The sequence below is a fragment of the Marmota marmota genome, unplaced genomic scaffold, assembly GCF_001458135.2.
Source record: "Marmota marmota marmota unplaced genomic scaffold, marMar, whole genome shotgun sequence".
In the NCBI taxonomy this organism is placed as follows: domain Eukaryota; kingdom Metazoa; phylum Chordata; class Mammalia; order Rodentia; family Sciuridae; genus Marmota; species Marmota marmota.
Window position 1 is genome coordinate 65,774,990 of NW_026000174.1, and position 69,496 is coordinate 65,844,485.

Genomic DNA, 69,496 nt, shown 5'->3' on the forward strand with positions numbered 1-69,496 from the left:
AATATGGAAACAAGTATAAGGGACAGGGAGGAAGGAAACAGTACTTTTATGCCATAGTTTATTTTGTCAGATTTATTAATTTATTCAAATAGCATTTTTGGCCTTTTATATCAGTATATTTATGTGCTTAATTACAAATTTGGAACCAGTATATGAGTTTGCTGTTAGAAGGTCTTATGTTCCAGTTAGTGAGAGATAGATACATAAACAATTTCACCAAAAATGTTTAATGATTCCTTGGTAGAATGGGACAGGAGAGTCATCCCTCTAGAAGTAAAACTTTGAACTTGTGAAGGAGAATTCCTGAGACAATGAATGATTAAAAGGACAGTTTCTGAACAAGAAAGTACATAATTATAAGTACCTAATTATTCTAAAAAGGTTTGACATAACTGTACCTGCAGGATATTCCAAAGGTGAAGAACATGCAGGGTAATAATAGGAGGAGTTGGACTGGTTGAACAAAACCAAAACAAGCAACCAAAGAGAATATCTGGAATTAATTATGCAAACTAGAGGTTTTTATTCTTTAACTTTAAATCCATCACCTGTGCAACATCTTAAAATGCAGATTTCTGTCCAGAATGCACAAATTCTTTCAGGAAATTACTTTTTGAGAATTTAAATGAAATGTTTTAAGTCATATATAAAAGCATTAATAATGTACATATTTTGTGTACCCTTTTGTGTTTTGACACATGTATACATTGCATGGTATTTAAATCAGGCCAAACATCTGTTTCCTTAAACATTTACCATTTCTTTTATTAAAAATATTTTTAGTTGTGATGGACACAATACTTTTTGTTTATGTAGGTTTTTTTAATGTGGTGCTGGGGATCAGCCCCAGTGCCTCACACATGCCAGGCATGTGCTCTACCACTAAGCCAGAGCTCCAGCCCTTATCATTTCTTTCATGGTGAAAACTATTAAAATTATTATTATTATAACTTTTAAAATGTACAGCACATTATTGTGTGCTATAGTCTTCCCACTGTACAATAGCACACCAAAATTTTATACTCCCATCAAACTGTCATTTTGTACACATTGATCAAACTTTTGCCATCTCTCCACTACATTCTCCCTACCTTTTGGAAACATCATTGTACTCTCAATTTTTAAGATTCTCTATATGTATGATATGCAATACTTGTCTTTCTGGGCCTGTTTTATTTAACTTGACATATAGACCTCCAGATCCATCCATGTTTTTGCAAATGTCAGGATTTCATTTCTGTTTTTTCATTCCACTAATTTCTAGGCTCTTGCATTTAAAAAAATTCAAATATTTTTTATCAGTGCCTTATACATTGTAGTGGAGTTTATTGTGACATATTCATACATGCATGAAATGTAATTTGCTCCATTTCAATCCCCATTACTCCACATTCCATTGCCTCCCCTTCCCCCACCTTGCAACCCTCCTCCTTCACATTTTCTTAATGAATACATATGTATATATATGAATATATATTATATTTATACATTCATTCATCTATGAAGACCTAGCTTGTTTCCACTTCTTAGCTATTATGAATATGGCTGCAATGAACATGAGCACGCAGGTATCTTTTTCCACACTGATTTCATGCGCTTTGGGTATATTCTCAGTAGTAGAATTGCTGGATCATATGGTTTCTCTTTTCAATTTTTTAAAAATGTTTTTATTAGTGCATTATACTTACATATAATAGTGGAATTCATTTTCACACAACCATAGATGCATAGAAAATAATTTGCTCCTCTTCAGTCCCTACTACCTCCTCTTTGCTTTCTTTCCACTGTCCCATATTCCCCTTCCTTTGTTCTCCTGGTCTTTCTTTGATTAATTTATTGTTTTTAATGGATGTTTTATAGATATACATAAAGGAAAACTCTACTGTGTTGTATTTAAAATTTTTTTTTGGTTTACTGAGGATTGAACCCAGAAGTGTTTAAACACTGAGCCACATTTCCAGCCCTTTTTAAAATATTTTATTAAGAGACAGAGTCTCACTGAGTTGGCTTTGGACCCTCAATCCTCTTTCTTCAGCTTCCCGAGTTTCTGGGATTACAGGGGAGTGCCACCATGCTCAGCCACTGTGTTGTATTCAAATACATACATAGAATAATGTCGTCCATTTTATTCCACATTCTCTTACTTTTTCTCTCTTTTCCTTCCCCTTCTATTCTTTTATACTACTCCACTCTCTTGCCTTTTATTTTCAAGTAACTGCCCTCCACCTATTTTTTTCTCTTATTTTGCTCTAGCTTCTGTATGTGAAGGAAAATATTCAATCTTTGACTTTATGAGTCTAACTTATTTTACTTAGTGTTATGTTCTCCAGTTCAATTCATTTCCTAGCAAATGCCATAATCTCATTCTTCTTCATGGTTGAGTAAAACCCATTGTGTATGTATGCCATATCCTATTTATTTATTTATTAATGTTTATCTGTTCTGGGCCCATAACTTGTTATTATTCATGAGTGGCACTGCTATAAATATTGATGTTCTTGTATACAATGGCCTAATTTTATTTATTTATTTATTTGTTTATTTATTCATTTATTTATTTTTCATGTCTGACAAGGAACAGGATAGCTGGGTCATAGGGTTGATCCATTCCTGGACTTTAGAGAAATCTATAAACTACAGTCCAAAGTGGTTGTACTAGTCTTCGGTATCACCAAAAATGTTTGAGTGTACCATTCTTGCCAGCATTTATTATTCTTTGCATTCTCAATGATTTACATTCTAAATTGAGTGAGATAAAATCTCAGTATTGCTTTGAGGTCCATTTCCGTGATTTCTGGAAATATTGAGTGTTTTTTCATTTATTTGTTGGCTTTTTATATTTCTTCTTTTGAGAAATATCTATTTAGTACTTCTTCCCACTTGTTGACTGGGGTTTTTCCTTTTTGTTAAGTATTTTGAGTTCTTTACATATTCTGGGCATTAATCCCTCTATGAGGAGTAGCTGGCAAAGATTTCTCTCCCATTCTGTAGGCTTTCTTTTCATACACTTAATTATTCCCTTTATTGTGCATAAGATTTCTAATTTGATGCCATCCCATTTATTGATCTTGGATTTGTTTTTTGAGCTTTAGGGGTTTTGCTAAGGAAGTTGCTGCCTGCTCCAATATATTGGAGTGGTGACTTTATGTTTTCCTCCAACAGTTGAAGTTCCTGGTCTAATTCCTAGGCATCAGATCCACTTTGAGTTGACTTTTGTCAGTGTGAAAAGTAAGCATCTACTTTCATTCTTGTACATATGAATATCCAGTTTTCATAAGCACCATTTGTTAAAAAGATCATCATTTCTCCAACCTATGTTTTTAGCACCTTTTTGAGTATCAAATGACTATACATCTCCGGTTTTGTATTTATATCTTCTATTCTGTTCTATTCATGTTTTAGTTAGTTTTTTTGCTGCTGTGACTAAAAGACCTGAAAAGAACAATTGTAGAAGAGAGAAAGTTTGTTTAGGGCTCATAGTTTCAGAGGTCTCAATCCCTAGACAGCAAAGTCCAGTCGTCAGGGCTCCATGTGAGGCAGAATATCATGGTGGAAGAGTATGATGGAGGAAAGCATATCACATGATAATCAGTAAGCAGAGAAAGACTCCACTTGCCAGGCAAAATATATACCCCAAAGGCATACCCCCAATGACTCACCTCCTCAAGCCACATTCTACCGGTTTCAGTTTTCATTCATTTAGTCCCATCAGGGGATTTATCCACTAATTGAGATAGGGCTCTCATAACTTAATCATTTCTCCTCTAAACATGCTTACATTGTCTTACACATGAGCTTTTGGATGACAACTAATATTTAAACCATAACATTCCACACCTGACCCCCAAAAGCTCATATTCATCTCATTATGGAAAATACATTTAGTCCATTTCCAAGAGTTCCCATAGGCTGAACAGTTCAAGCTGCCCAAAAGTTTATATATTAAAAAAATCTCCTCTGAGACTCAGGGTTAAGCTCATATCATGAGCTCCTGTAAAAAAATCAAAAGCAATGTACATGCATCCAAAATATAAATGTACAGGGAGTTCAGCAAGTCTGAAATCCAGCTGGGCAAACAAGTCATGTAGTTCCACATCTGGCATCTGGGGCACATAGCATGATGTTCTGTCCAAAGGGCTTGTTTAACTCCAATCTGTGGCCTTGTTGATTGTAGCCCATGTGGCCTATCTGTTGGTTTGACTCACCTCGGTTGCTGCAGCCTTTCTCAATGGATATTCCATGGTACTGGAATTTCTTATTCTTGATGGTCTCCACTGCAGCTTTTGCTTCTTCCTCACATTCTGTATGCATTGCCCTCCTTGCTTGCAGGAACTATGATGCTGGTGCACTTTTTCTGGACTCCCACACCTTCATTTGAAATCTCGATGAAGCCCTCCCTGACCTCCAGACTCCACCATGTAACATTCCTGCAGAACTAAGTGGTTGACAGCAAGGTCTGCCACCATGTTGAACATTAGCCAAGCCTCCAGGGACCCTGGTTGCGGCAGCCTCTGAGTGCCTGGGTATATTACTCTGTTAAAAAAAACTCCTAGGTCCCCTTCTGCAAGAAGGGGTCCCCACTGGTCTCTTCTCAAGAGAAGTTTTACTTTGACTTTCTTGAGTCTGAGATGGATATGATCTTGCCATTTTCTGTGATGCTCTGTAGCCATCTTTCTTATTGTCTCTAGGAAAACGTTTTAGCATTTTAGTTAGGTAATGTTTTTCACAACAGCAACTTCCATAGACCCAGTTTTACTTCCACCTTCCAAGTCAAAATTTTTCAAATATTTCTGCTCTGCTTTCTTCTCTTGATTATCACAATAAATGTGGTTAAAAGCCACCAGCAACATGTATACCACCATCCAAATTCTATGCTGCCTAGATACTTCTTTCACCATATTAGAGAGTACAATCCTTTTAAATCAGCCTCATAGATATGGGCAAAATGCAGACAACTTCTCAGACAGAACATAACACAAATGGCCTCTACTGCAAATTCCAATACAGCTCTCTTTCTCTGAACCCTCTTGAGCCCTGTCTTTACAATCCATGGTCATATTGGCATTCTGGTGTTCTGAAATCCCATCAGAATTAGCCATTAAGCTTTGCTTACAACAATCTAAAACATTTCCAGCTTGCACTGTTAAACATCTCAAATTCCTACTCAATAATTTTCTGAAATTTCATAATTTTCAGAAAGTCCCAAAAACTTCCAAATCACATGGTCACAGAAACCGCCCCCCTTCTCAGTACCAATTTTTGTTTTAGCCAACTTTTTTTCTACTGTGACTGAAAGACCTGACAAGAACAAATTTAGAAGAGAAAAAGATTTTCTGGGTCTCACAGTTTCAGAGGTCTCTATCCAAAGATAGCAAGCTCCATTCATCAGGGCTCAAGGTGAGCACAATATCATGGCAGAAGAATATTGTGGAAATAATCAGCACACATGATAATCAAGAAGCAGAGACAGACTCCACTTGCCATATACAAAATATATACCCCAAAGGCAGGACCCCAATGTTCCACCTCCTCCAGCCACAAAATACTCACCTTCAGTTTACATTTAGTTAATCCCATCAGGGGATTAATTCACCTATTGGGTTAAGACTCTCATAAATCTTAACTCTATCATTTCTCCTCTAAACGTTCTTACAGTGGGTCACACATGTGCTCTGGGGGGACACATAATATCTAGACCATAATAATTGGTCATCATGTCTGTTTTTTGATGGCAATATTCCTTCATGATAAAAACTCAGAGCAAAGTAGGTATAGATTGAACTTACCCCAATACCATAAGGTCCAGGTGTACAAGCCAACTACTCAGATAAGACTGAATCAGGAAATGTTGAAATCTTTTCCTGTAAGACCTGAAGTAAAAAAAATGTTCAATGTCCAATCCCCATACTTTTATTTAACTAGTGTTCAAATTCAGAGTCATAGAAATTATGAGGATATAAGTTGGGAAGTAATACTCAAAATGTGCCTATGTCCTCATAAACAAATATACAGCAAAACCAAGAGTCTACACCAAAAAAAAGGTCTTAGAACTGATAAACCAATGCTGTGTATTATGTTTTTTTGTTTGTTTGTTTGGTTGGTTATCTTCTGGTACTGAGGATGGAACCCAGGTGCACTTAACCACTAAGTCACATACCCAGCCTGGGTTTTTTTAAAGCTTTTTATTTTGAGACAGGACTTCACTAAGCTGATTAGGGCTTTGCTAAGTTGCTGAGGCTGGCTTTGAACTTGTGACCCTCCTGACTCAGCCTCTCAAGTTGCTGGTAATAAACCAGTTTTGTGAATGACAGGAGACACATCACACACACACACACACACACACACACACACACACACATATAATGATCGAGATTGGGGGTCTTTGATGACCTCATGGCTGTGACATGCCTGGTACCTGAAAATGTTTCTGTGCATTCTGTGCAAGGGCACAGGGCACAGTTGCTATGGTAACACCCTGCCTAATGAGGCTCTGTGCAAGAGTCTTATCAGCTTTGACCTTGATTTCAGGCACATAGCTCCCTAGGAATAGAGGAATTCCCATGCTAGACAATCACAATGTTTCACCAACTTTGCTACTCCTGAGCTTGCCTGTTTAACAGTAAATTTGAAAAATGGATTTCTTGAGCACTACACAAAGCTTTTAACATTATGCATTGTGGAAAAACTGTATAGGTGTTTCTATTTCTGTAACTTTCCTGAATACAAAGAATAATGCTTGCATAATCTTTAACCTGATAATGAGTTACACATGAATAAAGATTGCTGGTATAACTCTTGAGATCTGCTTCTCCATCAGAGAGCAGCACTCCACCTGACCCCAGCTTTATTTTCAAAATTTTCATGTGTTAGTCTTCATTTTACTAATCCCCCTTTGACCTTCACTAGAACTGCAAGTTTATTGTTGCCTATATTCTTGATGATTGCCATTCTGACAGGAGTGAGATAATATCTTAGAGTAGTATTGGTTTGCATTTCTCTAATTGCTAGAGATGTTGAACATCCTTTCATATATTTGTTGACAAATTGTATTTTTCCTTCTGTGAAGTGTCTGTTCAGTTCCTTAGCCCATTTATTGATTGGGTTATTTGTTTTTGTTTTTGGTTGTTTTTGGTTTGTTGTTGTTGTTTGTTTGTTTTGTTTTTTGGTGTTAAGTTTTTTGAGTTCTTTATATATCATAGAGATTAATGCTTTATTGGAGGTGCGTGTGGTAAAGATTTTCTCCCAATCTGTAGGCGCTCTCACTATTGATTGTTTCCTTTTTAGAGAAGAAGCTTTTTAATTTTAATTCATCCCACTTATTGATTCTTCATTTTACTTCTTGTGCTTTAGGAGTCTTGTTAAGGAAGTCAGATTGTAGGCCTACATGGTGAAGGTTTGGGCCTATTTTTCCTTCTATTAGGTGCAGGGACTCTGTTCTAGTGCTTAAGTCTTTGATCCACTTTGAGTTCACTTCTGTGCAGGATTAGGGTTAGAGGTTTAATTTCATTTTGCTAAGTATGGATTTCCAGTTTTCCCAGCACCATTTGTTGAATAGGCTCTCTTTTCTCCAGTAAATGGTTTTGTCACCTTTGTCTAGTATGACATAACCATATTTATGTGGGTTTGTCTCTGTGTTCTCTATTCTGTACCATTGACCTACAACTCTATTTTGGTGCCAATACCATGCCATTTTTGTTACTGTAACTCTGTAGTATAGTTTAAGTTCTGGTATTGTGATGTCTCCTGCCTCACTTTTCTTGCTCAGGATTGCTTTACTCTTCTGGGTCTCTTATTTTTCTAAATGAATTTCATGATTGATTTTTCTATTTCTACGAGGAATGACACTAGGATTTTAATAGGAATTGCATTGAGTCTGTTTAACACTTCTGGTAGTATGGCCATTTTGGCAATATTAATTTTTTCTATCCAGGAGTATGGGAGATCTTTCCATCTCCTGAAGTTTTCTTCAATTTTTTTCTTTAATGTTCTGTAGTTTTCATTGGAGAGGTCTTTCACCTCTTTTGTTAGATTGATTCCCAGGTTTTGTTTGTTTGTTTTAGGCTATTGTGAATGGAGCAGTTTTCCTAATTTTTTTTCCAGTGGATTCATTGTCCTCCTATTCTCTATCACTGCTCCACACCACACACACACACACACACACACACAATACATATATATGTATGTATTCTGTGTGTGTCTCCTGTCATTTACAAAACTGGTTTATTACCAGCAACTTGAGAGGCTGAGTCAGGAGGGTCACAAGTTCAAAGCCAGCCTCAGCAAATTAGCAAAGCCTTAATCAGCTGTTGTATATAAATGTGTTTGATTTATGGGTATTGATTTTATATACTGCTACTTTGTTGAATTTATGTATTAGTTTTAGAAGTTTTCTGGTAGAAATTTTTAGATTTTCTATATATAGAATCATGTCATCAGCAAATAGTGATTGTTTGGGTTCTTCTTTATCTATTTGTATTCCTTTAATTTCTTTCTTCTGTCTAATTGATCTGGCTAGATTTTCAAGGATGATATTGAAGAGAAGTGGTGAAAGAGGACATCCTGTTACAGTTTGAGACTACACTTTTGAACAAGAAATAGAAATTAGAAAAAATGAGAGGAAATATTAAAAACTCCTAGAACCAAACAAGAATAATGATACAACATATCAACTATCTGGGACAATTAGAATGCAGTTCTACAAATATATATGTATGTATGTATTAAGTGCCTACATTTAAAATACAGAAATATCCCAATAAGAAAAATCTAATGTTATATCTGAAGGCCATAGACAATGAGGATTAAACCAATTCTATATCCACTAGATGATAGGAAATAATTAAAATATAAATCAATGAAGTAGAAAAATGGGGGAAAAAAGTAATTCAATGGATCAATGTAACATAGAGTTGGTTCTTTGAAAAAAATAAACAAGACTGATAAAATCTTAGCCAATTTAAGTATAAGAAAAAGAGAAAAGAGCCATATCAACAAAACTAGAGCAGAATGCAGAGATGTAAATACAGACATTTCTGAAATACAGAGGACTATTAGGGACTATTTTGAAAACATATTTTTCTATTCAGAAATCTAAAAGGTTTTGACCAATTTCTAGAAATATGTGACTTACCCAAATCAAGCCAAGACTGCATAGAAAAGCTAATAAAAAAAAAAACAAGGAGATTGAAGCAACATGAAAAACCTTTGTGACAAAATTTTTAGACCAGTTGGACTTGGGGCTGAAATCTATGAGATCTTTAAAGAAGAAATATTCTCAATTCTCTCCAAATTGTTTCATGAAGTCGAAAAGTGGGTAACATTTACAAATTTATTCCATGAAGCCAGTATCACCCTAATACCAAAATCAGATAAGAATAAATCAAAGAACAAAAACTGTAGACCTACATCCTTGATGTATCTCATAGCAGATAAGATGAACTTCAAGCCAAAATTAATCAGAAGAGACAGAATTTTATTTCATACTCCTTAAGAGATGTACAGATTCAATGCAATCTCAATCAAAACGCCAATGACATTCTTCACAGAACTAGAGAAAACAGTCCTAAAATTCATATGGAAATAAAAGACCAAGAATGGCCAAAGCAATTTTGAACAATCAGAGCAATGCTGGAAGCATCACAATGCCCTTCAAATTATATTACAGAGGTATAGTAACAATACCAGCATGGAACTGGCAAAGAAATAGACATGAAAACAAATTAGACAAAATAGAAGACACAGTGACAAATCCACATATAGTCATGATCCTTGTTCAAAAGTGCTGAACACATACAGTGGAGAAAAGATAGCCTTTTGAATAAGTGGTGCTGGGAAACGTGGATGTTCATATGTAGAAGAATGAAATTAGATTGCTACTTCTCATTCATAATAGTCAACTCAAAGTGACTCAAGGATACCGAAATTAGACCAGAAACTCAGTAACTGCTTGAAGAAAACATGAGGTCAACATGCCAATATATTGACTCCTACAGCATAAGAGGAAAAAAAGAATCAATAAAAGGGTTGGTATGAAATTTAAAAAGTTTTGCAGAGCCACATGAAACAATAATATGAATAGAGAGATTTTAAAATGGGAGAAAGTATTTGCCAGATACTCTTGTGACAGGGAATTAATATTCATAATACATAAAGTTTCAAGGATGATATTGAAGAAAAGTGGTGAAAAAGAACAAAAAAACTTAACATCAGAAAAATGTATAATCAATAAATGAGCAAAAAACCTCAACAGACATTTCTCAAAAGAAGAAATACAAATACATAAAAAAAATCAATATCCTTAGCAATTATGGCAATGCAAATCAATACTACACTGGGATTTCATCTCATTCCACTTAGAATGGAAATCATCAGTATACAAATAATAATGAATGTTGATGATGATATGGGGGAAATGTACACTTATACAATGTAGGTATAACTGCAAATTCATATAATCACTATGGACAGCAGTGTGGAAATTCCTCAAAAGACTTGAAATGGAATCACCAGGTGACTCAGATATTCCACTCTTTGGTATGTATCCACAAGAACTAAAGTCAGCATACTATAGTAATACATGCATACCCATATTTATGGCAACACAATTCATAAAATTCATAATATCCAGGTTATGGAACCATCCTAGATGTCATCAACAGATAAATAGATAAAGAAAATATGGTATGTATGTGTGTGTGTGTATATATATATATATATATATATATATATATATATATATATAGAGAGAGAGAGAGAGAGAGAGAGAGAGAGAGAGAGAGCGCAATCACTATGCCATATATTTGTATGTATAGATTCTCAAAGAAATGCCCAAAAGAAAAGATTTGGGTGATTTTCAACTTTGGAGATGATATTGGATGAGACAAAAGAAATTTCCATCCACAGCTATTTAGTGAAGGAGGAGTACTAATTATCATGTTGAAATGACTCTCAGGCTGAAATGTAGGCAACCTGGACACCTTACAGCATTTGTTACATGGCTCTTCTCCCGTTCTTCTCTTTAGAAAACCTTAAAACACACACACACACACACACACACACACACTATATATATATATATATTTTTTGTTGTTGTTGTTGTTGTTGTTGTTTGTTTGTTTGTTTTTACTTAGACAAAATAAGTGAATTATGTTCTTTGCTGATAAATGAATGGAACTGAAGAGCATCAAGCTAGTGAAATAAACCAGACTTGGATGACCAGGGGTCAAATGTTTTCTCTCAAATACAGAAATGGGAGAGGAAAAAAAAGGAATAGAAAGGGGATCTCACATAAACAATCCCAATAGAGCAGTGGAAGGAAATCTAAAAGTAAAGCAAGGGGAGGTGGGTACTAGGAAATGAAATCAACCAAATTATGGTATTGCCATGATAAAGGCACCACAATTAATCCATTTTATATATATAATTATAATCATTGATTAAAATACAATTAAAGAAAGCTGGGGCTGTAGCTTAGGGGCAGAATGCTTGAATGGCATGTGTGGGGCACTGGGTTCGACCCTGAGCACTGCATAAGAAATAAATAAAGGCATGTTGTCCATCTACAACTATAAAATAATTTTTTTAAAAAAATACAATTGAAGAGAGATCAGTAGAGAAGAGAAAGGGGAACAGGGTGATGGAATAGGGAATGGAGAGGAGGAGAAACTGGGAAAAAATACTGATCAAATTATGCTCTGTGCATGTATGTGTATGTCACAATGAATCCCAGTATTGTATATAATTATAATTAATTTTAAAAAAATTAAAATTGTACATTTTAGTTTGACCCTGCCAGTTTCTTTTAGGGACCTGAGAAATTAATATTATTTTTAGTACAATTTATGGTAACCACCCACTGTTATCTCTATGCCTGTACTTTTTTGAAGATTGAAATTACATAGTGACTATGAAGTTGCTTAGTGAAAATTGAAAGTATTGAATAAATATAAAACAATGAAACAATAAAAACACTTTCCATCACACGGGAAAGAATTTGAAGATTAGATAGCAATAACTATGCCATGTACTTGTGTGTATAACTTTGCAAAGAAATGCTCAAAGATAATATTTGGGTGATTTTCAAATTTGGAGGTGATATTCGATGGGACAAAGAAAAATTTCCATCCATAGCTATTTAATGAAGGAGCAGCACTGTTCATCATGTTGAAAATGAAGGCAGCCTGAACACCTTACACCATTTGTTCCATGAATCTTCTTCCTTTCCTCTCTTTAGAAAGCCTTAAAACAGGCTTTGCTATTCCTCCTCCCAAAAGGCTGGCTCAGTGAAGGAGACCTATTTGGTGAGGAATGTCTCTCAGAGAGATGATTACAGAGAGTGAGATGAGTTCAGGCCGACAAGAGGGTGTACCCTGTGGTGCACTCATACATAATGTCATTCATCCTCATAACAAATTTGCAAACTGGTGATGTTACTGTACCCATTACATAGATGAGAGTGTCCAGGCAGACTGAGCTGCTTGTGTATCCAGATTCCAGCACAATGACAGGAGCAGGAGTGCTTCCAGTCTGCATGGATCCTTCAGTAAGCAAAACTATTTTGGGGGTGCTTAAGTTAGGAAAATAACACTTTATGAACAAGCATTTCTTATGCCTCACAAGGAACTTGGAAAGTTTTGAAAAGCCAAGTTTTCCTCCTGCTCCAGTGCTGAGTGTCATAGTCAATGTGTATCCAACCAAGAGGGAAGTTAATAGGACTCCATGTCTGTCATCCCAGCTGTACAGTGGTACTGCATGAAAGTATCATTTCCCATTTGCCCAGGTATCATACTAGGCAACGTGACAGTAGGTTTCTTGCCTTAATTGAGCAAGTGGTAGGTATCAGATTGAAGGACAATGAAGGTGATGTGGAAAATACCATGTGAGAATTGACTACATTTCCATCATCTTTGATCAGGTGGGTGTCAGAGTCAGCTCAGTGGCTCATTACCAACTACAAAGCTGAGGAGGGCTTACAGGAATTTTAAAAGGTTGCACAGAAATGGAATGAAGACTTCTGCAGATGCCCTAACCATGGAGGTGAGCAGGATGGAAGGTGCTTATGAGACAGGGAAGACATAGCTGGACATACTATGAATTTGTATCTAAAGAAGCAATGTGCTGTTGCTGAAAAGACTGGACATGATTTTATTCAGAGGCAAAGGGCCCCAATTTTTTATTCCTTGCTCCTCAAATCTGTATTTGAAAGTGTTCCAGGTGATTTTGAAGATTGTCTTCCCATTTTAAAATCAAATTGATTTTATTATTTTTTGTTGTTGTTGTTTTTCCATTCATTGTTGGTTATTGAATCATTTGAGTGATCATACATGTTGGAGAATTGCTGCCACGGACCAGCATGGGCAGCTGAACTTAAGGTCACTCATGTGAATTTCCAGGGACACCAAATAAAACATAGACACATACTTTACCTTTAAACAAGCTTCAGGACAACTTCTTCACTCTCAGCCTCAGGCCCCCCAAATGGGAGAGCAAGAGAAAGTCATGAGAGGCTGGCAAGGGAGAGCGAGCACGTTCATCAGTGGGCTTTTATTGGGAGGACCCTTGTTCTTAGAAAGTTCCACCCAAAAAAAGGCCAGAAGGGGCAAGGTTACAAGGGACAGGTGAGTGTAATTCAACCCAAGGGGCATCACCTACATCTGAAGACACACCCTCAACTTCCTGAACCAGAACAATGCCCAGATCTCTACAAAAGGTAGTGATAGTCAAAGCCTCTCCCTTCAGGATGGAAGGCACATGTCATTTAGAGTGGCTCCCCACATTCCCCTTTTCTTTGAAAAAGCAGGAGATGGGTCACTCAAGTCCCCAAATCCTTGTTTTGAAGGCTTTTGATTACAACATAAGAGAGAATTAGTAGCAAAAAGGACAATACAAGGATCTAACATGCAGAATGCTTAAGCATGTTTCCAGGATTAAAGCTATTCAATTCTTTAAGTATTTGATCAGCTAAAGAAGTAGGATCTGAAAAATCAATCTTACTTTTTTGTATATCTTGAATATGATGATGGAGCTCCAAAAGATCCAAGCTGTTATTATTATTTTGCCAAATGCCCAACAAATGGTTTTTAACCTTCTACCAATTCCATTGGGAAGCATGGTATTTGGCAGCAGTAACACACACATACTTATAGCTAGCGTGACATTTAAGCCTCTCCTTGAACTTCAAACCTGAAAGTTCATTACCAATATTTATGACAGTTGCCTCTAAGGCATTTAGCTTAGTCTCAATCCTTTCAATATTTATTTGATTATGAAGAGCCTTGGAAGTATTCTGAGCCAAATTATTAAGAAAATTTGCATGCTGAATATTTTGAGATATGGCCACTGATGCTGTGACCATTGAAGCAATAAAGGAAACTGAGGCAACAACTCCCACTATTACAAGTCCAAGAGCACACTTAAGTCTCACTAGCTGGGCATGTATTTGCTGTAAGACTTGAAAACTGGCATCAGCATACCATGGCTCTGAAATATTAGCTGGCAATAAGGCAAAAGAGTGCTGATGAAGTATCAGCATTCCTTTCCCTCTATTATATCTGGTGATACAGTAAGTTAATTTACATTTATTACACGTTACAAGATACCTATCATCTTTCCTTTTAACTTTTACATTTCCAGTAATTAAAACATAAGGAGATTGAACACAGGCCTGTAAGCCATAACAAGAATATTTCTTACAGTTTTTGCCTACAAAGTCTGGTAAAGGTTTGTCAGTAAAATGTAGAATTCTAAGGCAGCAATTAAGCACCAGACATGTTTCTGAATGCCACGTTTGCTGAAGGTCAACATGTTACTAACAAATCCTCCAGGGGTCATGGCAACACCTTTGCATAATTGCTTTTTGTCAATTCTAGGAGACCAGTCCAAAAAGTACCCACCATTTCTAGACACCTTATGCTGTACTGGGAAAGTATTTATACAATACATCCACTTAGGAAAGGTGCCAATTTCTATTGCAGAATGATTAGGACAATAAGGTATTAGTGGACATTCTGCTGAAAGGACTGGCTTGTTATGATACAGTCCCATTTTAATAACTGATCTGATGTAAGGCTTTGAGTTTCCAGCAACAGTAAAATTTGCTGATCTAGGTCCCCCAATTGCTGTCTTTTCCTTAAAGGACACTTTTAGACAGCCAGAGTGTTTATCTTTAGACCAACAGAAAGGTGATTGAATAAATATAGCCAGAATAATTAAATCCAATCACATGGATGGGAGTAATATGGGTGTGTGTAAATCTTTCCACATATATAAGTCATTAATAAATACTGAAATGAATTCTCTAGTCCACACTGCTGAGTGTACTAAAGGTGTATCTGGAAAATATGTCCAATAAGTCTCTCCCTGATTCCATTTACCTGACAGATCAACAGAGCTAATATTGCAGCAAGTATCATTGTTGGAGTAACAACATTTGTGCAGCCTGCAGCATCAATCTCCTCAGGTCCTTCCATGTTGGTTGCTTCCTCATTTGGCCTCTCTGGGCCATCTTTCTTCTTCTCTTCCTTCAAGACTATCTCTGGGTCAATCTTCAGTCGTTTGAATCTTGGTTCTATTTCCTCCATGCCTGATGAAGCATTCAGGTACCCAAATGGGATGAAAAGCACCTTCTGGCAAAATACAAGCATGACCTCTACCCCACATAATCACTGGATCTGGTCTTTTCCATTGACCAGATCTGCACAGTCATACAAAGACATTTGTTGACAAACAGCAACCAATTTATCAATCTTATCATTGCCTGATGTTAGAGGCCCTGGAAGATTAGTGTGGACCCATATGTGGCCTATAAAACATTGGTGCTTTCACATTTGCACCATGCTTTGTAGGGTATGAAACAAATTGAATAACTCTTGTGGTGCTGTATACCCAATAATTGAAGTTTCAATATATTTTGTAATTCCAACTTCATATAAGCTGTCAGAATAAATATTGATGGGTTGATTTGTAAAATGACTTAAAGCATAAATTAGAGCTTGTAGTTCTGCTCACTGGGTAGAAGCATATGAGGTTTATATTACCTCTGTATGAGCATGACTATAAAACATGTTTTACCTGAGCTTGAGATCAGTGAATTCTGTTAGTGCACTATCTATTGATTGTGCATGTACAATCCTTGGAAATATAAATGAGTTACCAATGCAAATTGAATAATTTCATCATGAGGATAATGATTCTCTGACTAGGAAAATTAGCAAATTTGCCAAAAATTAGAAGTTTGAAAAATCCAATCATTCTGTTGAACAGAAAATTGAATGATTATAATATTAGGTTCTGCTCCAACTAGCTGTAAAACTCTTGTTCTGCCCTTTATCACTAATTGAGAAACAAAATCATAAAAATGAGTTGATGACTTTTGAGGAGAGTGGGCTAAATGAATCCACTCAATAACTCCCAATGTTTGCCATATCTCCCCTGTAGGAGCATAAACAGTTGGAAATATTAATAAATATATCAGCTCTTGTGAATTAATTCTAGTAATTTGAGCATTCTTATTGCAATTTTAACTTTCCTCAAAGCCATTCTCACTTCTTCTGTGAGCTAACAAGAAGTTGGAAAAGGATCTCCCTGTAATGTCTGGAATAAAGGACTTAAATCTGAAGAAGTTAGCTAAAGATGGCCTCAGCCAATCAATATCTCCTAATAATTTTTTTAAATCCTTAAAGGTATGTAGCTCCTTGACTCTCATTTGTAAGTTTTGAGGACAGATGGTATGTCCTTCAATCACATGACCTAGATATTGAAAAGGAAATGTCTTTTGCAACTTCTGATATGCAATGCACAAACCCATTGCTGTGAATGAAGTCTCTAATTGGGCAGAAATTTTTAAGAGTACATTTGAATTAGCATCAGCTAAAAGTATGTCATCCATAAAATGAATAATATATGCATCAGGGAATTTTTTTATCATAGGCATAATACCCTGTGCCACAAAATTTTGACATAGGGCAGTACTATTATACATTCCCTGAGGCAACACTTTCCAGCAATGTCTTTTAACTGGTTCTTTAAAATTAATTGCTGGGACACTAAACGCAAACTCTTTACACCCATCTGGGTGCAAATGAAAAAACAATCTTGTAAATCTACTACTGTCAAATAATAATCTAAAGGAATAGCTGCAGGAGAAGGCAGCCCAGATTTAAGGCTCCCATGGGCTTTATAACAAGATTAATAGCTCTAAGGTCTTATAATAATCTCCAATTACCAGATTGTTTTCTTAATTACAAAGATGGAAGTGTTTCAAGGGCTGAGTGTAGGCTCTAAATGACCAGCCTGAAGTTGTTCCTCAACTAACATGTGAGCTATTTAAGTTTTTACTCTGTTAGGGGACACTGACTAATACAGATTGGCTCTTCTGTGAGCCAGTTAATTTTTTCTGTTGTTGTTTAGGACAGGGAAAAGATCAGGGGCCCTACCAAAAATTTTGGCTGGGTGCATTAATTAATCTCTGTTGGGGAGATTTATTTATAGGTAGGTACACTATCTGTTAATTTCCTCACTTCCCTAGGAATAAAACTTTGATTAAGACCCTCAAATGACATGATAGAATTTGGAGTTACTGATAATAATATAACCCCCCTCTTTGTCATTAAATGAGAGTGGGTGTCGACTCATTCTGGCTGCTCCCTGCTGAGATGGGGCAGTATGGGAGAAAGAGAGGAGGGAAATAAAGAGCCCCCACAGGAGGGCAGAGAAGACCAATATCAATGAAGGTTCCTAGCCACCACAGATCCATGATATTGTCAGTCCATTTGGCATAGGTCTCAACTGGAGGTATCATCAGTAGCCAGGAGTTGGTAATTTCTGAGAAGAAGCTGGTTAAAAGCTTGATTTGAAATTTTACCCACCTGAATCTGAATGAACTTTATGATAGGGGGAAGGAACAGGCACAGGGAGTTTTTGTTCTTATAGCCCAAATCCAATGGGGTCTCTGGGTCTGCAAGCTGCCTTGTTGGCCCAAGGGGGGTTAAGTGTTCAACCCTGAGCGGGGTGTACAGTGTTCAGCCTTGAGCAGGGGCTTGGGCATTTGGGCTTGAAGCAAACAGGTGATATAGAACCAGACAGAGGGTTTGAGAAGCCAGGTCATTCTGCAGCTTTGTTTGGCATGACCTGCAGACCAGCCTGTCCTGCACCTAACACCCTCAATTCCACTCTTCATTACTAGTCCAATCTAGCTCCCTCCCCTCTCTATTAAGGCTGCTCTTCAAACTTTTTCCTAACTGAGTGTACCAACTTGCTTCTCTCTTTGCTTTTCTGGAAGGCAGCCAAGGGAGGACAGTGGTCCATTGTTACCATATTTCCTTTTTAGAGCAGTCAGATCTCTCCAGGTTTTATGTGAAACACCTCAACTTTAAATACTGATACTTGAAATTCTTACAAAACTGGGAGGGTAAACAAAACACCCATGTTCCTCCTTAGGCCCAAAAGGCAACTGGTAAAGTGCTCTCTTATGATCACACTTATTCAGGGGTCACAATGCTCTGGACACCTAAGTGGTTTGTCAGAAGGACAACACACAATGGTCCCACTACCGGCCAGACAAGGAAGTAGGGGGTCTGTAAGGAGGAGAAGGGGGTCTGGCTGGAGGGGGCCCTTAGGGTCACTTGCCTTGAATCTTCAGACACAGGGCAAAGAGAGGACCCAAGAGGGGCCAGAAATTAGGGGGAGCATTGACAAGAGTACTTGATGACAGGTGATGATCGTTGGCTCTTCTGATGAAGGTGTAGGAGTGCCAGGCTTAAGCCTGGAAATGTGAATCCATGGGGTAAGTTGGTTATTAGATAGCTTGAGTTTGGCTGCCAAGGGAGTGCACATCACCTGAGCAGGACACTCACATTTTGGTTTTAGAGGGGGGCTTTTCCCCCAGTGGGCAATAGTAAACAAGTTGACCAGGTGTTAAGGAGGTAGGATTTTGAAAGAGACTGGGATCAGGAAGGAACCAGTCTTGATAGTGCCAGAGTTCAGTGCGAAGATGGAAGAGGAGGGGCAGGGCATAGGCTTTGGAGATGGGTAGGGGTTCTGTAGACAGTTCGGGAGGAACGAGGGGATGGCCATACATGACTTCATAAGATGAGAGATTAGAAGGCTTCTTTGGCAAGGATCTAATGCTCAATAAAGCAAGGGGACAGCAAGGGGAGCATCTTTACCCAGTGAACTTGGTGAGCTTGGTGAGGGTCTCTTTAAGGGACTGATTGGTCCTTTCAACTTTTCCAGAGGCCTGGGGGTGGTAAGGGCAATGGAAATGCCAAGGGAGTGATAGCGTCTGAGCCAGTCCCTGAGTTACCTGCGAGGTGAATTCTGGGCCATTGTCTGATTGGATAGAAGTGGGCATCCCTAAACGGGGGATTATGTGAGTTAACTGCCGTGGAGGCCTGCTTGTTAGAAGTGGGAAAGGCTTGTTTTTTACTCAGGGAATGTTGGTGAAATCAATCTGCCAGTCTGCAGCTGGGGTATGACCGCGGCCTGATGAGAAGGGAAAGGTTTAGGTTTTAATGGAGTATTGGTATTGGTTCTCTGGCAGTCTGACAAGCGGAAGTGATCTGCTGTAGGAGGGTCTTATCGCATGGGGAAAGGGTGAAAAAGGAGGCAAGGAAAGTTAGTGAGACTCTGTGGACTAGAATGGAATAGAGAGTGAAGAAACTGGAAGAGTTGTTGGGGATCTTTGGGCCAATCCCCAGTGGTAATGAAGAGTAGCGGAGAGGAGGTAAAGCTCTGTAGGGCGGCTGATTGAGCCGCTTGATTTGCCTTGGAATTCCCCATAGTAGTAAGGGAGGAGTCAGTTTGATGGGCCTTGCAATGGATTATTCCCAGTTGAGAAGGCAGCCTGGAGACTCGTAGTAGGCCAGAAATAAGTGTGGAATTAATGACTGCCATCCCTCTGGTGGTCAATAGCCCTCTTTCTTCCAAATGGCTGCATGGGAGATCTGTATATAGGGAGAGGGTTTTTCCCTCTGCTAGCTCGCATGCTCTTGTGGCAGCTATGAGTTCAGCTTGTTGGTTGGTGGTATTGGGTGGGAGAGGTTTTGCCTCTATGATGGATGAGAGGAAAACGACAGCATACCCCGCCACTTTAACCCCTTCGTGTATAATGGAGCTACCATCTGAGAACCAGACGATGCCCAAAGAGGGTAAGGGTCCCGCAGAAATGGTGGTAGGGCAGGGTAAAATTGTGTCTGATACCTCCAGGCATTTGTGGATGGGATCTTGTGAGGGAGAAGATGGGAGGAGGGATGCAGGGTTTAATGGAGAGCAGGGCTGAAAAGATATGGAGGGATTTTCAAGGAGAGAAAAGGAGGGATAGAACCCTGGAAGGGGGAAGTGACTGTAGCCCCTTGTAAATTAGAAAATCCTTTAGATGGTGAGGAGATTAGATGGTTATCAGGGAGCCAAAGGTAAGCTTGTGAGCTTCTTTCTGGAGGTCATGGGCCGCTGCTAGGGCTCTGAGGCATGGGGGTCGAACTGTTTGGATAGGTAGGCCACTAGTGCAAATGTGGGGCCATATTCCTGACCCAGAATGCCCAGACTTTGTCCCTGTTTTTACATAGAGGTGAAGGGTTGGGAGAGGTCGGAGAGATGCAGGGTGGGTGCCCAGAGGAGAGCCTTTTTAAAGGGCTTCCCTACTGCTGAGAGTAGGGGTTCATCTTGGGGGCCCTTGGCCAGATTATATAGAAATCCAGGCCCTGAAGTACCCAGCCAAACCCAAGAAGGAGAGTCATCTTTAGTCTTTGGTGTAGGTATAGACACAATAAGCTGTTTTCTGCCTACTGTAATGGCCTTTTTCCCTTGAGAGATAGAGAACCCTAGATACATGCTATTTGGGCCTTTTGTGGAGAGGCCCGATATCCCTTTAAGGCCAAGAAATTAAGTAGGAGAACTGTGTCATCTGTTGAGCGCCCTTTGTCGGGCTAGAAGAATTTGTAGAGGTTTGCAAGAAGTGCAGAGAGCAGGATTGGATTGGAGCAAGAAGAAAGCCTAGAAGAGATCCCTTAGAATGGAGGGATCCAGGGACCCAAAAAAGGGCCATCTGCTTTGGTTGTCTAAGGTATAAGTGGGCCAGGCCGGGGTGCTATATTTGATCCAAGAGGCATTGTAGGGGAGAGTCAACCAGCAGAAAGGACACATTACTGGTAAGGAGGAGGGAAGAGGACACAGAGAAGAAGGAAACTGATTTATTGGCAAAGAGGTGTCCCCACTAGAGCCAAAAAATCAGGAGTGCCTAAGTGGCAGGTTCGCGCTACAGAGATTGGTCGTCACCGAATCCTGACAGTCGAAGCTCTCATCCTGGACAGAGCCAGAGCTGTGGGAGACCTTAGCCAAGGCTTTTCGGGACCCCTCCTGGAGAGGCAGGATACTCCCAGGGCTGGAAAGAGGGGAGAGGAAGGGATGGGTAAGTGTCTCTCTAGCTGCCGAGTTTTAAAGGTGAGAGGACTAGGACTTTCAATCTGCCCAAGGAAGGAGTCCCTGAGGACCACCATAGCCTTAAAGGCTGTGGTGGGGTGCTTTCCTCCCTGCAGGTGGGCAAAGAGATTTGCTGGATGATAAAGGCTGTGGTGGGGTGCTTTTCTCTCTGCAGGTGGGCAAAGATATTTGCTGCATGATAATCAACATATTGCAAGAGGGTGGATTCAGAGCACTGGGGGTGAAAAGATTGGAAGTCGGAGGCCAAGGTTTGTCCAAAGAGGTGTGGACTATCTCAAAATCCCTGAGAAAGGACAGTCCAGGTTAAAGGCAAAAAGATATCCTTTAAATCTATGACCGAGAAGTGGGTGGCAGTGTGGGGGATCTGAGCAGCAGGGGTATGGGTTGGGAACCAAAGGATGTATGGGCCTAACGGAGGTGTTGATGAGTAGTAGATAGGATCCATTGGGCTTTTCTACTGCTAGTATGGGAGTAAGGGGAATGAGCAGGATGGAGGTACCCCTTGCTAAGAAGGTCCTGAATAATAGGTTGTAGGCTCAGAAGAGCTTTTGTGGACAGGGTGTATTGAGCCTGATTGGGAAATGTGTTAGGATCTTTGAGATGAATGTTAACTGGTGGGCAGGAAATGGTGGAGGGGGTGTGGGTATCCCATACAATCTGGTCAACCAGGTTAGTATGGTATTTCATGTCAGCCTCACAAGTGGAGCAGAATGGCCAGTCTTCTGCCAAAAGGGCCAGAAAAGATAAACAGGCCGATTCTGGGGCCTGAATGATGCCAGGAGCCTGGATGTTGATAGTTGTATTGAATTTAGAGAGAATATCTAGGCCGAGCAAAGGAACTGGACATTGGGGCATAACTAGGAACGTCTGACAGAATGGGAAGTTGTCTATGGAACAGAGTAATAGGGGAGTCTTTCTTGGATATATGGTCTTTCCTCCTACCCCGACAATAGGAGTGGTGGACGGCACTGTTTGCTCCCAGAATTCTGTCAGGACTGAGAAGGTAGCCCGGGTGTCAAGGAGAAAGTCAACCTTGCGTCCATCCACCTGAATTCACACCCTGGGTTTCTGTCTATTGATCATTTATGGCTGGCGACAAGGACCCAAGGCTCCATCAATTGATTGCCATGCCCAGAAGGTCGGAGGGTTCCCTGGCCATAGGCCTCCTACGGGATCTAGGACAGTCAGAGCCCCAATGACTTGTTGTTGACATTTAGGGCATGGAGTACGTGGAGTGCATGGTGCAGGGCATGCCCTGGCCCAATATCCCTCCTTGCCACACTTGAAGCAGGCACCCAGGGGAGTTTTCAGTGATGGGCGGTGACCCAAGGAAGCACCCTGCAGGACCTGGGCGAGCATAAAAACCTTAAAGGCTACCGCCGAGATCTCAGTCTGGGGGGCAGGGGGGTGGCAGGGCCTTGTTTGAGCTTTTTTAGTTTGGCCCAGATGTCAGGGTGGCTCTGCGAGAGGAAATATGTCATAAGGACATGACGGCCATCTGGGGCTTTGGGAGTTTGATCTGGGGCAGCAAGTGGCCCCAGAGGGTGATTGAGATTAACTTGGTGAGTTTCATCCGCATGGGCTCTGGCAAGTTCCCAGACTCTGGTATGTTCCTCAAGAAGGAGAGTATTAGCCAATAACATATAAGTGAGGCTATAAGCCTGGAGGACCCACTGAAACTCTCTTATGTAAGTGGTGGGATTTGTGGTGAATGAGCCCAACATTCGCTTGAGTTGCATGGGGTCATTCATAGAGAATGGGACATGTACCAGGATAATGCCCTCAGGTCCAGCAACCTCTCTTAAAGGGGCCATGGTTTGTGGGACTAGGGGCGGGACCTAGTTTGGGGGGAGCTAAAGGTGTTGGCCGAGTCAGGGGGGGCACCTGAGGGGCTGGATGGAGCTGACAAGGGAGGTCTGAAGGGAGGGGGTTCATCTGCCGAATAGGTAGGGGTGAGAATGAAGAAGAGAAAAAGCCTCAACATCTCCTTCCACTTTTTTGAGCACTCACAGAAGGTAAACAGATCTCTGAGAATTGTTGGATCTAGGGATCCTCCTGGGGGCCATTGACTTTGATTGTCTAATTGATAGTAAGGCCAATCTTGTGTGCAGAATTTAATAAGGGGGAGTCTCCAGGGAGGGAAGAAGAGGCCCCCATAGGTCAGGAGAGGGACAAGCGTGGTTGAGAGAGAGAGAGAGAGAGGAAAGTGCTTGTTCTTCCACCCCTCAGGACCCCTCGCTCATGAACCGGGTTCCAGAGAGTCCACCGTGACCATGAAGGTCATGGTGAGGTGCATTCTCTCCTCCAGATTGGGCGTCAGAAGTTTGCCAGACAATCACAGTCAAAGCCCCTGCCTAGCCCACCTGAAGTTGGATACACCCAGTTAGGAGAAAGTTTGAAGAGCAGCCTTAATAGAGAGGGGAGGGAGCTAGATTGGACTAGTAATGAAGAGTGGAATTGAGGGTGTTAGGTGCAGGACAGGCTGGTCTGCAGGTCATGCCAAACAAAGTTAGCTGCAGAATGACCTGGCTTCTCAAACCCTCTGTCTGGTTCTATATCACCTGTTTGCTTCAAGCCCAAATGCCCAAGCCCCTGCTCAAGGCTGAACACTGTACACCCCGCTCAGGGTTGAACACTTAACCCCCCTTGGGCCAACAAGGCAGCTTGCAGACCCAGAGACCCCATTGGATTTGGGCTATAAGAACAAAAACTCCCTGTGCCTGTTCCTTCCCCCTATCATAAAGTTCATTCAGATTCAGGTGAGTAAAATTTCAAATCAAGCTTTTAACCAGCTTCTCCTCAGAAATTACCAACTCCTGGCTACTGATGATACCTCCAGTTGAGACCTATGCCAAATGGACTGACAATATCATGGATCTGTGGTGGCTAGGAACCTTCATTGATATTGGTCTTCTCTGCCCTCCTGTGGGGGCTCCTTACTTCCCTCCTCTCTTTCTCCCATACTGCCCCATCTCAGCAGGAAGCAGCCAGAATGAGTCGACACCCACTCTCATTTAATAACAAAGAGGGGGGAATGTTGGGAGTCACCCCTGCTCCAAAGACTATCTTTCCCATCCCCCAAGAAGAGCCATCCAATGGTGAGCCCTGCTGGCTCACATGATCCTGCTGTCCAATGGTGAGCCCTGCTGGCTCACATGATCCTGCTGTCCAATGGTGAGCCCTGCTGGGTCACATGATCCTGCCATCCAATGGTGAGCCCTGCTGGCTCAACATGATCCTTACCCACCAATCAGACTAGCCCTGCTGGCTCACCTGATCCTTACCCACCAATCAAAAAGCACCCCATGCCAACTGTCAAACCACCCCTGGCTCTATAAATATGCAGAGCTGTTCCTCAATAAATGGGCATTTTCTCCAACAATGAGCCTTGTTCGTTCTTTCAGCAGGTGCAATATATAAAGGCCAGCTTTGGGGCCAAAATCTACAAGAAAAAACAGATTTATCTGCCCCAGTATCTACAATACCTCAAATTTTTTTATAATTGATTTTAAGTTCTAGTAAGGGGTGCTCCTGCTGGATTAACTGAGTCTAGTACACTTGGTCTGGGGACTGGGAAGTTAAGGTCTAAGCAGGCTGTCTGCAGAATGGCAAGGCAAATGTACTAACTGTGCCAGTACGTCTTTTGCAGAGAGCCAAATGGCATTTTCTGATTGCACAGTGATTTTTAATCTCATCTCTAAAATCTGAATCAATAGCCCCTGGCATTACCTGGATTCCATCTTTTAAATTATTCTTGTCCCAAAATTACCTGGGGGTAATGGTCCATGGACTCAAGTAGGAACTCCCTGTGGTCCCATTTCAGGTGTTAAATTTACCACCATGGCTGGTCATAAAAGTACCATCTGGAGGAAGCTGGTTGGTAATAGTGAATATCTGCCATGACCCCTCTTCCTGTGCATACTCCAGAGCCCCCATTGTTTGTTGGGCCAGGGGTAGCCCCTGCCCCACCCCATTTTTTGGCCCTGAAGGACTCAGGCTGCTGCCATATCTGTTCCCATCCCCCCTCACCATGCAGCTTTCTGTCTGGGAGCACCACCAGCGCAAACTGGGAGAGGTCTTTGCCCTACTGTGCCAAATGCCCAGTCCTGCCACAATTGAAACACTGCCCTCAAGAACAGGGTCTCTGGGATTGGGGCTGGAGTAACTGTTTTAAAGCCGCAGCGAGCATAAAACCTTGTAATTGTGTGGGACCAACATCTGCACAAAGGCGAATGAACTCAAAAACTGTCCCTTTCTTCTGATGGGGTTGGAGGATGTCCTGACAAACTTTATTGACATCTTCAAATGCTAGCTATTTGACTGTGAACTCAGAGGTGTCTGAGTCTCCAATGGATTTGTTTGCTGCCCAGTACAGGCGTGCTATGAAATCAGAGAATTGTTGTTCTGATCCCTGTTTAATCTGACTAAAATCCAATTTAGACTGATCCCAGGAAGATATTTGGTGCCACGCCCTTTTGGCACATGCAGTGATCTGATCAGAAATGGCTAGATCATAATTCAATCATATTTTTAGGTCTGTAAATTGCCCAGTTACCATTAACATCTCCAAAGGGGCATCAAAAGCCTTGCCTCCTATTCCTCTCAGCCTGTTTGGTGCAATCATCAGTTCAGTGAGATCACCAAAGGAGATAATCACTCCCGGAAAGGCAAGCTTTTGCCATACAAAACCAGTCATTTTGGGGTAAAGGCTCGTGGCATAATGAATCAAGCAGACTTGCTCCTGCCATAGGTGTTGAACAAGCATGATTACAGAAGAAGAATCCAGCAGGTTGCAGCTATTAACAGAGATAAAAAGAAACATCTTAGGAAGGAGTTGCTGCTCCACAGCCACTGTGGAAATCACCATGGAAATTACTCAAAAGACTAGTGATGGAACCATCACCACAGATTCAGCTACCACTCCTCGGTATTTATCCTGAAGAATTAAAGTCATCATGCTACAGTGAGACTTGCATACCTATGTTTATAGCAGCACAATTCACAATAACCAAACAACGGGACCAGCCTAGGTGTCCATCAAGAGATGAATGAATAATGAAAATATGGTAGGGAGAGAGAGAAAGAGAGAGGGAGGGAGGGAGGAGTAAAGAAGAGTAGAGGTTTATTCAGCCATAAAGAAAAATGAAATTATGTTATTTTCAGGAAAATGAATGGAACTTAAAGACCATTGTGTCAGAAGGTCAAGGGTCCTAAGTTTTCTGTCATATAAGGAAGATAGAGAGGAAAAAGGAAAAGAAAGTTGTAAGGGAAGGGTGGGGGTACCATGAAAACTGAACAGAGATCAGTAGAATAGAGGAAAGGGGCCAGGGGAGTGAGGAAAAGAGAGAAAGGGGAAACACTGGGAAATTATATTGGCCAAATTATATTGTTATATCGTGTGCATGTATGAATATGCAAAAAAAACCATCGTCATGTGCAACTATAATTCACCAATAAAAATATGGAAAAAATAAATTAAAAAAATAAAGTGTCATGTCAATGGTATAGTTTAGTAGCTATCTAAACGTAACTTTTGTTGATGTTTCTTTTTCTTTAATTTACTCACTAAACAATTAGTCACATAAAATATTATGTTAGGCTGTAACCAAAGGATCAAAGTTCAAACTGTAAAGTAGAATAAAAACTGTTGATTAAATAGCTGCACTTTGTAAAATATTTGTTTTATTTTTTATTGGCAATATGTCTACAAAATTAATTTAAAAGACTTTTCTTCACTGTCTACTGATTTTATTATTATTATTTATTTCACCTCATGATGAGTACTGGAAATAATTTTGTCACATAGAGGATTAAAATATGAAGTACTTCAGGAGGCAGATGCACTAGCTGCCCCTGTAAAATTGATTAATTAATAACAGAAGGGACCTGAGCATGATTCCCGGCAGCACTCTGGCTTAAACATTTCCCTGCACAAAGTTTAGGGAGCAGCAGAGTACAGCCAGCCAGCCCTGTACTGGAGAGAGCGTGACAACAAACCCAAACCACCAAGGCATCCAGTAAGTCAAGAGAACTTTTGAAGAAGTGAGGACTGGGAGTTTCTGAATCTTGAGGCCCCCCTAGTGGAACACTGTAGGAACTACACCCTTGGCAGTTCAGCCAGATGACGGGTGGACCAACGGAGACCAGACAGAGTGAGTTATACTGAGGCAGGGGGCTAGTGAGGACAGACTCTGCCTTCTTCCTGTGTCCATTAGATACCACCCTCAGGGAAAATAAAGAGAAGCAAATATTCTGGAACGCCTAAATTTAAACTTGAAATAGCTGAGGGTACCAAAACTTGTGTGACGCAGGACTGGGGCTCTAATGAAGGTGAAGCTATATTTTTTCTAAGTTACATGTTTTGTACAGTCTAGTTACTCGTCTTTAAAGAAAATTCCTTCTGCTACTCATAGGCTGTTGAGTAAAATCCAAACACCTCCCAAAATGGAAACTGTCTTCATATGTGCTTCCAGAATCTCATAATAATGTAAATAATGTAGTACTGTCAGTGAAGGACAGGCAACATCATGGTTTTCCCTCATGTGGAAAAGGAGTCTTTTTCATCAGTGAATCCCCAGAAGCTAACAAAGTGCCCAGGGAGTAGTAGGTGTGGACACTGTGGTGTGCTGTGCACATTTGTGGTGAGCTGCCTGCTCCCGACTGCCTTCAGGACTGAAGGAGACTAAGAGGATTAGTAGCTCAGTCCTCTCTGAGAGGGCTGCCCCCCCATTCTTTCACTTCCTGCATCAATAGAATAATAAATGGAGGGCTGTCGAGATCTGGGCCTCCTGTCTCCATTCAGGCAACACCACGGAGCCTTCACGATGCTGAGCTCCCGTAGGTTGGCTTAGGCCTTTCTCTGTGCCTGCCTCACAGTTCAGCTTCTCCCTCTACCCAGTCCTGCCATTTTCTCCAGTAAACTTCCTGCTCACAAAACTTAGGATCCAAGTCTGCTTCCCAGGGAGCCTGATCTGAAATAACAAGTTATCTATAATGCTGAATTGAACTGAAATGGCAAAAAAAAATGAACCTCAAAAAGTGTATTTCCTATAAAATAACCTAAGTGGGAAAAATCTGTTAATAAGTGATACCTACTTGTCTCATTACTATGAAGCTTCTCTAAGGAATCCCAGCCATGAGTCTGAACAGAACGAGAAGGACTAGTTTTCATGAGTCACAGCATATGGCAGGTCCTGCTGGAAGCCAAAGTGAGAGGCCCAAAATCATGAGGTATACTGTGGTCTTGTGCTGGCTCCATCCGCCACCTCCACCAGCTTCTCCTCAACCATCACATGGTTCCAGAGGCCTGACCCACCATGTGATTTTAAAGCCAGTACCATGAAGCCCTAAATCCAATTGCACTGTCTTCTACTCCAGGATTTGACAGTCACTTAAACCAGTAAATTCCTCACTTTGCTTAAGCTATTTTGTTGAGTTTTCTGTCCTTTGCAACCAAGACAATCTTAACTCAGTTCTACTTGAGCTTCAGGAATGCCCAGAGAGACAAGACCAGCTGAAGGCTTTTTTCCCATATTTAGGGATTGGCAGATCAATGCTGCCATATGCTCCTTTTCTTTCCGCCACTTTTCTTTAATATCATGTCTGCCAGGATCCTCATGTGTGAAGTATGGGTTCTTGATAGACAAGATGAACCTCCCCAGCCATCCCACCCTTCCTGAGCCCATCCTTGCAGTGGAATAGCCTTGAATGTGTGTCCCCAGAAGGCTACTTCATCAATGACTTATAAACAGCTACTACAGTACTATTTTTCCATTGCCCTGTGACATTCCAGGGCTCTGGGGGAGGTGCCTTCCTGCTTCCTTGGACATTCACCAATGGGGTATAGAGGTATGGGAGCACAGAGCCCTTGGCATCTGCTTTTGAATGAGTCCCAAAGAAACGTCTTACTATAACCCCTTGAGCTGAGGGGTGGTGGAGACTGATCCTACTATAGTTGGTCCAGAGTGGGTTCCATCAGGCTCCAAAGCTGCCCTCCTGATAGGTGTCACTGTCCTGGTGAGCTCTGCCATAGTCACAAGGTTGGTGGTCTCTGTGTGGCATCAAGCTACTAAAGAGGTTTAGATGTTCCGTGGCCCCCTGGTTACTCCAGACTAAAATGTCTTGTTATTTCCGCTCTCATGAGCAGACACTGAATGTGGATAATCCTAACTCAGCATCTGTGTGAGTTTTCTGGCACCATGACACAACACTTGAGGTAATTAACTTATAAGGAGGAAAGGTTTATTTTGGCTCATAATTTCAGAGGTTTAAAGTCCATGGTCAGTTGGCTCCCCTGCTTTTTGGTCTGTGGCAAGGCAAAAGAGCATCATGGTGGGAGCACTGCTTACTTTATGGCAGCCAAGAGGCAAAGAAAGAGACAGAAAGGGGCCAGGATCCCATTAGCACTTTAAGACCATGCCCCCCCCATGACCTAACATCCTTCCGTGAGGTCCCACCATATAAAGATGACACCACCTCCCAGTAGCACCAGAAACTTGGCAACCAAGCCTTTTAAGACATTTATCCAAAACAGAGCAGTATCTGCACCCTGCAGAGACCCCCCCCCCATCCCAAAGGTGCCATAAATCAGTTTTCAAAATGTATCCTACTCACTAATATCCACTACTACTCACCAAATAGCCAAGACCTGATTTAGGATTATCTGAACTTGACTCTGTCCTGCTACTGAGATGCATGGATGGCACAGCCCTTTCCCCCGGCCAAATTGTCCCTATCTGGCCCCTACCTACCTTCTTCTCTGCGTTTGTTATAAATAGGCTCTTTGTTTCAATTTCTTTATTTCACCAAGGGGACATGACCACTCTAAATGTTTACCTGGGTAAGTCACAGATCAAGTTGGTTCAGTGGGGTAGCATGTTTGGGGGAGGGGGGGCACCAAGTCTACAAGGAAATAATGAAAAAAGTCCACAGAGCCATGGAGTGAGTGAAGGGACTCGTAGGGATGTTTCTAAAACATGTAAGACAGCACCTGGAACAGCATGAACACTCAGATGCCATTGTTAGTCATCATCTGACAGCAGAAACTGTCAATAAGAGCCTCCAGTGTAGCCCAGCGCAGTGGTGAACACCTGTAATCCCAGCAGCTCCAGAAGCTGAGGCAGGAGGATTGCGGGTCCAAAACCAGCCTCAGCAACAGCGAGGCACTAAGCAACTCAGTGAGACCCTGTCTCTAAATAAAATACAAAATAGGGCTGGGGATGTGGCTCAGTGGTCGAGTGCCCCTGAGTTCAATACCCAGTGCCAAAAAAAAAAAAAAATCTTCCAGTCTAGCAGAGGCCCCTCTAGCTGCCTACTCAAAGTGACAGGCCCTGTTTTAATCCCTCCTTTACACTGGGCAGAAATGTTATGCCTGAAGAGAAGATCCTGCTGCTAAAGAAAAGTGTGAATTACTGCTCTGGGAAAAACAGTCAAGGCCACATTGTTCTTCTCTTTCTGACTCAGGATCCACCTGACCACCGCTCATGGGTTCAGCAAAAGACAGGGAATACACTGTTCATCAAGACCAAAAGACTAGAAACCTGTGGTCTCCAGGATTTTTTTTCCAAAAGCTCTTCTTAGAACTAGAAATGCTGGAAACTAATCATTTACAAAGCACTCCCCACACTGCTATATAAACTCAGCAATGCTTTGGCTTTAAACTTTAAGCCATCTTTTTAAAAACAAACATAAAAACTTTTTTTATATCTCTCCTGGCAAACAGAATAATCTGAGTCAGCAAAAATATTTTTTATAAAATGCACACATAAAAGACCATCAGACTCAAGCAAAGAAAAAAAAATCAGTTGGTTTCCATTAAAGGTGCTGCCAGGTGAAAGTTGGTTTCAAAGGCACTGGAAATAGAAACTTTGAGAACAGAATTTCAATTGGCTCAAACAGCCTTCTTAGAATTTGTGCAGTCATTAGTTACTCTGCTGAAGTAAAAGAGGTTTCTATAAGAACAACATGAGGGTGGAAATGGGCTGTGGTCACAAGAATGCTGAGGGTTCAGAGACTCAGGCAAAGGCGTGGATACCCAGGGCTTGCTACTTGGCATAAGCTCAAAAATGTTCTTTTAATGAATGAATAAACCTAGCTCCTAATACTCCAGAGTTTTCTGCTCCACAGGGCTCAAACCATACAGAACCCAGAGATGTATTTCTGCTCCAGACATAAGAAAAAGATGGATGAGTTCATTATTTAGAAGTCACTGAATACTTTTTGGTGGGGAGATGTTGTTAATCAAACAACATCCAGTTTATCTGATTAGAGATTAAGATGGTCCATAAATTAAAAACCTTCTTGAGATTAAAGGGTTCGCTAAAACATGACAGAGCTAGTTTAAGGAATAGACTTCATTAAATATTATAAATTCCTGGTACTTGGGTTCCATAACATCTCTAGTAATTAGAGAAATGCAAATCAAAACTAAGATTTCATCTCATGCCATCAGAAGGCAGTTATCAAGAATACAAACAATAAGTACTGGTGAGGATGTGGGGGAAAGGTATACTTATACATTGCTGGTGGAACTGCAAATTGGTGCAACCACTTTGTAAAGCAGTACGGAGATTCCTTAGAAAACCTGGAGTAAAACCACCATTTGACCCAGCTATCCCATTCCTTGGTCTATATCCAAAGGACTTAAAAACAGGATGTTATAGTAATGCAGCCACATCAACGTCTACAGCTGCTCAATTCACAATAGCTAAACTGTGGAACCAACATAGATGCCCTTCAACAGATGAATGGATAAAGACACTGTGATATATATACACAATGGAATATTACTCAGCAACAAAAGAGAACAAAATTATGGCATTTGCAGGTAAATGGATGGAGTTGAAGAATATCATGCTAAGCAAATTAAGCCAATCCCAAAAAACCAAAGGCCAAATGTTCTCTCTGATAAGTGGATGCTGATCCATAAGGGGGTGGGGGGGACATGGGAAAAATGGAGGCAAAGGGGAGGGGGGTGGGGCAGGAAGGATGGTGGAATGAAATGGACATCATTATCTCTAGGTACATGTATGACTGCGCATATGATACGACACTACATCCTGTACAACCAGAGAAATGAAAAGTTGTGCTGCAATTGGGTACAATGAATCAATGCATTCTGCTGTCATATATACCTAATTAAAATAAATAAATAATGTTTTTTAAAATGCTAGTCTCAATATAGATCAGATAGTGAGTAAAGAAATGGAAGGAAGGGGTGATTGGGAGTTCACTGCTTTCCCCGGGGGTGGAGAAGATGGGGACAGGAACTAGTCATTAAACATCATCCTAGTTGTAGTTTGCAGAAATGAGGGCTTGCTCTGTCTACAAGCACCCAGGACTACCCTGCAGGCAAAGAGACAGGCTGCTTGGGAAGGGAAGAGGGAAGACCAACAAAGACACATGCCCAGAGTCCAGCATTCAGGATGGCTAAGAAAAGAGACAAAAAAAACCTCGAGGGTCTCCCTGAGAAAGGCCACCAGGCAATCCTAACAGAGCTTACCTGAACTCTTTCTGGGTTCCACCTTACTGCTCTCTCTTCCACATGCCATTCCAAGCCACAGGGGAACCCATCTCTAGTTTTCTTGGGTGATCAGCCTAAGAAACAAGCACGGCTTCTTTCTCCCCAGAGGGTCAGATTAAATGGTATGTGAAATGCCTCACACAGTGCCTGGCGCATAACAGACACGCAGTAGATATGGGTTCTCCCCATTTTGAGAGTCCGTGGTCACATATATTGGATGTATTTCTGGAGGGGGAATTAGATACATTGTAGATTCTTCCAGAAGCTCACAATTTTCTTATCAGGGCCATTGAGGGAGGGAGGCAAGGGAAGGGAAAGAAGCATACTCTCTTTACTGGTGTCGGTAGTTCTTCCTCCACTGGAGTATCCAGCACCTTCAGGCAGTTAAAGGTTTGGGCCTGATGCTATCAACAACCGCTGAGATGACGGCGCCCACAGCCTTTGCTCCATTCATCAGGGCATGCTCCACCTGCAAAGCACACCAGGCCACAGGGCAGTCAGCACCCATCTAGCCTGGCACCCTCTGCTGCCTCTGCCCCACCATTCCCCTTCAGGAACCAGCCTGCCTGGAGTCTTTTCCCAGAGAAAGAACTAGCCCGTGCTATCATATATTTCCAAAAATTCTAGAGCTGCGAGAGACCAAGAGAGGCCAGGACTGCTGGAGACGAGCACCCAAGGCAGACAGGCTTTCTTTCCCTTGGGAAGCATCCAGGGGTCTTGGTCCTCATCTTCCTGCAGCACAGGGGCTGGCTCCAGGTGGGGCTTAGAGGCCACTGAGCCCTCAAATGGGGAACCTGAGAGCCAAGGAGGGGAATTCACTTGGACAGAATTGCAAAGTAAATGAATATCCAAGGTTAGCCCTTGGCTGGGACCCCCTGACTCCCGGGCCCAGAATTCCTCAGAGGGTTTCAATCATGCCCTGCACCCTCGGGGGCTTTTCTTCACATACAAACGTTCATGGGATGGGAGATCCCTCGTATCAGAGCCCACCAAGACCCTGGGCACTGGTGCACACAGAGTGAAGCACAGGCAAGCAGAGGAGGCAGAGTCCAGAAGAAGGCAACCAGAAAGCACAAAGAGGAGCTGGAGCAGGTTGGAGGCCTGGCAGTGCTCACTGAGGGGCATGAGACAGCAGAGAGACCAACCATAGGATTTGAGCCCAGTCAGTTCAGAGAACAGAAGAAACAGAAGAAGAAAAAATGGAAAAATTATGATCCACCTTTAACCCTTGATTTTTGGCATCCAGTTAAAAGGAAACAATACACGTTCGTCAGTTCATCTCATGAGGTTTTTGTCAAGGGTCAGCTACTAACAAGAACCATCCAGATTCTTACAGATACTTGGGCTTTCAAGTCTCTCGAACGTGTACTCTATGTACCACAAGACTGATTAATTCATCAATGCCCTGTACGGCAGGGGGTGGGAGCGTCACACAGCCAAATGCAACAAGAGGCAGGCAGGTAGGTAATGGAGAGGAGCAGGGAACACCAACTCCCACACACCGCTCAGAGACACAACCAGGTCCTGCTCACTATGCAAGAACACTGGCCCAGTGGCCTGATCAATTGGTTGTTCAAGAAAAGCTGGAATCCAGACCTCTTTATGTAAAACGTCTAGATTTTTAAATGTTGGCAAGTAACTTAAAAAACATGTGATAACAACAGATCCAAGATGAGACCAGCAGTCTGCAACTTTAACATTAAGCATCCGCCTCAAGTCTCAGAAACCGAGCAACTAGACAAGAGACCACCACCCTGGCTAAGGGCCGAGCTGGGACTCCACTCAGGTGGTGTTCCCATCAACACCAATGCTTTTTCTCCACCTCCATGGGGGAGCAGAGGTGCACATACTTCCTGAACCACAAGGTCCTGTAAAAACAGAAAGCCCAGCTCACACAAATAGCATGAGGAAGCCAGTGATGGGCCACACTGATCCCTGATGAGTTGACAGAGCCCAAGATAGCTCCATGGGAAGCCACCGTCAGACTAAGTGGGACCACACCTGCTGGCTCCTGTGCACGCCGTATCTGAGGTCGTTGACGAAGTGCTCACAGTTCCCTTCGATCAGGCTGTACTGCACGATCTTGTTGATCATGTTCTTCGTGCGCTGGATGATCTTGTCCACCGGCAGGGGCAGGTAGGTCCCGTCCAGCTTGTTGTTGATCTTCCAGGAACACCCGTGCAGCACATCCTGCAGGCGGCTATACTTTACGACTGCACGGTTGATGAAGACAGAAGTTATGCTACCAACCTCAAATTCCTCACCTGGAAACCAAAAGGAAAAGAAGAAAAAAAGTGGGAAAGCTGCTAAGGGGTGGGGCGGGGCGCTGGCTCAGCCCAAGGCTTCAGGAGGGTCTTGGATTAAATGAACCTCAAAGGACCAACTTTCTAGAGAAGCCTTTGGCCTGCACACTCCACTCCCACAGGAATCTTTTAATATCCACTCCAGAAGCTCCTTAGGCTGTGGCCCTGGACTGGCCAGTACTGACCTGACCAAGCCTGAGGACTTGAGTCTTGTTTCCTAACCAGAGTTCACTCACCTCTACCCTCTGGATAAGTGTCAGCTCTGGGTAAAGGGTGGTCATATTCACAATTACATGCCCCCGTCAGGTGAGGACAAGCGGTCACAGCTCTGAATGTCCACTTCCACCAGTGCCCACCTACATCCCCTGGGACTTCATCTCTACTCAAATACAGGGATTTTTATGAAGGGTTTTTTTTGCAAATGGGCTGCATGTCTTTGAAAAAAGGAGAGAGATTTGAAAGCTGCTGCCTTATGTTAATCCTCGGAGGAGACAGAGACTCAGAGAGGTTGAAGAACCTACTGAAGCCAGTGCATGGTCATTTAAAACCAGCTAGAAGAGAGGATTTTGAATGCTCTTACCAAAAACAAATGATAAATGTTTGAGGCATTGGATATGCTAATTACCCCCAATACATAACTACACCTTGTGTATCAAGACACCACACTGTACCCCATAAGTATCTATCATTAATGTGGCATATACAAATAAAACTGGGGGTGGGGGGAGATTGTTTTTTCACTGCAACTACTTTGATAGGCAAATCCATGTTTCCCCACCACCACCTCTTTGTAAGGTGTCCAAGAGCATGAACTGTTCCTCGTTCTTCTCCTCAGAGAAGAGCAAACTTAATAAGAGCAGGCAGTAGACAACTGAACATTCGGGAACAGAGATGGCAGAATTCATTTTTACAGAAAGATCTGAGGGGGGTGCATAGTGTTGACCATTTCTTTGCTTATGCAAGAGGGGAGCTCATGGACTGCGTGTGGAAAGGGGAGGTGGAGAGGAGTTTTTACATTCTTCAATTAGGCTCTAGACAGGAAATGCAGACAGGAAGTGGGTGGGGCTGAGAAGAGAAGTGGCAGGAAAGGGGCTCTGCTCAGTGGTAAGGTCCCAGCAAGGTGAGAGACTGGGCCAAAGCAAAAGGACCACACATGGGGATAAGTGTTGACAACAGGCTGCGGCCACAGGCCTGTGGCATGTTATTCTTTGGTAATTTCATTCTGAACAGTCAATGGGATACTAAAGTCAAATGTCCTCAGAGAGTAGTGACCAGTGACTTCTTCCCCCACCTCCAACCCTGCCCCCCAGGCACCATCTCCTGAGGCCACCCTGAGCTATATTCAGTTTTAATTGTTTCCCCTTCTGTTCCAGTCCCTCTCCACAGTCACCACCTGGTCCCCTAAAATCTCCACTAAACTTCCATTCACCCAAGTTCAACGTGAGGCTGGAGTTAATGCTGCTTTGAGAACAGATGAGCCCTGGGTCTACATTTAGGGTAAAGCAGCAAGAATGAGGATGAAGGTGTCACAGGAGAGCTCAGGAGCAGGAAGCAGCATTTGGAGATAACGGGAAGGAAGTGACATGAAAGCATCCACCACCACCCCCTCAGGGGTATCTGCAGAAATATGAAGAAGGACGCTGAACTGCTGTCAGTACAGAACGGAGGCTCGTGTTTTTCTCTGTAAAAGTGCTCTAGAGGGCCAGGGAACTCAGGGGACACTCTGCATTTGTGTCACTCTCAGGCTGGACACTCAGTGGAGACCAGGCTCTACTTCACAGTTAATGAAAGTCCAGGAATGTTCAAGGGTGTTTTATTGCCAGAGAACGGCAGCAGCTGAGGGACATGGTAACTGACTATACTTCTATTTATACTGATAACTTCAATGTCAGTATTTCAGTCTTGTCTCCTCTCTTACTCGGAGGAGCCAGATGGACCACATAGTCATCTTCTACATAGATGGCCCAGTGCTCATAGCCAATTCGAAAAATCTCAATCAGGTCTCCGGGTCTGGGTCTTGGTTTGACCTGTAATTGGGGAGGAATAAAAAAAGAAGGATAAACTGCACAGACCCAAGGAACTCCCAAGACCCCTTTTGGGGATGAGTGAGCTACAGTTCACATATAGATCCCCTCCCTGTAGTTCATCTCTTAAAAAAAAGAAAATGAAACTGGAGGAAGCTCCACAGAGGACTGCAGGACGCCCCTCTCCTGCCACCATCCGCATGATCAAGCCGTCAGGGCCGTCTGTGCAGGGATCACGCACTGCCTCAGCTCCGAGTGCACAGTCTATGCCTGTGATGAGTGGCTGGGCTACTTGAAGCACTTCTCCTTTGAATGAGCATGTTGCACTTTCGGAGGAGAAGGCACTGCAGGGGCACTGAAAGGGGGGGACCCTCAAGAGTTTGGGACCAAGGAAGGCAGGATGCTTGCTGGTCAGTGGTGTGGTATGAGGACCACAGGTAGAGCTCTGTCTCATCCCAGAACCCTCAGCCCTATCCACCTTGTAGTCTTGACTTGGTCATCACATTTCTGGAGTCCACTTAATAGGGAAACCAGGGTCCAAAGCCCTCCTTCCCCTGCCGGCACCCTGATTTCCTCTGCAAGGCCCCTGGATGGGCCACCTCCTCTGCATGCCCACACCACCAGGGGCTGGACCATTCCAGGCCTGCTTGCACAGACTGCACACCAGCTCCAGCCTGGCAAAATCAGTGAATCTGTTATCAAGGGAATTGAACCACATCTCCCCAACAAAAGGTCTGAGCCTCTTCCAAGTGTGTCCTTCCTTGAGCACTGTCCCTCGGCCCTGGGAGACACTAGAGCATGTCCTTGTTTCTTTAATCATGGTTTCATAATTCTTTAAATTCCTCCTGTTTAAACTACTATGTGGTTTCTGTCTCCTGATTGGATCCAAACTACTGGTAGACTATCTGTCAAAGAGGCCTGAAGGAGAGAGTGTCCATCTAACAGGCATTGTGTGTGTGCATGTGTGTGCATTTCAGGGAGAGAAGTAGAGAGAGAATGAGGCCATGATGAGCATCCACATTGTTAAAATACTTGTCAAGGGACTGTGGTTGTGGCTCAGTGGTAGAGCGCTTGCTTAGCATGTGAGAGGCACTGGGTTCGATCCTCAGCACCACATAAAAATAAAAAATAAATAAAATAAAGGTATTGTGTCCATCTACAACTAAATTTTTTTAAAAATGTACTTGTCAAGCACTCCATCTGTGTTAGATCCCAGGGCACTAGGAATTTCCCAGAAAAGAAAACGGTACAATCTTTAATGGTACAATCTTTAATGTACACAGTGAGGTGGGTATGTTGGTGAATGTGAGAATGCATGTTTGTGTAACATAAATGTGCCTGCTTGTGTGTATGTGAATGTGTAGGTGAACATAGATGAATATGCATGAATATCTGAGAGTGGCTAAATGCGTTCACATTACACATATATGTAGCAAAGCCTCAGGTTCCCCTGATAATGGATTTCTTGTAATAATCAGAGTTCTTTTATCCTTGTTATTCTAGTAGTTGTGCTCAAAAGCATAAAATTTCCCCCTAAATTCTTATTCCCAGGCTCCTCCTGCCTCCCAAACTATGGCTGTTTTTCCAGGAGTCGTCCTGGGAGGAAGCCTCTGCTCACCAAGGCCTGCCTGGGCAGCAGGTCAGAGGTATGAACTACCCCAACCAGCCTATCTGCTTTCCAATTGCATTGCTCCTTACCCAGGGCTGCAATGAGTTTCTCACTTAGTCTAATTTCCTCAGGGCTGTTTCTCTCCTCCCACTTCCCAGCCTGATTTTTCCTGGCTGAGGACAGTCATTTGCCAGAGGAAGAATTTGCAGAAGTAAAAATGGCTCTTGTACTTATTTCTTTAAAAGCTTTTCTATCATTTACATTCCATAAGGTGTATGCATTTTAAGTGTACAGTTTGATAGCTTTTATAATTTATAGTTTGTGCAACTATCACCACAATCCAGTTTCAGAACTGACCACTATACCCTGAAGATGCCCCATGCCCATTTCCAGTCCTTCCTAGTTCCTACCCCACCCCCAGACACAACCTGTCCCCATACCTGTCACTTCCCTTTCTCTCTACCATCCCCAACCCCAGCCCCAGGCAACCACTAAGCTACTTTCTGTCTCTGTAGATTTGCCTTCTCTGGACATTTCATATAAATGAGATCAGTCACACAACAGGTGGCTTTTTGTGTCTGGCTTCTTTCACCCACAGTAATGTGTTGTCCCATCCACATCATGTCAGATATATCAGGGCTCCATTATTTGGAGGCACCACATTCTCCTTCACTGATTTTGTTCTTTGTTTTTGTCAATATTATTTTAAGTATTCTAGGTTCTTTGCTTTTCCATACAAATTTTAGGATCACTTAGTGTTGGGGACCACAAATCAAGTCAAGATGGCGCCTGGCAGTTTGCCAGGAGGAGTGGTTTGTGAGGCAATGCTACCGAGCCATTAAGATGATAGGGATTCCTTATTGGCCGATTACTGTAACTGGATGATGCTAATAGAGTCAAGCTGTGTGTAATCAGTTAAGTATATATACCTCTGCTGCTTTGCAATAAAAATAAAGCAGCTCCCGCTACCTTGGGTGCCCGCTACCTTGAGTTCTCTCTCAGTTCCCGCTGAGTTTCCCCACAATAAAGCAGTTCCCGCCTCAACCTTCAAGTTGCTTGTCACCTCCTGGTTATTTTGCCCAGCCGGACTGCAGCAACTTAGTAGATCTATATTTTTTAAAAATACTTGTATTTCAGGAGAGTTTGCATTTAATTTATGCATGGACTTGGTAAGGGGTTTTCCAACCCAGACATGGACTGTCCTTGCATTTATTTACATGTTTTTTACTCTTCCTCACCAATAGTTTATGGTCATATTTTATGTGTGTTCAATTTATTTCTGAGTATTTTTATGCCATTATGAATAGTTATTTTCTTAATTTCTTTTTCAGATGTTTTACAGCTGAAATATAGAAACACCCAGTGGTGTTTTTGTGAATTAATCTTGCATCCTGCAATGTTACCAAAAGTATTTATTCATTTTAATTGCTTTGTAAGTGTGTTTTTATACATGCATCGATTAGAAGTGATGAGACTGAACATCCTCACCTCGCTCCTCATCTACTCACTTGCCATTCAATATGTTAGTTGCATGTTTTCATAGGTCCTATTTTTCAGGTTAAGAAAGATCTTTTTTTAAGAGGATTTTTAATTTTTTAAGAGAATTTTTATCACGAATGGCAGCTAGATTTAGTCAAATGCTTCTCCTGGGTGTTTTAGTCAGATTTTGCATTGCGGTAACCAAAACATCTGACAAGAATGACTTTGAGAAGGATAAGTTTATTTGTGGCACATGGTTTCAGAGGTCTCAGCCCATTAACAGCTGATTCGGGGTCCAAGGTGAGGCAGAACATCCTGGGGGAAGGGCCCAGTGGAGGAAAGCCGCTCAGCTCACCTGAGTCAAGAAGCAAGGGCCAGTGGGAGTGAGGAGAAGAGGCCAAGGGGAAGACGAATACTTCCAGGGCACGTGCCCCCTCCACAGTGACCCACCTCCTCAGGCCACGCCCCACCTGTCTACAGTTACCACCCAGTCAGTCCATTCAAACTAGGATGAACTAATTAGATTATAGCTCTCATAATCTAACCATTCCACTTCTGAATATTCCTGCATTAAACAGGTGATTTGGGGGGAATACCTCATATCCAAACAATAACACCGGGGACATTGAGAGGATCCTATGATTATGGTCCTTTGGCCCATTAATGGTGTTTTACATTAATAGATTTTGGAGTGTCACACCAAACTTGCATTCCTAGGATAAATCTCACATTGCCACTGTGCACAACCTTTTCATGTGTTGCTGAATTCAGTTTGCTACAATTTTTCTGAGGATGTTTGCATCTATATTCTTAAGAGATAATAGTGTCCAGTTTTCTTTTCTCTGTGTATCTTTGTCCTTCTTTGGTATCAGGATAATTACTGTCTTCATAGAATGAGTAGGAAAGCATTTACTTTGTCTGTTTTCATCGAGAGTTTCTGAAGGATTGGTAACTTTTCCTCTTTATACATATGGAAGAATTCTCCAGTGAAGTCATCTGAGCTAAGCCTATTGCTCCACCCTCTGTGCTAGAGATTGAACCTAGGGCCTCAGGCAGGCTAGGCAAGCACTCTACCAAGTGCTACATGCCCAGCCCTGTACAATTCCTTTCTGATGTATGTAAGATTGGTGGTGAGCCCCTTCTTTCATTCCTGATTTTGTAAATTTGAGTTACCTCCCTCCACCCACCCTCTCTCCCTCTCTCCCTCTGTATCTAAAAGTTTGTCAATTTTATCTTTTTGAAGAACCTGTTTTTGGCTCTGTTGATCTTTCTCTATTCCTTGTTTTATATTTCATTGATTTTTGCTTCAATAATTATTTTCTTCTTTGTGGTTTCTTTGGGTTTAGTTTACTTTGTTTCTTTGCTATTTTCTGAAGGCAGGAGATTAGATTGCTGATTTGGGGTCTTCTTTTCTAATGAGGGTTTACAGCTATAAATATTCTTCTAAACACTGTTTTAGCTGCATCTCATAAAACTTCAAATGCTTTGTTTGCATTTTCATTCAGCTCAAAGTATTTTCTAATGTCTCTGCTTCTTTTCTGACACATGAGTTATTTAGAACTGTTTTAATTTCCAAATACTATGATTTCCCAAACTGTTATGATGTTATTTCATGTGATCAAATGAAAAATTTCATATTATTTCAATCTCTTTAAACTTATAGACACTTGCTTTAGGTCTTAAAATAGGGTCTACCCTGAAAAACACTCATGTACACTTGAGATGAAGATATATTCTGCTGTTGTCAAGAAGTGTCAGGACAAGCTGGACTGTTGTTCAAATTTTCTATAGTCTCATTGATTTCTTGTTTAGTTGTTCTGTCCATTTTCAGGAGTAAGATATTGAAGTTTCCAAACTATTATTTATGAATTGCCTATTTCTTCTTTCAATTCTATCACGTTTTGCTTCATACATTATAGGGTTATGTTGCTGGGTGAGCATGTGTTTTCATAATTGTTATATTTTTCCAATGAATTAATTTTATGTCACTATAAACTGTCCCTTTTTTCTTATAATATTCTGACACTCCTGCTATCGCTACTATTTACCATCTTTTTGTATCCTTTTACTTTGAACCCATCTCTAACTTTGGATTTAAACTTTGGGTGGGATACGACTCAACCTTATGCTACCAAATCAGATGACCTCTGCCTTTTTTGAAATATTTAATCCATTCACATTTAATCAAGTTGGATTTATGTTTGTCATTTTGCTATTGGTTTTCTACAAATTGCATGTCTTTTTTTGTTTGTTTGTTTGTTTGTTCCTCCAATACTCTTTTACCAATTTCTTTTGTATTAAATACATACATAACTTCCAATGTATCATTTTCATCCCTTTGTTGAGTTTTTATATTTTTAATTATCTTCTTGTGCTGATTGCTCTGTGGTTTTCACAATATGCATCTTTACTCATCACTATCCACTTTAGGGTAATGTTAACTGAATTCCAGGAAAATGTGGAAACTCTGCTTAACTTTGTTTAACTCCCTTCCCTCCCCTCTCCCTTATCCTATTATTGTCAGACATATCTACATAAGTTGTAAATTCAATATCATGTTAGAAATATCATTTTATACAAACTTCCATTTTTAAATTAACTAAGGGAGGAAGAACATACATGTATAATATAGAGAGAATTTTATATTAACTATGTATCTGTCATTTCTGGTGCTATTTCTTTCTGTCTAGTTTCATATCCTGATTTGATGGAGCTTTTTTTTTAATTGCACTATTGTTATCATATTTATTACATCTTTGCATGCCAGAAGACCAAGGACAGAACTGAAAATTATTATTTCATCCAATTATCTTTTAAATGAGCTTCATGCTCTCTTTTATAATGTAATAACCTTCCTGGTACTGTGATGGCTCGGATCTGGAATGTCCCCCAAAGGCTCCTGTGTTGAAGTGTGGTCCCCAGTGCAGCAGTGTTCAAAGGTGAGGCTTTGGGGAGGCGACTGGCTCCTGAGTGCTCTGACCTCAAGAATGGATTCCTCCATTGGTGATTTCACAGCTGAATGGACTATCAGGAAGTAGAATCAGTTGGAAGATATAGGTCTCTGGGGCATGTCCTGGAGGGGTACATCTTATCCAAAGCAGTGGGGACAGCAAACCATGGACTAAAACCCTAAGCCAAAATAATCTTTTCTCCTTTAAATAGTTTCTATTAAGTATTTTGAGAGACAGAAAACTAAGCAGGTGCTTCACATTTCCTCGTGTGGATTAGAATTACTCACCTCGGGCAGCCTGCAATCTTGGCCTTCCATGGTCATGTGCCACTGAGATGACCATTGTTATCAACATGATCTCCGGGCCATGGCACTTCCCAACTGTGCTCCTAACAAAGTTGGTTTCCTCGGCTGCCACTGTCAGGGCTCCCGGGCGGCCCAAACTGCAACCCGCAGGTCTTCCTGACGTTCTGAGTTCCACAGACCTTCTCGAGCTGACACTTATCAAGCGCTGTACGTATGCCTCTGCGTCTTGAGCAGTTCTGTCAGACCTTATTTTTGCTTTTTGGGGAGAGGATGTGCTAGAATCTGAACTTAGCTATTCCAGAAATCCTGCTCACTGTGGGAGGATGACTTTTTATGGGAACAAAGCAGACGGTGTACACCACAATACTTCATAAAAGGAATCCAGGCCAAGAGAAATTAAGTGATCTTCCCAAAGCCGCAGAACAAGTCTGTGGGCCACAGCCAGGACCAGAACTAGGTTCTAGCCACACCAATTCTTCTGCCTTAAAGGAGAAGTGCGGTGGCAGTCAGCATCCACTAGAGGGCCCCCCAAGCCAGGCTTCTCACCCAGAAAGCAAAATTACAGGGCAGAACTGAAACTGGATTTCATATTCTTTTGCCCTGGGACCAAGGAAAGAGAAATGGATATAGCCCTCCTTATACCCTGGAAGGTGGTGTGTCTGGGAGCTAAGGGTTGTGAGGACAGCAAGTAATGGTGACACTGATTCAGAAGTGATGCGATTATGGCAGATGGCACGCGATGGATATGGTGAAGCAGGGATGGGGAGAGAGGGAGGGAAGGAAGGGGAAGAGCAGAGAGGATCTTTCTCTTTTGAGAACATTAAAAAGGAGCAATTACCAATTCTCCTTGTGACTCAAATGTTAATAAGAGTGTATCATGTCTCCTTAAGCAAATGCCTCTGCCTTGATAGATGGTGGAGGGATCTAAAAGCAATGTTTCAAAATGTCCACGAGGAAGTCTGAATCCCAAGCATTTTCAAACTCTTTTTTAAAAAGTGAACACAAGCCAGGCACAGTGGCTCACACCTGTATTCCCAGCAGCTCAGGAGGCTGAGGCAGAAGGGACCCAAGTTCAAAGCCAGCCTCAGAAACTTAGGGAGGCCCTAAGCAACTTAACTTCTAATTTATCATTTTAATGATAAAATCCTGTCTCTAAATTTAAGAAATAAAAAGGTCTGGGGATGTGGCTCAGTGGTAAAGCGTCCCCTGGGTTCTATCCCTGTACCCCCCCCAAAAAAATTAACATAGGTTCAAATTTTGCATGTGCTGATACAGGTAAACAGTTGAGTTACCTTTAATTTACAGTTTAAGTATATACAGATCTTTGATTCTCAGATTTTCTAATTAGTTTTTCCTTTTGAGAGAGGGAGATGACTTACTCCCTTTAATGTCTTTAACTGGACACGTGCACTAACTAGCTGAGGCCCTTACTACCCTTCTATATGCATGACACACAAAAGCCCAGAGGCCTGTCCTTACTGATACGGTTACCTAAAGGCCATTAACATCTAAGTCCTGACTCTGGACAGGAAAATAAGAAAGGTCCATGGATAAAGGAGCAATAAGTGTAGATGCAGGTGCAGAACTCAAATCCCTCAAAGTCAGCCATGTCTGCCCCTGATCAGGGTGGAGACAGAGATGGCAACAGCAACGCCACAGGGAAGGCTCTGCTGAGTGGGTCCACAGGGACACCCAGGTCAGATGTTGTGTTACCCTGAACCAACCCCTGACTCCATCTCACTCTACCTGAGCGCAAACCCCTGTCCCTGTGAGTCCTGCCCAGTGCCATTCCCCCTCCACCCAGGCCATCAAGCCGGCTGGACAGTCACATCTGTTCTTCCTGGGAACATGTGGTCCCCTATAGACCTACTTCCCTACCAACCACATAGCCAATGACTTCCCACCCCTGACAGCACAACAACAATCAAGCCATCGAAGGATTCTTGTTGTTCTTTCCTGGAACAAATGAACACAGCGAGAATGGGTAGTGGTGCCAGTCTATGCCAGAGGAAAACCCAGTGAAATCTGACTTCCAGCCATCAAGTGATTCCAACCACAAGCTTTGTGGCGCAGGAAACAGAAATCCCAGGACTGTGGGGAGTAGGGGAGAACTGGAGGATTTGAAGGAATTTTCTTTCTTTAACACCTGAGAGATTGCCCCTTGAGGGGACAGTAAGGTCAAAAACTGAATGAGATTCACACAGACCTAAGATTCATCGGAGCTACCCACTTTCAGTTTTCGCCCACTGTAAACTGATTGTATCAGGCATGGTTCTCAGTCTTGATCACACCTTGGGATCACCTGTGGAGTCTTGAGAGGTTCAGAAGAGGCTAGCGCATGGCCTAGGTGCTAGAATTTCAAGCACCATCCAGCTATACTAAATAAGGACAAGGTTACCCTGTTTTGGAGACTCTTCCAAGTTCCCCTCCTTCTCTTTCTTTACTTTTCCGTCTTCCTGGCCTTTTGTGAATCACAGGAACCTGTCTCTGTCCTCCCAAGGGGCCTCCAATCCCACATGATTCTCCAAGCTTCAATTCCAGAGTAAGGTTTTCTTGACTTCTCTCCTTGGAATGAGCTGTTATTTCAAAACCCTCCCTTTGTGAGCTATTTATTTCCTTCGTCCAAGCTGACAGCTCAGCTCTGGCCTTGTCCCAGAAGTGGGTACCCACTTAGAAAAACTGGTCTTACGTAAGGCCTCCTAGGTAAAAGAGGGTTCTGAAAGTACTATAAATTCAAGAGGTGTGGTGCAGGGAAGGCGTGGAGCCTCAAAAGTTGATGACAGAAAAGAGAAAATATCCATGAGAATCGTTCCCTGCCCCACACCTTCAGTTTCCCTTTCTGCGGTTGTGATCTGTGGTCAACCACAGTCCCAAACTATAGAGGGAAATTTCCAAATTCCACACAATTGAAATTGCACACTGGTCTGAGCAGCACCTCGGGCGAGGCTGTGGGAGAAGGAAGGCGCCTGGCTGTGGTGGGGGCTGAGGCCTTTCTGATGTGGACTCAACAGGAGACAGAAGGTGAGAAATCAGAGACAAGGAGGCAGACAACTCTCATTGTGCTGGCTGTGAAGGGAGGAGACACAGTGGAAAATGCCAGGGCCTGGGGTGGGGGCACCTCCTAGATGGGAAAAACAGCAGTCAGTCGTATAAAGCCTAAAGCCAGGAATGAGGCTCTGACAGAGAGGGAGACGCTGCAGATGGCAGAGAAGGAAAGTTAATCAGCAACCAAAGGAGTCCTGGGAAAGAAAGCAGAGGGGCCAAGACCAGGAGCGCTGAGGACTCAGCCTGAAGACAGAGAGGTCAGAGAGGGCCTCCCTGAAGACAGAGGTGTGTCTTCAGGTGATTTGCTCACAGCCTCGCCTGACATTCTCCTCCAGCAGTCTCTGCACTGCCCTCCAGGTGGAATGATCTCCCAGATTTTCACATAATTTTCTCCTTCATGCCTTTGACATCTCAGCCTAGATCTGACTTCATAGAGGTCTCTCCCAACCATGCAGTCCAGAAGCCACCGACTGGGGGCGCTTAAACAGGCATTCTCTTCCCTACTGTTCTGGAAGCTGGGAAGTCCACCATCAAGGTGCAGCAGGCAGGAGTCATTCTGAGGACTCTCGAATAGCTGCTCTCCCACTGTGAGCTCACATGGCCTCTTCTTCATGTGTGGTACAGGGAGTGGGTGGGGAAAAGAGAGAGAGAGCTCCCTGGTGTTTCTTCCCTTTCTCTCTCCCTCCCCCTCCTCCTCCCCTCTGCCCCTGCTCTCCCTCCCCCTCCCCCCTCACCAGTTGTGTTTCTTCTCTTAAAGGCACAATCCTATCAGCTCACCACCCCCATGACTACCCTCAACTACTTCCTTACTCCAAATGCAGCCACACTGATGGCTTCGGCTTCACATATGAATCTGGAGGAGACCTACACACCTAGTGCCTAACAACTCCCACGGCTGGCTGGGAAACCAGGGAAGAACAGTGCTGGCAATATGGAAAGACCAAGACAGGAGGAAGGAAAAAGACTGGTTCATCAGAGGAAGGGAGACAAACACACAGTGGGCGGGATGGCTGGTGCACGTGAGCAGGCAGATGAAGACAGCGATGACATGTGGACACAGGGAATAGAAAGGGAAAGGGAAAGGATGCTGTCAGGTGGGTGTGGGCCTATGTCCATGTCCAGAAATCGCTAAGGCCTAACTTCTGGAAAACAGCAGGAGTTCCTTACGTACTGGAAGAACAAGATGCATTTATTTCATCTGCTCTCCTCTCTTGGCATGAATTCACCTATTACAAAAGCAGTGATTCCATGCATTTTAAAGAGATGTACATGGGTTGGTGACAGCAGCAGAAACAATAGTTTGGTGATTGCAGGGTTGCATCCAGAGCTGCACAGTGGCCTGGGAGAATAAGTAACACTAGAGAAGGTAAAATGAGCATGCCCACCAAAGATACATGCAGAGACACAGACCTCCACCAGTGTCAGGCAAAAACAGAACGGCCTATCATGGCAGGTGTTAGTCATAACTCTCCACAACAGAGAAAAGTCATGAACCCATGTGTCAATGTCACAGAAGGTCCCATATGGGGAACTGGTAATGACATTGCTTTTCCTCTTCTACTATAAGTTTTTACTTTCTTTTGTTTCCACAAATAACCCAGGAGGACCTAAAGAGCAAGAACAAAAATATCCTTCCAGACCTCTGCTGAACTACAAACTACAAAGCAGCAATGCTATGAATACCCTGTTTCACTGTTCCTGAGTCAGATCCTTACTTTCAACTCTTACTTCACGTTTTGCCAGTAATATGTTGTTCTACAGGTCTACTTTTTGCTTATAATGTTACCAAATGGAATTCCAATGGTGATCCATAAAAATAACAAGTCTAGCAGCTCAATTCACAATAGCTAAAATATGGAACCAACCTAGGTACCCTTCAACAGATGAATGGATAAAGAAAATGTGGTTCACATACACAATGGATACTCGTCCTTTAAGAAGAATGAAATTATGACATTTGCAGGTAAATGGATAGAGCTGGAGAATATTATGCCAAGCAAAATAAGCCAGTCCCGAAAAAACCAAAGGCTGAATTTTTTTTTATATGCAGATGCTAATTCAGGGCAGGTAGGTCCTAGGGAAGAACAGAGGTTCTTTGGATTAGGCAGAGGGGCATAAATGGAGGGGAGAGAGTATGGGGATAGGAAGGACAGTAGAACGAATTAGAAACATTGTTAACCTATGTGCATACATGACTACATGACTGGTGTGATTCTACATCATGTACAACCAGAAGAATGAGTACTCTATACATCATGTACAACCAGAAGAATGAGAAGTTATACTTTATGTGTGATGTGTCAAAGTGCATTCTGTAATGTATGACTAATTAAAACAAATAAAAAATAACAAGCCTTTACAAAAATTTTGTAAACGAGTTATTAAATATTGAAAAGTAATGGCCACCCTGCATCTATAGTAACTCTCTGCATCATAAAACTTGCTAAAGAAGTTGACGTGATAATGGTGTTAAACTGAAATCATGTATGAGAACACTGACCTTGTCCTGTGCAATACAGAGGTCTTATGAATGTTCATAACTATTATCAACTTGTTCTGTTCTGTTCATTTAAATCAGTCCTTGGAAGTATAATTTAAACAAATGGTCTTGAAATGTGCTAGAAAGTGTGGTAGTGTCCTGTGAAAATTCCCTTCCCAGAAAACTTGAAATTCTCATTGGTCATTGAGCTTGATAATTCATTAGTTGACAATGATGACGTAACAACTGACATCTCTATAATCCTAAACAATTGACCTATAGTCTCAACTGATGCTTTCCTCTTCTATCATATAATGAGAAATAAAAACCCATGACTGCTAGAATTATTATTTTACCAAACAGATCAAGAGTCTAATATCATTTAAATGGAAACAACCACAGGGTCATGGTGAGCCAGCAGTAACTGTATAGCCAAGTTCTTCAGCATATCCTGAGCCCCTACAATTTGTCTCCGTAAAACTACTGCAAGAAGCCCCCATATAAAACACTGGGTCCAATCTCTTCATTTTCTTCATAATTACAAACCTCTTAAAAACCTCTTTAAAAGATCATATAGATATAGATATATCCAAGGGAACTGAAAACATGTCTCCTTAAAAACTTATACATGAACATCAATAGCAGCTTGTTCATAGTAACCAAAAGGTGACACAACCCAAATGTCCATCAACTGATAGGTGGGTAAACAAAATTATACACATATAATGGAATATTATTTGCCAATAAAAATGAATGAAGTATAGGTCCATGCCCAAGCATAAATGAATCTTACGGTATTATGCCAAGTGAAAAAAAACAGTCACCAAAATTCACATATTGAAACCATATTCTGCATGAAATGTCCAAAGTAAGTAAATCTCTAGTACAAAAAAAACACTGAGAATTAAAATAATAAAATACAAAAAGTTGTAGCCAATAAGATACAAATGCCATAAAACAGAATCACAAGAAATACAAAAAACATCAAAAATAAGAGAAAACAAAGAAAAAACAATGAAAAAATAGCAAATAAACAAATGATAGACTTTAATCTAACCATATTAATAGTCATATTAAAATACTGGACTTGGGCTGGGATTGTGGCTCAGCGGTAGAGCGCTCGCTAAGCACGGGCGGGACCCGGGTTCAATTCTCAGCAACACATAAAAAAAAATTAAAAAAAAAGGTATTGTGGGGCTGGGGATGTGGCTCAAGCGGTAGCGAGCTTGCCTGGCGTGCGTCCGGCCTGGGTTCGATCCTCAGCACCACATACAAAAAAAACCCCAAAGATGTTGTGTCCGCTGATAACTAAAAAATAAATCTCTCTCTCTCTCTCTCTCTCAAAAAAAAAAAGGTATTGTGTTGTGTCCATCTATAACAAAAAAGATTCTCTCTCTCTCTCTCTCTCTCCTTTAAAAGAATCCAAAAAAATAGAATAAAATATTGGAATAAATATCCCAATTAAAAGATTTTTGGATTGGGTTAAAAAAAAAGTAAAACCAACTTTATGCTATCTACCAAAAATGCATTTTAAACACAAGAGCATGATTCACTTTAGTAAATGCTATTGAGTACCTGCTGTGCCATACTGAGCATAAACTGGTTAAAAGTAAAAATTTAAAAAAATTCATATATCATGCTAAGACTCATTAAAGAAAGGTGGCATGATTATGTAAATACCAAGCAAAGTAGATTTCAAAGCAATGACTATTATGAGGAATGAACAAGGTATTGTCATAAAGATAAAAGAGTAAATTCATCAAGAGTAAACAACAATCTTGAATGTTTCCCTGGAGCTTTGGTTTGTGTATGGTTTTATTTGCATATGGTTTGCATATGGTTTATATACCCTTACCAAAAGGTTGGTGTTACTGACGTTCATTCAACAGGGGTAGTGTTCCTGGGAGGAGCTGTGTGTGGCTTGGCAGGGGCCTATAGGTCATCGTAGTTTTCTGGAAGCCCTGAGTTCCCAAAAGTTCAAGCCTGGCTCCAGCTCTCTCTGCTTCCCTGGTTTGAGACATGACTACTTGTCCTAAAACACTCCCACCATGATGGGATGCCACCCACCACTTTCCCTAGAGGCCAAATCACTGGGAACACCTGCTTTGGAAGTTTGAACCTCCCCAACTGTGAGCCAAATAAACCTCTTTTCTTCATCAGTTGGCTGCCTCAAGTACTTCATTGTTGTAAGGCAAAGTTGACTTGCACACATACATATTAACAGTCCATTACAATTAAGAGTTAACTGATAGCACTGCAAGGAGAAATAAAGTGATCCACAATGTCAGAGATTTTAATACTTCTAAATAATAAAATTGATAGAAAATGTAAACAGAAGATATGAACAACACTATGAACCAGTTTTCCTTAATTAATATTTATAGAACATTCTCTCCAACAATATAATACGGGTTTTTCTCAAGATCTAACAGAACACTTACCAAATGGACCATAATTGAGGCCATAAAAGAAGACTCAATAAATTTAAATGGATTTAAGGAATTCAAAGTATACTTTCTGACCACAAAAGAACAAATCATAAATTAATAGCAGAAAGATATCTTGAAATTTTTCAAGCCTTTGAAAATTAAATATTTTTCATAACCAACAAGTCAATGAAGAAATCATAAGGGAAAAAAGCAAGCACTTTGAATGGAACAAAAATGAAAACATATATATCAAAATTTGTGAAATTCCACCAAAGGAGTGCTTTGGGGAAAGTTTATGGCAATAAATACCTATAATAGAAAAAGAAGGGAGGTCTCAAATGAATGACCTCTATTTCCACCTTAAAATCTTAGAAAAAAGAAGTACAAGTTCAGCCCAAAGTAAGCAAAATTAAGAAAACAAAATAAAGACCAGAGAAAAGAACAGAAAACAATACAGAAAAATAAAATCAAAAACTGGTTGAGAAAAATCAATAAAACTGACTAAAAACCCTAACCAAATTGATCAGGAAAAACACTAACCAAACTGATGAGAGGGAATTCACAGAACACAAATATCAGAATGAGCGAGGTGACATCACTACAGATTCTATAGATAATAAATTGTAAGACCATTATTGTTACAGTTTGGATCTTGAGTGTCCCTCAAAGGCCCATACGTTGAAAGCTTGGTCCTCAAGCATGGTGCTATTGGGAGGTGGTGGATCCTTTAGTAAATGGGGCTTAGTGAAGTAAGGTCATGGGGTATGCCCTGGAATGGAGATATCAGGACTCCATTCCTGTCTTTCTCTTTGCTTTCTGGCCATCATGGCCTCCTCTTCCACCATGATCTACTATGCTGCTGCAAGGCCAAAGCAACAGAGACAAGAGATCATGGGCTAAAATCTCTGAAACCATGAGCCAAATAAACCTTTCCTCCTTTTAAGTTTATTTATCTCAAGTTACTTGTTGCAATAACCAAAAACTGACTAGTGCAATTATGAACCACTTTACACCAGTAAATTTGACAAGTTACTGTGCCGAAGTAGAGAAATTCCTTGAAATAAACTATGAAAGCTCACTTAAGAAGAAATAGATAACACAAATATCCCCATAGCTAATCAAAGAAATTGATTTTACAGTTAGTATCTTTCCCACAAAGAAAACTCTAGGCCTAGATGACTTCACTAGTAAATTCTTCAAAACATTAAAGGAAGAAATCATGCTGGTTGTACACAAGAAAAATCATGAAATAGGAATAATTCCAAATTCATCTTATGAGGTTAGCACTACCATAATAACAAAACCAAACAATTTCAAGACAATAAAATTAAAGTCCAATATATTTTATGAATGCAAAAAAATTCAAACAAAATTTTGTAAATTGAATCAAACATGACATTAAAAGGATAATACATAAAGGTCACATGCGAACTTTCCCCAGTATTACAAGGTTGGTGCAACATCCAAACACCAATCAATGTTATTAAAACTAAAAGGAAAAAATATGTCATCATCTCAACAGGTACATAAAAAGTGTTTTTTAATTGAACATTCATTCTTGATTTGAAAAAAAAACTATCAAGAAAGTAAATAGTACTCAATCTAGTAAATAGTACCTACCAGAAACCTACAGTTTACCTCATACTGTTCTAAAACTAAATGCTTTCCCTCTTAAAGAAATTAGACAAAGATATTTGTTCTCATAATTTCTAATAAGCATTATACAGAAAGTTCTAGCTAGCATAATTTAAGAAAAATAAATGCACCTAGGGTAGAAAGAAAGGAGTAAAGCTGTCTTTATTTACAGATGATATGATCATCTGTCAAAAAGTCTAATGGAATCCATCAAAGTAAGTTACTAAAGCAAATAAGTCATTCTAGCAAATGAATAAGAGATAAATATACAAAACTAACTATGTTTCCATTTACTAGCAACAACCAAAAATTGAATTTTTATGTTAAATTTAAATGTGGGGTGAGTGGAGTACCAAGGAATGAACCCAGGGGTGTTTAACCACTAAGCCACATCTCTAGCCCTTTTATTTTCAGACAGGGTCTTCCCAAGTTGCTTAGGGCCCCACTAAATTGCTGAGGCTGGCTTTGAACTTGTAATCCTCCTGCCTCAAACTCCCAAACCACTGGGATTATAAGAGTCTGCTTGTTGGCCCAGCTTGAATTTTTAAAAAATTTAATACCATTCCAATAGTATCAAAAACATGAGACACTGCCCAAAGATCCACAATATTTCAAAAGATATAAAATATATTTAGAATGAAAATTATAAAACATTGCTAATAAAAATTAAACAAGATCAAAATAAAAGAATACGTTTTTATTGGTCAGAAGTTTCTGTACTTTCATTGACAATTCTCTAAAGATTCAGTGAAATTCCAATCAAAATCTCATACTTTTTGTAGAACCTAGAATGGAAAAAACAACTCTGAAGATTAAAAAACAAAACAGAGTTGGAGGACTAATATTACTTGCCTTCAAAAGTTATTATAAAGCTACAGTAATCAAGATAGTGGGATAGTGGAATATTGGCCTCTCAATAGACACACAGAATCAACAGAACAAAGTAGAGTCCAAAAAGAGACCCACAGCTATATGGCAAAAATACAAAAGCAATTCAATAAAAAAAGGACGCCCTTTTTATTATTAAAATCTTTATTAGTTATACATGACAGTAGAATGCATTTTGACACCTTGTACACAAATGGAACCCAACAGCTCATTCCTCTGGCTGTACAAGGTGCTGAGTCACACCAGTGGTGATGTACATAGAGTAATAATATCCATCTCATTCCACTGTCCTTCCCACCCTCATGCCCCCTCCCTTCCCCTTACTCCCCACTGCCCAATCCAAAGTTCCTCCATTCTTTCCTATCTCGCCATCCCCATTATGGCTCAGTATCCGCTTATCAGAGAAAATATCTGGCCTTTGTTTTGGGGGGATTGGTTTATTTCACTTAGCATGATATTCTCCAATTCTATCCATTTACCTGAAAATGCCATAATATTCCATTGTGTGTACCACAATATTTTAAAATATATATATATAAAATATATACCATATTTTCTTTATCCATTCATCTCTTAAAGGGCTGGTTCCATAGTTAGGTATGTGAATTGAGCTGCTATAAACATTGATGTGGCTGTCTCACTGCAATATGCTGATTTTAAGTCCTTTGGGTATAAACCGAGGAGTGGGATAGCTGGATCAGATGGTGGTTCCATTCCAAACTTTCTGAGGAATCTCCATACTGCTTTCCATAGCAGTTGCACAAATGTGTAATCCAAACACCAATGTATGAGTGTTCCTTTTTCCCCACTTCCTCGCCAATATTTATTGTTGCTTACATTCTTGATAATTGCCATTCTGAATGAAATAGTTTTGATTTGTATTTCTCTAATTGCTAGAGATGAATATTTTTTTACATGTTTGTTGATTGATTGTGTTTCTTCTTCTGTGAAGGTCTATTCAGTTCCTTAGCCCATTTTCTTTTTAACAACTGATACTAGAACAATTGTATATTCTTACGGGAAAAAATAAACTTTGATCCATACCTCACAACATATACAAAAATTAATCCTAGATATATCAAAGATGAAAGGGTAAAATATAAAATTATAAAATATTTAGGGAAAAAAAGAGAAATTTTTGTCAATTTGAAGTAAGCCAAGATTTCTTAAATACAATACCAAAGGCACAATAAAATTGATAAATTGGATTTCATCAAAATTTTAAGACCTGTTCTGAAAAGATAAGCTACAGAGGGCTGGGGTTATGGCTCTGTGTTAGAGTGATTGCCTAGCATGTGTGAGGCACTGGGTTCAATTCTCAGCACCACATATAAATAAAAATTAAGGTCCATTGATAATTTTTTAAAAGTATTTAAAAAAAAGAAAAGCCACAGAGAAAATACTGCAAAGCATCATCTGATGAGGAATTTATATGTAGAAATTATGAAAAATTCAGAAAACATACAAACTGATAGGAAAAAACAGAAACAAAGATTTGAATACTTTGACAAAGAAGATATACGTGGGTATACGTGAAAAGATGTTCAACATCATTAGTCATGAAGGAAATGCAAAATAAAACCAGTATGAGAAACTTAACATCTACCAGAATAAAAAAAAAAAAAAAAAAACACCAAGTGTTGATGAGGATGTGGAGGAACTGGAACTCACCGACACTGTTGGGGGAACATGAAATGACACCTCTTTGGAATTCAGTAATTTAAACAGACTACCTGCCATTCATCTAGCAATTTCATTCCTAGCATCACCTCATAGAAAAGAACATAACATGTGTGTACAAATCCTCACACACAAATGTTCACGACTGCTTTATTTATAGAAGCCAAAAATTAGAAACAACCCAAATGCTTATCAACAGTTGAATGGATAGACAAATCATGATACATCCACATCATGAACTAGTGCTCAATAATTTAAAAAAAAAGGTGGGGGGGAGAAGTATTGACAACAAAACCACAAGGATATAGCTCAAAATAAATATGTAAAATTCTATAAAGAAGATAGACATAAATAGAGCACATACAACATGATGTCACTCCATAAATCTCTAGAAAATGCATACTAATCCACAAAGACAAAGAGACTGGTTGTTACCTGGGGACAGGGATATCATGGTGGGAAAAGGGAGGGATTACAAAAAGGCATAAAAAACACTTTTGTGCTTTATGGATCTCGCTCATTATCTCAGTTGTGGCAATGGCTTTCATATCACAGCTGTATACATATGTCAAAAGCTATCAAATTGTACATTTTAAATATGTGGAATTAAATATGGGTCAACTATACCTTGTAAGATTTTTTTTAAAAAAAAGCATAACCGACATCTCAATCGTTGTGGATCTTTAATAGACACAATATAAATAAAATACAGTGCAATATATAATGCAGTTTCCATAAGGTCAAAATACTCACTCTAAGAATGCTTGCTAGACTTACCTCAATTGCTTGCTTTTTTAACTTGCCCTCCCTCTCAGGCTTGGGTGTTGAATCCAACTCTATACTCTTCTGGGTGGGTGTGGTCTCCACGTTAATGATGGACTTCTCTCTAAATGATTGTTCAATCACATCCTTAACAACACTATTTCACAATCATTGGAAAATCTGTATTACCATCACTTCAGATTTGTGATTTAAGACCTTTCAGGTTTGGACTTTGCAGGAGACATTTCCCCAAGCCTTGTTTCTGTGAAGCCAGTTGCTTTCATACAGAACAATTGCTACTTCTTGGTTTTCTGCTGTCTATTTAAAACGTGACAGCAATGTGTAATGTGAAAGTGGTCAGGTGCAAAATGGAGTCACTGATGTCAAACCCTATGGAAACAGAGCCAGCCAGAGGGAGGCCACGAAGGGTGGGTTTTCATGCATAAATTTCCCAATAATAGGAACTACAGCAAGGAATTCCACAAAAATCACAAACTTTCATAAAGACCACTGCATCCTAGAAAAAAGAATATTTCCAGCAACTAACTGTTCAACTTGGATTGATGCCACCCTTCTCATTGGTCCTTGAACACCCTTATGGAACAGAGTTTATGTAATCCTCCTCATTTTGCCTTTGAAGTTTCCCTTTACCACACTGCCTTGGAACACATTCATGATTTCCATAGCGTGTGCAAGAATCCTGACTTATTCCCAAATAAATATCATAAATTCATTATTCTTCAATTTATCCTTCCTACCCTTCCCCTTCCCCTTTCCCTCCCTCTCTTCCCCGCCCCCTCGTGCTCCCTCTCCCCCATCCCCTCTCAATTGACTTTTCAGTGTTTCTTTTTTTATTTGCTAATCTTTTAAAATGTTTATCAAAGTGATACTATAATATGGACTTAGAGGCTGCTTTTGCCAAAAGCATTTCACTTTGGCCTATCTATGATGCAAAAAACTTGGCATCTTGGGCTTCATTTTGTATCTGTCTCCTTTGCAATGAATCAGTGGCCTTGGATTCCAGCAACTGCAGGTCTACACTGAAAGCACCTTGGGATGTGTCAAAACTATCCCCCAAGCAATGGCAACCTTCTTATTGCCACCTACAATGCCCTGCCCAATCTACAATGATCCTGAGATAAAGATCAGATAATGATCAACTAGACCACAGTTTGACCAAGACTATTGGTCTATGCATACTTCTGATACCCCTTGCTATAAAATCTGGGTGCTCGTGTCAATTGCCTCAAAGACAGAGCTAGAAATGCTGGTTTCTAGTCTGCCCAGTATGGCCATACTGACGAAGGCTCCTTTCCTGCTTTTCACCATTATTTTTCCATTTGGTTTCTGGGGCAAGTGGGCAGACTTGATTTGGTGGAGCCCCTTAGTCCGCCCTCTGGCCCATTACTCAGGTAACAATACTTGCACACTAACTAAAAGAGGAAGGGAAATAAAGCACCTAAAATTTTATAATGAATTGTAAAAAGCCTCTGCACCTTCCCTTCTCATCCCAGGGGAAAGCCTCCTGAACTCTTCAATTGTTTCTTCCAATAATTAGCTCCATATTTCTAGAAATCTTCTTAAGCTACAAAGCACTATAACTGCAAGTTATGTGAAAGAAATCAGTCTATTTTTGCAGAAGAGGACTGAAATGGAAGGCAAGAACATGCCATTGAGATAATCTATTTGAGTGAAGTATTTCAAAGCCAAAAAAAAAAAAATTCCAGGTATGAATCCTATTTGTACTGCCCACTCTCCAACCTTGAGCTAGTAAATCCATGTGTCTGAACCTCAGTTTCATCATCTTTAAAGCAGAGGTGATATCTGTCTCACCTCTGCTAGAGAGCAAAATGAGAAAGCATATCTATACATCTGCTATATCACCAACTCAAAAAATGACTTGTTTTACCTTTCCCCTGGATTTAACTCATCTCCAGAACTCAAGGTGTGTTCAGCACAGGTCTTCTCCAAAATTTCAGCCCCTTGGCCTTTTTGTTTAAAGGAGGAAAGTGGCATGCTTTTAATGAAAGTACATTGAGTCAATCTGCAAGAAAAATTCCATCATTCATTGTTAGTGACTGACCAGCAATACCATAAACCTCCTGCTAAAGTGATTCAAATTTTAGAAGTCTGGAGAAAAACCCAGTGACTAAAATCTGTCACAAGGAATGCCACAGCAATAAGGTCCCAAGCCTAGTGCAATCTATTACCAGAAGCACACCAGCCTCCTGCTCACTACTGGTGGTGGTAGGCTGACTCATACAGAAACCCCCTCAAGATGTGTTTTAAGAACTGCCACCAAAGTCAATTTTTCAAAGCCTTTTCCCAACCAAAGACCCAGTCCTTTCATGCAAAGACTCACCCCTGCTGTATGCATTCACTGAGTTCTGAAGTATCCTGCTGAGGCTGCTTGGGCAGGAACTGGACCAGTGATTGGGATCCCACAGATTCTTCTAATTCAGAGAAGAGGAGTGTTATTTAAGCCACAATTGCCTTCTCTGCGATTGACACCTACGAGAGTGGAGTTGGAGCCAGTACCCTGAGTTATGCAAGGGTGGACGCGGAGCTCAGGTCTACAATGCTGCCTGTCTCCAGGTTCCTCCTCAATAAATTTTGGGATAAAGGAGGTACTGGAGAGTGCACAGCTTCCCAAAGGGGAGACTTTGGGATTGCTGGGGACAGAACCTGAGAGAGGATGAAGAGGTGCGAAGGGAGTCCCCAGATGTCTGGCTCACTTTGGTTAAATAAAAAATGATCATTTGGAAATACCTCCTTACTAACTTATTTAACACGACCAACAACGTCTACAAGGAAGGGTTTGACGGCACCGACCATGCCCAACGACCTGCTGGGATTCGGAGAGCAACCCAGGAAGGCTTCCAGGCCCCCGCCTCGTGGGGACGGTTGGCGATCCCGAGGCAGACCTGAGTGGGGCACCGCTGAACGTCCTGGCCCAGGCTGATCTTCACGAGGCCGGATACTGGCGAGTCTGCGAACGGCCTTGAGGCGCGGCAGGGGCAACCTAGCGAGGTGGCGCGAGAACTTACTATCCCTCGCAGCCGGGCTCAGGCCCATTCCGTGGCTGCGGCCCCGCCGGCCCCCAGGCCTCGCAGGGGACAACGCTCCAGGCGAGTTCCCAATCGGCCAGCCGGGATCCGCGGAGCCGCGGGATGGTGGCACTGGGGCAGGGACGGCGAGGGACAATCGAGGGGGAAGGGCAGAGGAGCGTGGTGCCGGGAACGCAGCGCGCAGTAAACGGCGGCGGCGAACGTGCGCGCGGGTACAACGACGCAGGCGGCGAGCGTGTCCGGAACGTGAAAGAGGCGTGAAAGCAGCGCTCGAGACCGGGCGGGGTCTGGGGGGGGGCGGTGGTGAGGGGACGATCAGGGCGAGGGGCTTAGGTGAAAAGGTGGCACCTAATCGAATGTTATGGAGCAATGGGGAGACGCTTGGAGAGGAGTCTGAGAGGAGATTAGGGAGTTAGGGTTTTAATTTAAAAAAAAATAAGATAAATATATAATGTAATATGTAATATATATAAAATCTCATGGAATGCATGTGGTTATTAAAATTGCTCGTGAGTACACCGTCCTGCTTAAGAATTTGAACACATCTGCTATGCATGCTGCATCTAAGCCTTCCTCCTTTACGCTACCTCCCTGCTCCTTGAATCCTGAGTTTTGTGTCTATGGCCTCCTTATTTGGATTTGGTTTTGGTTCACTGGCTTGGTTGGTTTTTTGAGACAGAATCTCGCTATGATGACCAGGCTGGCCTCGAACTCATAGGCTCCAACCATCCTCCTGCCTCAGCCTCTGGAGGAGTATCTGGGACTAGGGGACTACCAGTGCATTAGTCCTGATGCTCCTGGGTTTGCCCTTTCTCTTTTAAGTTTCTAAATCCCTTCTTTGCATCCCTAATGCACTGTTTTGTTTCTCATATTTGAAACTATAAAAACCAGGGTATGGTGTGGTATTTGTGACCTTCCAAAATTCATAGCCTGAAATCTCAGCCCCTAAGGAGATGGTCTTAGTAGGTGAGGATTTGGGGAAGAAATTAGGTCTTGAAAGCAGACCCCTCATGAAGAGGATGTGAAGAGGATTAGTATACTTACAAAGGAGGCCCCTAGAGAGCATCCACTTCCATCATGTGAGAAAGCAGAAGTGGCTATCTGTGAATCAGGAGTTGGATCCACATCAGACACTGAATCAGCTGTAGAGGTCTCAGGCTTCTCAGCCTCCTGTGAGAAAGAAATCTCTTGTTCATAATATTTTTTAATATCACACCAAAACGGACAAAGAGAATGGTATCATGCTATGTGTTCTCTTCTGCAACTTTCTTCTTTCTATGATATATGTGTATTGTAGTATACAACTGTAATTCTTTAATTCATTTTCTTTTCCTTCTTTCTTTCTTTTCTTTTCTTTTTTTTTTTTTTTAACTAAGGACTGAACCCAGGGTGCTGTACCACTCAGCAACATCTCCAATCCTTTTTGGAGACAGGGTCTCACTAAGTTGCTCAAATTTATGATCCTCCTGCTTCAGCCTCCCCAGTCACTTGGATTAAAGGCATGCACCACTATGCCTGGCTCTGTAAATCATTTTCACTGTTATAAAAATAGTCCCTTATGTGTTTATACTGTTTTTTTATCAATCCAGTGACAAAGCCACTGAGTTGACTAGTTAGCTAGTTGTTTGACTTTCCAATTTGGAGTTGGAAAAAATTGAAAAGATCTCTAATTGTGCAGTGGTGTATGCAAGTAAGAGATTCCAAGGGACTTAATATGTAGGAGGGTATGCAAATAATCAGCCTCATCAATTTCACTTCCACCAACATATTAGAATTCTTTTTTAATTACATCTTCATCAATACTTAGTTCTACAACAATTCTTAATTTTTCCACGTGAGTCTACTTAAAATATTATTTTACTAAAGTTTTAATGTGCATTTTTCTGGTCACTAAAACAGTTAAGACATATATACACACAAATATATATACATATCGGCCACTTAGATTTCTTCATTTTATTAAAAAAGGTTAATTAATGAAAACACTATAGGGAACATTAATAGGAAATGGTTGAATAAATTCTAGTAGATCCAGGCAAAGGGCTTCAATGCAGTCACTTTAAAAATGTGCTTTTGAAGCACATTTGTCTATCTGGGATGTTTCTTTTGATATTGTATTAAGAGAAAACCTACAGTACAATATTAGAAAATACTTGGAAAACATCTTCTTATTGATTTTCAGGAGTTCTTTGTATATTCTTGATATTCATCTTTAGTCAATTATAATTGTTTAGATATACAGTCAGCCCTCCATCTCTGCAGGTTCTGCATACGCGAATTCAGTCAAGCAAAGATTGAAAAAAATTTTAATTATGTGCTGAGGGTACAGCTCAGTGGTAGAGCATTTGCTTACCATGCACAAGGTCCAGGTTGGATCCCCCACATTGCAAAAATCAAAAAATTGTGTCTATATTGAACATTTACAGACTTTATTTCCTGCCATTATTTTCCAAACAATACAACAAGCATCTCCATTTCATCTGCACCTTGATCTTGGACTTCTAGCCCCCAACATTTAGAAAATGGAATTCTGTTGCTTAATCCACCCAAACAGTGTTATTTTGTTATGGGAGTTCTACACATGAATGCCTCTTTATTTCTCAGCAAACAGAAGTGAATCTGGGTGGAGGAAAGGGTGCCACTGACCACAGGTCACAAGATCTGTGTTGCTGGGGCTAGGACCAGGATCCAGGTCTGATTTTCATGCAGGGTTCCATGTCCTTGCTCAACAACTGTCTCTGCACCTTTGGTTTTTTCCTCCCAGTGTATGTAGATACTCTTCCTGAACACACCCATGATCAATTTCCCCACAGAAGCACCTTCTGCTACCCAGCTCCACCTACAGCAGGATCTGAATAAACTCCTGGGCTCAGTACCCAAAGCCCTGTCAGGTGTACCCTAAGCCAGAGCTTCGCAGACATTAGTGTGCTCCAGAATCGCCTGGAGGGCATGCTAACATGTACATTCCTGGGCCTTGCCTCTAGAGAGCCCTCTTCAAGGGGGCTGGGGGAGACCCCCAAACTTTGCATTTCCAACAACTTTCCGAGTGCTGTGAATGCTGCCAAGGAGCACAGGCTCCAGGACCTTGTGAACTCTCACTTCCAGCCCAGGAACTGCTGACTCTTGCCCCATGCACTTGACCCTTTGCCCAGCTGGTCCTGCCAGAAGTTCTCCACTGCCAAGTCAGACACTGTGGTCAGATCCAGGGACCTCCCAACTCAGGCCAGAGTTGTGTTTGTTTGTGTGCGGAATGATGGGTTTCATTGTGGCATATTCACATACGTAAAAACAGTTTGATGAGTTTCACTCCCTAGTGCCCTTCCACCCTCCCGGTCTCCCTCCCCTGCTCTACTCCTTTATCCTATTGGTCATCCTTCTATTTTCTTTTTCTTTCTTTCCATTATCATTTATTCTCTCATAGGAAGATTTAAAAAAAAAAAAAACTCCAAAAAGCAAAATAACCACACATTGGTCTAGGCCACATTATAAATCCAAGCACTGGTGTGGAATTTCAGTGGAGAGAAGAAAACTTGTAAAAACCCCCAAAGTCATAAGAAAGTCTTCCAATTCAACTGTTGTTAGAGTCTGTAAAGAAGTCAAAATAACACCTGGCATTTTGCCAGGGGAATGTTAGAGTTCGTAAACAAGTCTGGATGGTGCCTGGCAAAATGCCAGAGGGAGTGGTTTGAGAAGTAACAAAAGCGAGCCATTAAGTGTGGAGATTCCTGATTGGTTGACTGATGTATCTAGTTTATGCTAATTAGATAAGCTGTGTGGAATGTATAAATACTGCTCCTGTCCTACAATAAAGGGCTCCTACTCCTGCTGTATCAATCTACGCAAGTTGTTCGTCACCCCCTGGTTATTTTGCTGCAGCCAGCCGGACTGCGGCAAACTGTCTCTGTTTACCCATCCTTATTCACCACCCAAGACCATCAATTCTAGACTAGTCTGATCTGTAAGAGGGGTCAAAGCAGCCGGAGCAGGCATGGATGGAGGGAAAGAATGAGAATCAAAAGACATTAAGGAGCTGATTTGTTTGAGAAAAGCAGTGATTCCTCAGGTCACAGCTTCCAGTGGCTGAGATGCAAAATGCCTAAGAGAGCAGATCCGTGAATTAAATGGATTGCTTTTTGGGAGGTGAAAGTTGTATGAAGAACATGAGATGACAAGAGTCTGAATTTTTTTTAAAGCTTCAAGGTTTCAACAGAATGTGGATGTATTTGAGCTTTTAAAAAGGATAGCGGTTTAGAAAGGGCAAAACCAGGGCGCACAAAAGACTGGGAATTCCCATGACCCTTAAGTGCTTCCTGCTCCAGGAAATAAAGTGTTCACTGGAGGTCACACCTACTACCCAGTGCAAACTAATCCATCACCTCCCAAAAGCTTTTCAAACCACGATTTCCCCATTTATTTCGGTCCCCAAGCAGTCCTCTTCTTTAGTGGCCTGTAGACTCACTCCCAACTACCCTCCTGGGGGGTAAAAAAAAATAAAGGAATTCCCCCTAGGCTGGCCCCAGTAACTCAGCATTAAAGTAAGAAGAAGGGCTGGCAGCCTCCCGGAGACTAAAACAATTTGAGACTAAATCTACCTTTCCAAGGATGGAAAATTTATTCAGATGATGTTTGAGAATTCATATATGCCACAATAGAATAAGAATTAAAAGGTAGAAATCTCACTCTTCCTTACACCTCTACTGCCCAAGCAATCCAGACATTTTACCACTGTCATTACCATTTCTTCTAAATGGAGGCCCCTAAGCACTAATCACACAGGCAAGTGCATGGTATTGTAAGAACACACCACAACTTTTCCATTAAAAAGCTGTAGTCTCTGTCTCTCTGGCTACATTGGCGATTCTCCAGTAACTTCAATACTTTAAAGGCTGCAGCAGCATGCAAAAGAATCTCATTTCATTTTTTAAAAAAAGTTAAGAAAGGTCTCCAGGAGATGGTGAGTTTTATTTGTCTTGTGTGGATAGAGGTTTGATTTGCTCTTAAATGTTCCAGGGTGGAGAGACTAGGAGAACACACAGGACGCAGAGGTCTACTCAATGTAGTCTTCTCCCTAATCTCATCTTCACCATCCACAGAGAGAGCGGCATACTTGCTTGCAGAACTGAACTTAAAGGTTGGATTTTCCTCAGGTTTCTTTGGCTCAGGTGCAGATCTGGAGTCTTGATCCCTTTTGCCCTCTTTCCTATCTTGTTCCCTCCATCTCCTAGACCACCGCTGGAGTTCCCAGTTTGGCCTTTTGGGACATTCATTCCATCTATTTTATTATCGTCTTTCCTTGTGGGTCCTTCCTCAGATGGCTGAGCTGGAGCTACTTTCCCCCCAACCACTTGTGGGGGATTCCTGCTCTGTGTCTGAGCTCTGAGATGGAGCAGGAGGGTTAGAACTTTGCTTCACCCACGCATTCTCCTTTGGTGGAGGGGCTCGCATTACCTTTAGAGGCTGATCAGGTTTGGGAGGCTTAGAAGTTGGAGAGTGACAGTTTTCCTCCTTGTTGGGAAAAGTATAAATGGCAGCCATACCCCAGAGAAAAAACCCCAACATGGCGCCTAAGCACCTCTTCTTCCTACCGTCGTCTTTTCTGCAGTGGCGCGAAAAGTTCCCGCCCGTGTGAACTCTCCCGCCGGCGCCAATTTCAAATCTCGCTGGCGGGGAACCTTAGCCCCAATGAGAACTAATTCCTGGGCTCCGGAGCTGATATCTGAAAGAACTTGCCAATAAGCGGGTGGCCTGCCATTTATCTAAACCCTACCATCTCCCCCTTAGTTCTATATAAGCACACTGCTTTTTGCAATAAAATTGGAATTCTCCCGGCGAAGTGTCTTTGCGTGGGGAATTCTTTCACTCCTTATTGAGTGTTTCATTTTCTAGAGACTTCTCTCTCTCCTTCATGCATTTCTGCCAGGTGTGGCTGAGGTTCCAGTCTGTGATGACTTCCTGTCCTTGACCGTTCCGGTTCCCGAGTTTCTTCACTTGGCCAGCTTGGGTGTCTCTCTCTAGGCCGCCGTTCTAGTTTTGGCTCATCCAACTGGTGCTGCAGTTTCTCCTGCTCCTTCTGTAGCCGTTCTTCTACTTCTCTTTCTCTAGCAGCTGTGTCAACAGGTATTGCCCCTCCAAAGATAGAAGCTGCTCGACTGGACTGGGAGGTGCTAGCAGAGGAATCATCTTCCTTAGGTGTACTCCGAGGCTTTAGATTCAGTTTGGGTCTTTGGGGGGGGGGGGGGGCACCTCTATCATCACATCTGTAATCATCTCAAGAGTAATCATCTCTGGAGCTCATCTCATCTGTCATATCGGTCTTCATAATGGTCCCCACGTCCTCCGTACTCATCATCCCTTTGGTACCCACTACCAAATGCTCTTCTGCCACTGCCTATCCTGTAATCATAGTCTCTATCATAATCTCTGCTGCCTCGGTCATCATAGCGATCCCGGCACCCATATCCATCCATATCCCGGCATGGGCCATCACGATATCCATCTCCATATCCATCCCGATATCAGTTGGAATCATAGCGATCTAAAGCTGTCATCACCTCTTCTAGGCAGAGAGTTGTCAAAGCTGTCTGTGGCAGGTCGGGCTCTCCAGTCGGTGTCTGTTTTGTCAGAATCCCGATTTCTATCTCGGCCAAAAGAAGGATCATCCCTGTCTTTATCCTGTGCTTGATCAGCAACATCCCCTCGAATTCTCCTGTTACCTAGAGACTCTTCACTGAGACTCAGGGCACTGAGCAGGGAGTCCAGGTCCTCAAACTCAGCATAGCCAAAACCTTTCAACCTCTCTGGATTGCTGGGTTCACGTGGTAAGCGCACTTCACTGATATTTAATCCTCTAAAGAATTCCTTAATGGAGTCTTCTGTCACATCATAGGGCAGGTTCCCTAGAAAAGCAGTGTAGGGTGGCTATTTGGGAAGACGGTTCCAGTCAATATTGGGTTCCCCAGCAGCCCATGGAGCAGTGGGAAGGATGGAACGGTCAGTTGGAGGTGCCCTGTACACATCATCATCATTACTGTGCCAAGTGGTTGAAACATCTCCTTCCAGGTCATCTGTTTCATGAGCCTAGCTGACTGGTTTGGGGAATAAGTGCTTCCTCCACCAGTCCCTCCATCCTCAGCCAGAAAGTCTGTTAGGGAGATAGTCTTCCCCTTCTTATTCTTCTTTTTTGCTGAGGCGCCATGTTGGGAGAGGGAGGGAGAACGCAAAGCCACCCTTCTATTTTCATGGCCTCCCTGTCCTTAGGCCCCTGGATTTTTCCTGTAGCTTCCACATGTGAGGGAAAATATGGGCAATATAATAATATGGATACTTATTTCTTTGGGTCTGGCTTATTTTGCTCAAGATTACAGTCTCCGGGTCATTTATTTCTTGCAAGTGAGATAATTTTGTTGTCCTTTGTGGCTGAATAAAATGCTGTTTAAAGGGCAAGTCTTCCTGAAGGTTGAAGCAGGAATGAAGGGCCCTCCTAAAACACCAAGGTCTGGGACAATCTCAGACACAGGGCTGCTGTTAGACACTGCAGGGGTCACCCTGTTTGTATTCAGGTGAACAAACGGAAGCCCAGAGAGGTGAAGAGACTTGCCCAAGGGCACACAGTGCATTAGGTCAGTGGCTGAGCAAGAATCCAGGTCTCCCAGGGGCTGCCACCTGCTCCCCCTTGCAGTTTGCTGCCTTGCTTGAGATAAGGGGTGCCGGCCTCCATCCCCCTTTTCTCACTTCCTTTTTTTTTTCTTTTGACCTCAGCTGGTCCTTGGCATTACAGCTGTTGCTGATATGAAGCCACAGGGGACCATAAAACTTGGATAAAGAAGAATGGAGAAAGGGCAGGGAAATGAGGTGGCCAGGGGAGGAAGGATGGGAAGCCGCCCCAGGCTGTCCAGGAAGCTGGGGGCGGGGCTGCTGCGGGAACCTGCACACGTGTCCCAGCCCTTGCTCTGACCCAGTGAGGACTCAGGTGAGCCCCGAAAACACAAATCCTCCCAGTCCCAAAGAGGCCAGACTCTGGCTTCCCTCCAAGTGATCATGTGCCTCAGACCCAGGGGCCCAGTTCCTTGGGGGCTTAGTGCCAGCGTCCCACCCCGGACGCGACACGGAGTTTCCGCGGGCGACCGCAGTCCAGCCAGAGCTGCAGGCTTTGTCCTGCTTCACCAGGGCCGGGCGGGTGTGGCCCTGCAGGTGGCCCGCTGCCCCACAGATGGGCTCCAGGTGGCATTAGGACCCTGCAGAGCGCAGGTGAGACTAATAACAGCTGCGGAGCTCCCAGGACGCTGAGGACCTGGCAGGGGAAGGTGAGCCCATCCAGGGGAGCAAGGCCCCTGGAATCAGGATCCACAGCCCTAAAAGAGGTGGCCCCGCCCCTCATGTCACCTGGGGAAAACCTGGACCCGATTCCTGACTGCTTCATCCTGCAGCCGCCAGTCTTCCACCCGGTGAGCAGCTGCCCTCACCTGGGACTTCCCAGGTCTCAGGGGTCCTCCCTTTTTCCTGGGCGGACTCCTCCTGCGTGGGGGTGGGGTGAGAGGACCTCAGTCTTGGGCCCAGCTTCCCCAGGACCTGCCCAGGGTTCTGGAAGGCTCTCTTGAGTTTAGCACAGTGGCTGAGCAGCTGATTGAATGTGAGTGACTGATGGACATTTTAACTTGGTGAAGCCTGGGAGCCGAGGCTGCGCCCTACTGGGGTGGGAGGCCAGCAGGAACGGGGAGTGGGTGATCTTTGAAGGGGACGCTGATTAGTAGGACGGGTAGCCTCACTCCAGCCTGGAAGGGACAGTTCCAGGGGAACCTCCCGGTCAGAGATGGGGGTGGGGGGTCCCTCTCCTCCTCCTCCTGTTCATAAGAACTTGAGGCCACGCAATGCTTAGAGAAGGCTGCCCCCCACCCCCCAGGGGACACCCCCACTAGCAAGCACTAATTATCACTTTCCCTTAATTGGCCCTCTCCTCCCAAGGGCAGCTCAGTTAATTACACACCCTGCCTGGGCCTGGGAAGTGGAAACCACTGAACCTTGAAGCCCTGCTAAGCTGTGGGTGGCCAGGGGCATGCTGACAGGAGGGGGCCCTGGGCTCCTCCCAGGAGCCTGAATAATGGGCTGAAGCAGCTGCACAGGGCCCCAGGGCTACTTGCTTCCCAGGCTGGAGCCTGTCACCAGGAGGCAGCGCTGGGGACTCAGCTCTTTCTGGCTGGTTTGGGCTTCTGTGCACTGCTGGGAGTTGGCAGCAGTGCATGAAGGCGCCCTGGGGATGCTGCCCTGTTCTGCTATTCACACTCCTTCTGCAAACAGCTCTGCAGAGACCTCACTGTGCTGGGCTGGGCCTGAGCCCAACAAGGGAAAGAGCAGGCTTCAGCTCTGGAGGGGCTTGTGGCCTCCCAGGGAAAGCAGCCAGCCAGACCCCCTGCACCAGGGCCCAAGGGCCAAGGCAGCCCTGTGGACAAAGTGCCCTGGGAGGACAGGGGAGGGAAGGAATAGCTCAGGCACCAAGGGGATGATGCTTGGAGAAGGCATCAGGGTGGAGGGAGGGCGGAGGAACAGCCAGGAGAGGCAGGGGGTTGGGAGACTGTGGTGGGTGGGAGGAAGGCCAGGAGAAAGGGACCAGGAGGGCAGCAAGGCCACTGCTAGGTCCCTTTCAGGGCTCCACATAAGGGTCAGCTCTCAGCTCCAACTTGCCATTCTGTCTGCCTCCAGGTCCCACTCTGGCCATTAAACAGTCCCAAGAAACTTCAGTACCAGGCTCTGGGCACCAGGTGGCACTGAGTGAATGATAAGATGCTGAGAGCCACAGCCCAGTCGGAATGGCCCCTGGCATTTTGCCAATAGTATTGGTTGACAGGCGAGGCATTACTATCCGCCTTGGCTGCTACTTTGGAGTTCT

The 69,496-nt window shown here is 42.3% G+C and overlaps 1 protein-coding gene across 1 annotated transcript; it reads right to left on the bottom strand.

Moving 5' to 3' along the window:
* Nucleotides 1-33,332: 33,332 nt before the first annotated feature.
* Plaat5 (phospholipase A and acyltransferase 5) lies at nt 33,333-59,829 on the bottom strand. The gene is made up of 6 exons (XM_048789042.1): nt 59,470-59,829; nt 58,908-58,998; nt 56,561-56,669; nt 37,178-37,286; nt 34,958-35,220; nt 33,333-33,425 (listed from the first exon to the last, which is right to left on the bottom strand). The coding sequence occupies exons 1-6, from the start codon at nt 59,618-59,620 to the stop codon at nt 33,333-33,335; spliced, it is 816 nt and encodes a 271-aa protein (XP_048644999.1). The 5' UTR covers nt 59,621-59,829.
* Between the last annotated feature and the right edge of the window lie 9,667 nt (nt 59,830-69,496).

Coding starts and splice junctions, on each gene's coding strand:
- Plaat5 (XM_048789042.1), bottom strand. CDS start 59,620: ATGGGCCTGAGCCCGGCTGCGAGGGATAGTAAGTTCTCGCGCCACCTC. Junction 56,670..58,907: donor AGTGAATGCATACAGCAGGG/GTGAGTCTTTGC, acceptor ACAATCATTTAG/AGAGAAGTCCATCATTAACG. Junction 37,287..56,560: donor TAAAAAAGCAAGCAATTGAG/GTAAGTCTAGCA, acceptor CCCCAATTACAG/GTCAAACCAAGACCCAGACC.